The following is a 72,089-nucleotide window of genomic DNA, read 5'->3' as shown; positions in this document are numbered from 1 at the left end:
TGGATGAACAGGATTTCTCAGTCTCCTGAAGTGGTAGGAGAAACGCTGTGCTTCAGTGGACCCAGTCAAAAGAAAGGTGTGGCAAATCATATCCACTAGCCAAATCCACCTTACCCTAAATTTCATGAGTAATTTTAAACAGATACAGCCAGTCTCTAATTTTGTTAAATTAAAAGTGTGATTCAGGTCATTGTTAGCAAACATTTCATGTAAAGAACACAACTAGATAGTAAATATATTAAGTTTGTTATATAATACTGTCAGTTTCAACAATACCTATATAGAGCTAAGAGTCAGAAATAGCAAAACATTATACTTTCATACATGAACAATATTGCTCTGTGCACTGCTGCCTCACATTTGTGCCCTAAAATCTTAATTCCCATTACATATATCTTTTTGTTTTATTATTTTTTTCTTTATTAATCACAATTTATTCATTTTGTATCCCCCCTGTAGTTCCCTCCCTCCTCCCATCCCAATCCCTCACTTCCTCCACCCTCTGCATGCATGCCCCTCCCCAAGTCCACTGACAGGGGAGGACTTCTTCTCCTTCCTTCTGATCCTAGTCAATTAGGTCTCATCAGGAGTGGCTGCATTGTCAGCCTCTGTGGCCTGGTAATGCTACTTCCCCCTCAGGGGGAGGTAATTAAAGAGCAGGACAATCAGTTCATGTCAGAGACAGTCCCTGTTCCTATTACAATCGAACCCACTTGGATACTGAACTGCCATGGGCTACATCTGTGCAGGGGTCTTAGGTTATCTCCATGCATAATCCTTGGTTGGAGTATCAGTCTCAGGAAAGACCCCTGTGCTCAGATATTTTGGTTCTGTTGCTCTCCTTGTGGAGGTCCTGTCATCTCCAGATCTTACTGTTTCCCACTTCTTTCCTAAGATTCCCTGCACTCTTCCCAAAGGTTGCCCATAAGTCTCAGCATCTGCTTTGATAGTCTGCAGGGCAGAGCTTTTCAGAGGTCCTCTGTGTCAGGCTCCTGACTTGTTCCCTCTTTTCTCCTTCTTCTGATGTCCAGCCTCTTTGCCTATCTGGATAGGAATTGAGCATTTTAGAAAGAGTCTTTCCTCTTGATTAGTTTCCTTAGGTGTACAGATTTTAGCAGGTTTATCCTATATTATATGTCTATATGAGTGAGTATATACCGTGTGCATCTTTCTGCTTCTGGGATAGCTCACTCAGGATGATCTTTTCCAGATCTCACCATTTACCTGCAAATTTCATGATTTCCTTGTTTTTTATTGCTGAGTAATATTCCATTGTGTAGATATACCACAATTTGTGCATCCATTCTTCAGTTGAGGGGCATCTAGGCTGTTTTCAGCTTCTGGCTATTACAAATAAGGCTGCTACAAACATGGTTGAGCAAATGTCCTTATCTTTTGGATATATTCCTAGGAGTGGTACAGCAAGATCCAGCTATAGATATATCTTGTGTGATTTCCATCTCAAAGAAAATTTTGTATGTCTTTATTATGCTTCCCGAGCTGTTAAGAAAACTTCTCTGTTTCATTTAGGTCAGTGGAGGCTAAATTTTTAAAGGACTCATTTTTGGCTCTGCGTGTTTAAAAATAAATTTTCTCCTTTGCATCCTACAAATATCAAGTACTGTGTGCTAAAGGAAAAGAAAATGGCTTTCTGAAATAAATGACAACTTATATAAATACATATATATTTTAAGTTACATATTAATACTTAATGTTTAAGTATATATATATATATATATATATATATATATATATATATATATATACATGTAAATGTATACATATATATGAGACCATGACGGACATCTGTTCTGATCACAAATCAATGCAGTTGCCTTCTCACTTTCCCTTAACTATGCCCCGAAGCTCCAGGAACCATCCTGACTGTGGTAAGTGTGACAGCAGAGAAGGCACAAGGAAGGCAGCAGCAGTCTTAATTAAATTGCAGTTAGGATGTTTTGCATTTTAACACACTGCCAGTGCCCTTCCTAAAGAAAAGCTGTACAATGTCTCTGGTGGACAAATTCATTCATTTTATGCCTTTGCTAGCATAAAGCTTGCTTGCAGTTGCAATGTAATTAAATAATGATTAGTGGTTTGAAAGGAGGCTGTTTCAGATGTCATTACATCTTAGTGTAATGCTGAGTGAAGAAGTGTGGGAAATGATAGCCATCAAGACTCACTTAATTACACTTTACATTATTACTAGATTCAAAGAAATATTTTAAGTAGGAAAAAAATCCTCACTCTATATTAGCATGAAGGTTTGGTTTTAAGTCGAACACCTTATCTCTTTACTAAGTGAAGAAAAATAATCTTTCTTCTGTACTAAGAACTAAAATCTGTCATCAATAATATATGAGAAATTAAAATTTAAAGCTCTGTGTAAGGTTGAAGCAAATGGGTTTCAACTGGAAATTTTATGCTTAGTGAAAGAGTTCTCAAAAAGTTGGCATAATTCCTATATCTAGGCATAAACATTTACGTGAGATTTTTTTTTAATTTTTTGAGAGTTTACAGAATTTTGTTTTTGCTATTTGTTATGTTTGTCAGCAAAGCTGGGGATGAAGCCCAAGGACCTCATTTGCACTCTCAAGTGTGCTTTCACTGAGGTACAACCTTGATTATCTATGTCCTTTCCATGTTTCTTCCCCTTTTCGTTTTCTCTCTTTTCTTAATTTATTGATTTATTTATTAACATCCCATCACAATTGTAGCACCCTTTCACCTCTCCCCTCAGTCCCACCCCCCTCTTTCCTTATCCCAATTCCCGTACTCCTCAGAAAAGGGGAGCCCCCTACACACACACACACACACACACACCAGCCCACTCCAGCACATCCAGTCTCATCAGGACTGAGTAGCATCCTCTTCCCCTGTAACATGCAGGAGAAAGTAATCAAAAAGCAAACAACAGAGTCCACGTCAGAGACAGCCTCTGTTCCCTTTAGTAGGAGATCTGAATGAAGCCCGAGCTGTCCATTGGCTGTATCTGTGTAAGAAGCCTAGGTCTGGTCCACATTGGTTGGTGCTTCATTCTTCACAGTCCCCTCTAGGCTTTAATTAGTTGGCTCTGTTGGTCTTCTTATAGAGCTCCTGTCCTCTCCAGCTCTTTCTGTCCTTCCCCCCAGTTTTCCATAATACTCCCTATGCTTCACTCAATATTTGGCTATGAGTATCAAGATCTGTTTCAATCCACTGCTGGGTGGAGCCTCTCAGAGGACAGCTATGCTAAGCTTCCATCTGCAAGCATAGCAGAGTATCATTAATAGTGTCAAGGATTGGACCCTTTGATGAGGTGGATCTCAGGGTGGACCAGGCATTGGATGGACATTCCCTCAATCTCTGCTCTATCTTTATCATTGCACATCTTGTAGACAGGGTAAATTTTGGGTCGCTGCAGGGTGGCCTCTCAGTCTCTATGACCAATGCTACTAGGCTAGCGTCACCCCCCATATCCTTCCAGAGGCCTACGCTGTCTGAGGTCTCCAGCTTGTCATAGAGATTCCTCGGCCCATGTTTCTCTTTGTAGGCCTTCTGTCCTCCTGTACCCACTTCCCCCAGGTCTGATCTTCATCCTTATATCTCTTTGTGTTTTCTCTCCCACCTTGTTCCCACTCTTCAACAACTGCCTCTGTCTATTCTATTATTCCTCTGATTGAGATTTAAGCATTCTCCCTTGGGTCCTCCTTTTTCTTTGTTCTTTGGGTCTGTGAATTGTAGCATGTTTACCTGTACTATATAGCTAAAATTGGCTTATAATTGAGTACATTCGACCTTGTAAGTGAATACATACCTGGTGTGTCTTTCTGGGTCTGCGTTACTTCACCCAGGATGATCCTTTCTAATTCTAACCATTCACCTTCAGTTTGCATGATTTCCTTGTTTTTAATATCTGAGTAGCATTCCATTGTGTAAATGTACTCCACTAAGCTCATGGAGATCAAGGAGTGTGTATGGGTCTGAAATAGCTCCTCTGCATAGATGTTATGCTTGTGTAGCTTGGTGTTCTTGAGGGCTTTCTAACACTTGGGCTTTCCCTGACACTTTTTCCTTCCTTTGTGACCCGCTTTTCTCCTACTGGGTTGCCTCATCCAGCCTTGATGTGAGACTTGTACCTGGTTTTTTTGTAGCCAGGTATGCCATATTTCGTTGATGTCCCTGGGAGACCTGCTTTTTTCTGAGGAGAGCTGAAGGGGTAGTAAAAAAAAGGGGGTAGGGGGAAGGTGGGTTGGAGGAGAGAGGCTAAGGGAAGGGAGGAAGAGGAAATCATGGTCTGGATGTAATATATGAGAAAAGAATACGTTAAAAGGAAAAAGAGAAATGTGTAGACAAGAAGAAATGGAAATGATTTCCAAACTTGATGATTTTTCTTTTAACAAAGTTATTTGAGGAACAGAACTATTTCTATAACCTCTTTTTCTGCAAATGATAAATAACAAAATGTAAAAATTAAAACAGGGTATGGCCTCTCTTATGTAGGACAGAATTCACTTCTTCAAGACCTTATGGATTTGTTTCAGTAGAGAATAAAGGTTGTCAGCCATGTGGTCTGTATTCAGCCTCCCTGCCTGAAGGATACAATGTTACAATGTTATTTCCATAAACCTTAGTGGAGTACAGCCACAGTTAGAATCAGAACAGACCATGGATGATAGTGCTGAAATTCTTCAGGACCACAGTAGATAAAGCTTTTTACATCCTGCTCTCTACTAAATCACAGTAGGAAACTGTGACCAATGAGTCCATACTTGGTACTAGGTCTGGGACACAGACACCTTTGTGGTAGTGCTGGATCTGGGAATGTTGTCTGGTATGTAGTGTGTGTTCACTTCATAAAGGCTGCACCACTGTATAACAGGTTGGCAACCAGCCCTTACCAAATGGTTCTTACAGGAAATCTCTGATCCAGATCATAATATAGATATTAATGGCTCCTTAGAGGCAAGTCCTATGAGGGATGCACAGTGGTCCTGATGGCTACTATGATCCTCAGCAATGGAAGTATCTGTGGCTCTCTGAAAAGCCAGTCACAAGGTGATACCCATACATGCCTGATGCTGATAGCTTCTGTACCTCTTCTTTTATTGCTACCTCTCCAACCCCATATTTCTTAGTTATTCTCACATCACCTTAATTCTGAGTTTAATAAAATAAAAACATAGTCACTTTACACAGTTCTGGAAGTCTGTATACACTTTGGGTATCTGTGCTTTTCCTTCAATGTAAAGATGACCATAGGCTAGGGATAGCTCTCTACATTACCTACTGCTGGTAAGATGATGCAGGCTGGATAAAACCCCTCTCTTTATCCTTCTTTCTTTCTCTTTTGAATTTTGTTATTAATTGAAATTATTGGTTGGACTCCTGAGTTCCTTTGTGGCTACTGTTTTTATAGGGGGCAGAAGAGCCCAGGATCTTCCCCTCTGATGTTCTGCTAATGGTGATTTCCTTAATAATTGAGAAAAGAGGATCACTATCATAATTCCTGGTGGACTTGTTTTTGCTCTCTCATGTTTGGTGATTTTCTTCATGTCTCAGAGCTATCTGAATTATGACTCAGAGCCAAAAACAAGAGTTTATTAAGAATTAAGTTCCCACTAATTATCTACAGCCTCTGGCAGAGGTTTTTGTGTTTTCTGATTTTTCCAATCCATTATTTCTCCTCCAGCAACTTTACCTTGCTCTGTCCTCTGTGTTAACCCTAGTGATACACATCATTTTTTAATCTTAACTTTGAGCAAACATTGCTCTCAGCAAGGATTTTTTAATAATGGGCTTTTATTGAAGAGGCAATATGTCACAGCAGGATATTATAGAGACGACTAAGAAAATTTAAGATATAATACCCAATTATGTTGCCTTTTGCTGAAAATCTATTCACACTGCAAAGCATCTCTCCCTCACAGACCTGTGCTTGATCTCCCTTCATAACTTTATGACCTTCCTTGTTCCCCTTTCTAAGCAGCTATCAGTGAGAATTTCAGCTCAGCTCGCCAAGCAGAGCAACATATTTTCACATAGCCACTGATATTTCACTAAAAGTAACAGTGACACTTTTCTAATTGTTTAGGAAAAAAAGCAGGATTTGTAGAAGGGGTTTCTTTGTCTAGGTAAGTGTTTGAATTCACAGTGTGTCTGCACCTAAGATGCAACCTCCAGCCTTGAATATATTGAGGTGACGGGTGTGAATTGTGTGGCATGGAAAGAAAATCTTGCAAAAATAATAGCTTCCAGTACACAATGGAGACACTTCACAAGTTGCTGTTTCTCTAAACCTGGATGTTTCTTAGGTGGCCCCTGTATTTAAATCTTAAGAAATCTTCTCATTCTCACCAAATCTTAGGTGGTTTGGAAGAGGAAATGATTAGAGTGTACTGTGTCTCACTTCCATCATATATTTACAGCCTCCATCTGAAAACTGTGACATTATTTATGGGAACTGTGATTTACATCTGATAAGGAAATTCAGTTATCCTTGTAAGGACTAAAAAGTTTGGATTTGCAGACCAAAAGAAATCTAATTGCTGCAAGGGGAAACATCATGTTTTCAGGGTGAAGTTTATGATTCCAGATTCAAGTTGGAAAAGGGAATATTTAGTCACAGAGAGAGTAAAGGACATAGAGTATTTAAGATGGAAAGGGAGTAGGACCTTCTGCAAACCAAAATGTACAAGGGAAAATGGCCCACATAGCTAGATATTCTAGCACTCATATACTCAAACACTGTGTGGTGCTGAGAAGCTAAAACTGTTACAGTCAACACAGGGTCCTCAAGCCAACAGGAATCCTCATCACAGAGGTAATTACTATCATCTATTCTTGAGTATTAGCATATTTAGTGATGAGATTATCATCACAGAATCATGAAACTATGCCACGTACTCCTTGTTTTGCTCATCCTAGGGAAATGTATAGATAATATTAAAATCAACTGATTTGTAGACTCATTCATATGTACACTGACATTTGCTAACAGCATGGGTAGTGTTCATTTGTTTGCAAAATCTTGTAAAGCAGAAGAAAAAATAATCAAATTTCCTGTTATATTTTGTAACTTAAGCCACAGAAAAACCATTTAATATGACACCTATCTTTTAAACCAACATTGTATAAGAAAATGTTTATTTCTTAAGTAGAACAAGAAAGACTATGACACATGACGAGGACATCACACTCATCTCTTGTGATAATAATGATATGTGATCAAACAGCACTAAGCTTGGAGGAAATGAACAGCTTAGGGGCCTCCCTTCTGCACTGGACAGAAAACAAGGAAGGCCCAAGGCAAAGCTATGCACCTAGAGAAAGAGCCACAGATTCCTAAGTCCCAGATAATTGCTGTATCCAGCACGCATTGCACATTATGTAGACCATCTGTATAAAACATTGAAGACAAGGGGCAAATTATAATTAATGATATTCAGATATGATTGTGAAAATGAACACTACTGAATAATTGCTTTATTTTTTTGAAGCTTCTGTTTCTATATGAATGAATATCCTAGAGTAACAAGAGTGTGGCTGACACAAGCATGGACACTTCGCAAAGCTTTCTGAGGCTCACGGTTCTCTGAACCCAACCATTGTGTATTGTCTATTCATCCTGAAATGAAGATTTAAATCTAAATCCCTGAATATGATGTTGAGAGTTGGGGTCTTTGAGAGGTAATTAGGTCATGAGATTAGTGCTCGCACAAAAGAGACAGCAAACATCTTTCATCTTTCTGCCAAGTGAATATACAAGAAGCAAGTTATCAGCAAACAGTTTCTGATGAAAATTTGATTCTGTGAGTGTCTTCTTTCAGAATTATTGCCTTCACAACTATGAGAAGTATTCTGTTGTTTGAAAAGGATCAAGCTTTGAAACTTTATTGTAATAGTTTGGATTTAGACGCAGGTTTTCTCTACAATTCAGCTGAACCCTATAAGAGCGTAATAATCTCGAAGGTTTGAAGGTTAAAGAAATTTAAAAAGAAGAATGAATAAAGTAGATTAATTACGCTTTTTTTTACTGAAGAAAATCTGCATGGAGAGTGAATTAATTAGGGCTAAAGAGTTGGCTCAGCAGTTGAAAGTGTTTGTTGTTCTTTCATAGTCCTGAATTGAGCTCAGTTCCCAGCACCTACGCTAAAAGACTTACAACTGCCTGTCACTCTTCCTCCCTGGGCTCTGACATCCTCTTCAGCATCTGCAGGAAGTTGTGAACACACACACACTCGCACACACACACTCATACAAATATATACAAACACATACAGAGACACACAGACACATACATACACAAACACACACATACCCATACATACACACAAATACACACACACCAATGAAGTGTAAGTTTCTGGTTTATTTAAAGCCTCAGTTGAGTCATGTGATACTTTGTTAGAAGTGATCTTGTGATGTTTTGCTGTGAACTGTCTTGTGCAAGGGCCATGACTTTGGCCAGCTAAGAACATCTTTGGGTGAACTGTGATGAGAGGAGATATATATACATATATAGATAAGCACAGGGACAGTGAGACATCACTTTTTGGATCGACTTTTCAGCAGTGATCTTCATGCTTGACTTCACAGAGAGAAACTTTCTAGCTAACTGCTCAGGGCAATCCAGTTGAGTCTTGAGGTTTCACTGACGGGTCCCAATCTTCTGAATCGTGCTGATTTGTGTTGCTGCTTGGTGCTGGCCTTTGTACTGTAGTGCTGGTATGTGGACAGCGAAGAATGGACTCATCCCAAGGAACTACTTCCAAAACGGTCTACAACCCTCCTTTACCTAATAATCTTCTTTCTCCCCTACCTCTGGTCAGTGAGTGGAAGGGACATAGAAGCATTTAAGAACCCTAAATAATATAGATTGGGTAAAAAAAAAAAATCTAAGCCTACACACACTAAATAAATGTATAATAAGCTATATATTTTTATGAAAACAAAATGGATGTGTTGATGTTTGACTTGGTTGATTATTAGAGCTAGACAAATGCACAATAGGTAATCTCAATGAGAAAATAAAAAGCAAAAGTGTGAGATTATATTGGCCAAGGTAAACTTAAAACATAAGATGAAAAGATCAAATGAGTTTTCTTTTGTTGAAAATCCAATGCTCCTATCTTAAATAACAAATTTCTTCCTTTTAACAGTGTCCTAGAGCAGGTGATTATTATGTGAAAAACAGGTTTTCTTGTGGCATTTCCATACACACTTAATTGTGCTTGAGTCTTTTCTGTCTAGTTGATCCTTTCTCCCCTCTGCCATCCTCCTCTCTACTGTACCTCATTCTCCACCTTCCACTTCCGTAAAACTTATGTTCTATTACCCTCTCTAGACGGTCCCTTAAAGGCCCTTCACCCACATTGACTTTATGAGCATTTTTCTGTATTCTGGCTTTTTCACAAGATTCAATGGGAATAAACATATAAAAATATATAAAAATTATAAGCTGGAATTTACATGTGATACATAACTGTATTTGCCTTTCTGAGCCCGCACTACCTCCACTAAATATAATATTTTCCAGTTTCATCAATTTTTCTATAATTTTCCTTTCAGGCTTGTATGACACTATATCATTTACATCTTGGTAGACATTTAGGTTAAATCGTTTCCTTCTATTATAAAAGAAAGCAACAATAAGCATGGATGTACAAGTATCTCTGTGGTCAGAGTCTTTTGATTATTTACCCTGTAGTAAATAGTGATACAGTGGCATCAGAGAGGAGTTTTCCTTTCTGTTTCTGAGAAGCCCCACCCTGATTTCCACAATAGCTGCGCTAGTTTTTCTCCCATTCTAAGGATCATCTGTTCACTCAGCTGATAGTTCTTTGGGGGATATGTAGAAGTTTTAATTTCGTATAATTTGTCAATTTTTGGAGTTATCTGCTGTCCTTCTGAAACTCTAATAGAAACTTCTTGATTACCTTGATCTCCTAAAATCTCTATAGTCTCTGTTAAGAGGTTTCAGGAAGTAAATTGAGCTATAGGGAAGATTGCCCTACCATAAGATAGAGATATTAGTGACTTAGCAAGAAAATGTCAAATTGATATTTGTGGTGACTGAAACAGTTCACAAACCTAATTCTAAAACTTAAGACTATATATAAAACACCCAGAAAAGAAGAGAGCACAGGTATTTTATAACCCGAAGAAAACATTTTGTAGACAGGAGGAGGAACATTTTACATACACTGTAATTAAATAAAATGAGGCATAACACAACTAAAAGTCAATGTTTTCAGACCATATATTTGATTGTGTCCCCAGTTTATATAAAGAATTCTTAGTAATAGTAAGGTGCTCTGACAAAAGATGGACAAAAGATTTTGTGAACTCTTCACACAGAGACGATGGCAAATTATAACATTAGAAGTTGCACAATATCATCAGTTCTTAAGCTAGTGCTTTCAATATATATAGACTGTATGTCTATCAGACTATCACTCCACTCCTATAGAAATGCATGTGTAGAAAGGGACACAGGTTTAAAAAAAAAAAAAAAGACTGAACTTCCACAAAGCTTAAAATCTCCGTGATCTCTGTGCTTTGTGTCCACTGGCTGATCACTTCTTTGTAATAAAATAGATTTTCACTTAAAGAACAGAGACTTTTCTATAAAGCATTTCTAGTCATCTTCAAGAACAAAGCAGAAAGAACTGGTAGGGGTGGTACATGCCTGTAATCCCAGTTCTAGAGAGGTTGAGGCAGCGCAGGATCATGAGTTCAAGGCCAGCCTGGGCCTCAAAATGAGTTCTAGGCTGTATTAGTTATTTTTCTGTCATTGTGATAAAATTCCATAACCAAAAGCAACTTATGGGAAGAGTTTAATTTCACTGATGGTTCCAGAGGAATAGGTTCATCATGGCAGGAGGGAAGCATAGCAGTATGCTGCAGGCATGAACCAGGACTGGGAAGCTGAGAGCACATGTCTTCAAGTGTAATCACAAAGCAGAAAAAGCAAACTTGAAGTAGGGGCAGGTTTTATGGTCTCAAGGTCTGCCACCAGTGAAGTGCTTCCTTCATCAAGGCTGTCCACCACAAACTTCTCCACAAAGCACTTCCCACTGAGAAGCAATTGTTAAAATGACCAAGCTTACGGGGGCATTCTTCATTCAAGTCACACATAGGCCAACCCTGCCTTAAGACATTAATTCCAATTAGTTTATCTGAGACTCTGAGGTTCTTTTAACTACTGTCCACAGTGGATATATTCAATGTGAAACAGAGAAGGACAAGAGAAAGGGAGAAAGAAAGAAGAGTGAGGAAGAAGGAAAAGAAATGATCTAAGTTTAGCCCAGAGTGCTGGAGAAAGGAGCTAATTGAATCCACTGGGGTTTTGGAACTGTGATTCTGAAACATCCAAACACAGCAGACAGACTTACACTTTTAAGCCTACCTCACTTCTGCCAATGGAGTTATATCCAGAAATATTCCACATCAGATTTCCTATATACAGGCTCTGTACAATTATTAAACATAGCATGCTTGAGAAAAACACAAACTAGGAACCTTGATTATATTGCATATTGAGTTTAAAAAGTATGTACTCAAATAAAAAGACTCATATATCTGGTTTGTATCAAAATGAGTGCTTCTGCCTGAGCTGAATCTGGCATGAGTTGTTTGGGCAGTTACATAACCCTCCATTTGCTCTGCCTCCATATGTCTCTGCTGGAGCTTACTGCCAGGCTCTGCAGAATGTAGATGAGGAATTTGCACAGTCAGTACTGGAAAGCAGCAAGAGAGCAGCAGGTTCAGTTCCTGGTAACAACCTGGGTCACAGGGGTGTCAGGGCATCCAGGGGTCATAGAAGCACAGAAACAAGTGGGATCTATGCCAAATGCCTTACTAAGGAGCTGGAGCCAAGCAGCCATCAGGATCCCCACCGCAAGCGCAGTGACACAAGACAGGCTGTGCTTTCTAAGGAGATCAAATCCTCTGGGGTGTTTCAGTAAGCTTTTATTAGTTACCACCCTGAGCCAAGTCCTGTTCTACAACATCATAAAGAGCCTATCCTGATAACATACGCCTGGGCTTACTATGTGTCTTTCTGGTCTTGTTTTTGTTGTTTATGATGATTATTGTCTGTCAATGTACACAGAATGTAGATTAATGCAAAGCCTCATTGCCTCTTACTTCAACCGGATAATTACAAACCTTTCAGAATCATGCCTTAGTTACTCCTGCAACTCTCTCCTGGCTACATAGGTATGTGGCATAGATTAGATCGTCGGTAAATTATTGGTTGACTACATTCTCATTCTCTCTTAAATTAAGTGCGGTAATCCTATGTTAACCACATTACAAAAGAGACCATTTAGATTCTACTTTAATCTCATTGTGTCTCCAAATTACTTAACATTTTTAAACTTCATGTGGCCTTATCTGCAATATATGGTTAAATAATTGCAATGCCTGAATGCAAAGATTAAAAAAAAATCTGATACACACAAACATAAAACATACTTTTCCAATAATAAAACACATCTGCATTCATTTTCAGAGGAATTAGGTTCTATGTTTGGAATCTTACAATTTAGAAATATGCAATGCAGAAAATAAAGAATTCATTTACACATTGTCAGATAAATCCATTCTGGATATTGAAAAATAATTTTGACAACAACAACAACAAAAAGACACTTAAAAACTACAGTTCATGACTAACCCCAACCTTAGAACTTATAGTAAAAGAGGAAAAACGCATTAGTGGCAGACAGGAGTTTGTAATCTCTTATAAAAATTATTGAGGGAAAGAAAATATAAAAACAAAGTAATTGTCAATTCCAAAGTTCCAATTTTGTGAAAATATAAACTGATCAAAATATATTCTTCCTTTAAAAAGATACTATAAAAATGATATATAACATAGAAAACTGAAGAATGTCTTCCAAGTACTTACTATTCCTTACAGAACCCAGACAAGAACCAGTCCCCTAAGGAACAGTCACAACGTTAATATACATATATATGTGTGTACGTGTCTATACATGTGTATATTCAATGTGCATAGAGGTGCACATAAATGTATACACATGTACATCGCTGAATTAGAAAACAACTGTTTTGGTGGGATATTGCAGAGTATCTCAAGGACTGTCTCAATTCTAGACACACAAGGCTGTGGAAGGTAGTACTTGTTCTATGATTAAATTCAGTTTGATCTAAGAACAGTGAGAATTTTTCCAGAGCAGACTTTGATTATTGGTCTTAGAACTGAGGAGAGAGAGGAAAAATTTCCCAGCTAACAATCAGTCCCAAGACACATAAGTACAAAGTGAGTCAGCACAGGAACAAAATCTCCAAAACTTTAAATTCTGCAGTGACTTACCCTGCAAAATTCAGCCAAGAAACAGACACTCCTAATGTCCCCCATCAAGGATTGATGGGCCACAGGGGACATGAAGGAACAAGTCAAAGATCTTTTAGCAACTACCATAGCCAAGAAGAGAAGGATTACGAAAGCATCAGCAGCCACATTTTTCCTGAGCAAAAGAAACAAAGACACAACTAGCAACAACAACACCCCCAAACATTGGTGTACCCCAAATGTATTCCCAGGGAAAATTAAATGTGTTTTTTTATTAGAGAAAGGAAGCCAAACACACTCACCTGTAGACACATCCCTTAAGATAAATGTTCATTGCAGAACTTTATTGAGGAAGTCTCCAACAGCCATGATACACAAACATGTACCATCCATCCTAAAAATTGGCACTGCTGTCAAATGATGTGACACTAGGGGACACTCAATATCTTGAAAGGAAGTTGAAACAAAGGCAATGAGTGATGATTTTCTAATGTCACAGGGTTAATGCAACAAAGTATGGAGAATGTTAGCATTCCCACTGGAGTGGAAACATCTGGCATCCATAAATCAAAGCCAGGGTACCATGGCATGTGGATCACAGTGAATCAAAGGAATTTAAAACTATAAGTGCTAAAGTTTTAAAGCATGCAAAGGGATGAAACACATCATGAGCTCACAATGTAGTTTTTTTTTTCCTTCTTCTTCAGAAGAGTGTACATTCCTCATGCTATCTAAACATTAGACATCACATGTACTCTTTTATCTATTTATTCCCAAATTAAATCAATAATTTTATATATCAATAAAATTAAAATAAATATCAGTACCAAATAATATAATCATAGAAGCAAGCTAGCTAAATATGAGAAAAACGTCCTTTCAAACATTTTCAAGAATAAAAAATTGAGAATTAAAAAAAATAGACTATAGTGAAAAGATAAATTCCATTGTGAAGGTACACAGCTTCCATTCCAAACAGTCTAACAGAACAAAAATCCATTGAAATGTATAGATTTTTAGTCCAGTTAATTCTTTGCAAGTTTTTTTATGATAAAGTTTATTTTTGAAAATACATGCATAGGCAAACACTAAAGATTACAAATTTTAAATCAAATGTATGTGAATAAACTATAACATACAAACATTCAAATATATCTTTTTACATTGGAATATAGAATGAGACACTACATAAGCTATTCAGAGAGACTGAACAGATTAATAAAAAAGGCACTATGAAACTACAGCTAAGTTATGAGGATTATTCAACTGCTTGAAAATATAGAATATGTATTTTCTTAAATAGTTTTTACAAGTTCTAGAACCCAGCAAACAAAGGTGGGATAAAACTATGATAGACCAATACCATGTATGCATATAAATGATTTAATTACATTCTAACAATAAGTGGTAATTCAGATATTAAAACATAAATAAAAGAATAGTTTATTAAATAGTCATATTATCCTGCTTCAAAAATGTAGCCATGGTTTAATATTAACAAGACATTATGGTGTAATTCAATGGATGACTCACTGTGGAAGAAAATACAATGCTACAGTAAAGATTTTGAATGAAATTTAAGTCTTCATTACCAATCAATACCTACAAACTCTAGTTTGGTTTAATTTCCCAGTCAATACTAGCATCCTCATAAAAGTGATACAATTCCCTCCACTTGTATGGCTTCAGAACTATGAGTGTCCAGAAATACCCATGTGCTCAGCCGTGGGGCCTGTGAACATATTCCATTGTGTGACAATAGAGAATCAGAGCAAAAGGCCACCATCAGCTGATCTTTTCCTGATGGCCTAGTCTGAATGTGTCCTGTAACATTTCATTTTAATTTATCATATGTTTTTCCACCATCTTCTCATTATTTGCTTGCCATAGCCTGTGCTTCCTCCTGATTTGCATTTTCTATGTCATGGATCTGGGTCCTCAGAGAAGCATAGAATACACAGAGAACTATGTGAGATGTGAAGTCACAGCCACAATAAATGTAAGAATGAGTGTGGATCAGTAGTAAGAGAAGAAGCAAGAGCATAGGCTTTATACATTTCTATATAGAACAGAGATTTTATTTTACATGTCTGAGTAAATGTAGCCTAACTGGCATATATGAGTACATAATACAGACTACTTGTCTTAAAATCAAACCTCTAGACATGCTCAGGAAATAAAATTGTGACAAAGGTAAAATGAAATGTGTTTTTAACATTAGAATTTTCAAAAATTTTTGTAGTCACGACATGATAGCCCAAACAAGAAAAACATTTCTGTTCTTGAAAACCTAATGAATATTTTATAACAAACAATTCTGTAAACCAAATTATTAATTTTTAAAGTAGAAGAAATTTCTCTAATTTCTTTTATGGGCTGTTATGCATAATATTCAAATAACTGCAAATTAAAATAAATAAATTAAAGTCCTGTCTTCAAAAATGGAAATCAATGGGAACAAGTATTTCACAAAGTCCTCAATAAATATGAGAAAATAGAGAAAAAATAATAGTTTACAAGATTGACTAAAATAATGTTTTTCTAATTGCTGTGACAAAAATATATGACAAAAGAACCTTATGGAGGGAAGGAAGGCTGCGTTTCTCTAAGCTCCAGTTTGTGGGAGTAACCTACCATGGTGAGGAAGCCATGTCATCAGCAGTGTGAAGAAGCTGGTCACAATGCCTTCACAGTCCAGAAAGCCAGCCCAAACATGCTCACTCCCAGCCCAAGGCAGCTCTTCCCTCTTCAGTTAAACATCCCTGAAAACCCCAGAGACATAGCCAGAGATGGTTCCACGGTGACTCTAAATCCAGTCAAACTTAATCCAAACTGACAAATGAAGACTATCAATCATAGACAGTAAACCATGGCATACCGAATCCACAGTTATAGCAGAAATACAGTGATTACTTTATCCATTCACCAGCACAGCTCAAAGCACTTAATACTCAAGCTGAATGTAGAGGAGGGAGAGCCTTTCTGAGCATTTAAAGAATGACAACATGCTCAATGTAACTTACCGTTGCAGTGACAATGCGCAAATGTGTTCAATGTTAAATTATACCCGCCTTTACATGATTATGAAAAGAAAAGCACATTTCAAATGAAAAAGTGAGAAAGGTTGAAACAAGAAAGAGGGATGAACAGAGTGAGTGAATAAGCCAAGAAAGATAGTTACGATACAGTATGCACAGAGCAGTTTCACTGTGTATGCTACAGAAAAGCATGGAACTCCTGAACATGGAACATTGGCAAGGAAATCAAAATGACTCAGTTAACCACTATTTTACATGTGGTTTTGTTTTCTGACAGTGACATAATCTATTACAGTATCTCTGAGCAGTATAAATTGATAGATGACTGTTATCGGATTCAACCACACAGAAATAGTAGAAAACTGACACAGACACAAACTGTTCTTGTCCTATTCAGTGTTCTAGTGCTGTAAAGAGACACTGCGACCAAGAAACACTTGCTAAAAAATATGCATGTAAGAGGGGCTTGCTTTCGTTTTCAGTGTCAGTCTATGACCATCATGGTAGGCAGCACAGGGCATGCAGACAGGCGTGGTGCTAGAACAGAGTCTGGGGGCAGGGGAGAGACAGCGCCTGGTGTGAGTCTTGAAGCCTCAAAGCCCACCTCTAGTGATACACCGTGTCCAAGAACGTACCTCTAACCCTTCCAAGCAGTTCATCAAAGCGATACGGAAATGTATCAACCTATGGGGGAGGGGGAGTTTTCATTCAAACCACCACATTTCCAGAGTAAAAAGGATTTCCACAAAAACGTGTTTTCCATGCTCTATTATTCTAGAAATTGAGCAATAAATTAGTTATTTTTATGCCATTTGATAGGATTACAGCGCTTCTGTGGATTCCCAAGTCTGATGGAGGAATGGTAGAGCATTGCCCATACCCAGACATCTCTCAGGGAGCACAACAGGAGTGGGGTGGCTCCCCACCCAAATCAGAATTGTGCTTACTCAACACCTCAGAGACAAAGGCCACCGCATGATAAATTCAGTTAAGCTTGTGTTTCCCTGCCAGAGAGCTGGCTTCTAAGTAATCGTATGACTGACAGTCTGCTAATCTAACACTTGGAACGTCCGTCCTTGCCTCCACGGCAGCACTTCCTCCCTAGATATTTTTTCCTCCTCTCCTACCTGACTTGAGGTAATAAGCTATCCCTCCCCCCCCCATTTTAATAAAAAGATGTCCTCTAGAACAGTCTCCTGGGTCATTCATACCCGCTGTACTCATGCCTCCCAAGACCCTGTCACCCGGCTCCTTCACATCCTGAGATCATAGGTGCACAATGGCCCATCAGGGTTGGGGCACCGGCTTACTTCCTTTCTTTGTATTAGTAATCAAAATACTTTGAGAAGAGAAAATCCAAAGTTGTATTTTTCTGGTCAAGTACTCGTCTATGCTGTGTTTAAAATCTTACGAAGGACAGGCACATGTCCACGCTGATACTTAGGATACCTAGAAAGCTAAAAACAGCGATTTCCTTTAATCTAGAAGCACGGAGGTAAAGCCCTCTCAAATGACTTAGGCTGGTGAGACAAAGCTCCCACGTGAATTTCTCCAGCCCTCTCCCGAGTGCTCACTTGAGAACACATGAGTCCAAGGCCAGAATGGACGGATCCAAGTCCAGCCTCTCCACAAACAGCAGTGGCAGATTAAACCATTGTTGTCATTGATTGCAAAGGATGGACAGCTCAGGACCTGTACTCATATGTGACGCTTTAATTCCTACCTCATTTCCCAATTTTCTTTTTCCTATCTCCCAGAGACTGAACATCCCAAGAAATTCATAATTTATTAACTCTTGCCTAATATTAATATCAAAGGAAGCATGTGGCCTTTACATGTAAAGAATAATTAAATGTATGCTTCATCTTACATGAAAACACTCAAGCCAAGTTTTCAAAAACATGTAATATTTTGGCTCTTTTGTATACACATTACAAAGAAAACAGAGGCCATGGATTTGAAATCACCAAGAAAGGATATATGGCAATATTCGGAGGAAAGAAAAGAAAGGGGAAAGTTACATAATTATATTGCAATCTCAAAAAAAAGAAAATGAATAACTAAAATAAAGTTTATACAGTAACGACAAATAAGTTCCAAAATTTAATATCCTGCTTTGTAAAACTCATTTACTCTTTAATAAACATTTATTTCATCTATGCTGTCTATGAAATGCTTTACTAAATACTTGTGCACACACATGCATAAAATAACTGTATTGAGAAATTTATAATAGAAAAAAAGAACATGACTATAACAGGTGTCCTTAGCAGGGCTCTTTCATCTAAAAGCCTGTTATCCTACATGCCAACATTTCTTAGAAAGATACAGGTTAAAAGTGGTGTTGTGTTGTTTTAATGCCCACATATTCTATGATTGCTTATTAATAAAAGTATAATATTTAAGGATTGATATTTATTTGATATTACAAAGCAAATTTTATGTACATGCTTTTGCCCGACGATTGTTTTTACTCTGGAACTACATACTATAGTAAAAAACATTGCTAATCTAATAATATCTCAAAGTGCTCAAAATTATGAAGGACTTAAAAACCATTTCTGGAGAAGAAAATATATGTTTTCTCTTTAAATTTTAAACAACTGTCATATGAAAAAAATTAAAAGAAAGAAAGCAGACCCAAGCAATGTAGTTAAAGCCTATGGATATAAGATATATAGATAATCCCTGAGAATGTTATGGAAAGATAAATTCTAGCTTAATATATAGAAATAGTACTTGACAATATTTAAATTCTCAAGAAGGGAAAAACTGCCTTCGATAACACAAATTCAAGAAGCATTTCCCTCTGCAAGAAATAGTTCTAGAACAGGGGCATTGAAGAACAATTTTCACCCTGACTATTAAAAGAAATTAAACAAACGCAATTGGAGAAATAAAGAGTACAAATATTGAATAACAGTTCAGCTCAGTGGCTTGTAAACGAAGAGGTAAAATGTGAGTCATCTCTGGCCTCTGCCTGGCACATATCCAGAAGTCAATCAAGTACAGAGAAGGACCTTCAGGAACATGCTTCAGATTCCTGAAAATATGTCACTGACTTCTAAGATGTATATGCCTAGAATGAAACCACAGAGCCAAAGGAATGACTAATAATTGCAGAAACTCACATCATATTGAGGTATTTTTTGTAATCCCAGTAGGCCACACGGAGATACTTTCGCAGTACACCCTGAGTGCTGTGCTGACAGACAGACATCTAGCATATCACAGAACTACACAACCACTGTATTAAAGCTTAGTTATATCAAAAGGAAAATTTAGATCCAGAGTAACACAATTTATAAACAAAGTTAAAAGGGGATTATCCTTACTCGGAGTAACTTAATTCTCTGTCAAGAAAAAATGCAGCACTCTTTAAAACACAAGTACAAACTTGGATCCAACAACATAATGTTTAAGTTATTTCCAATAAAAATGACTATGTATGACAAGAGAAAGAGAAACGTGACTCCAAAGGAAGAATTTAGTAAATGGAAACTGAGCCACAAATCATACTGAACTTATTGCTGTGAGGCAAGAATTTAAAGACTTCGCGATTTCCTGAAAGATTATAAAAGAAATTAATTAATAAGAATTGAAGACACAAAATGGAAAAAAAATCCAACTTTGAGAGCTGAAAACTATACTATCAGAAATGAGAAGAATAAGATATGTTTTACCATGGAATTTAGGTAAAAATCCATGGAGCTGATGAAATTATTTATGCACTGAAGGCACAAAAAAATCAAGACTACAAAACTGAGGCAGTGGAAAGAAGAAAAAATCAGTGCATCCCTGATGATCTGATAGACAACATTGAAAGTGATGTCTGAGAAGAAAAAATGGAGACATGAACAGTTTTAAAATCTTGAAAGAGGGGTGTCTAAAATATCTCCTAAATGGTGAAAAGATAAAGTAAGTTACTTAGCCACAAATACGATAAACACTACAAATCAAATATCTGAATTCACCTAACAAAGAGAAAAATGGTTCAATCAACCAGTTGAGAAAGTTTGTGAACTACACAGACCATAGTAGAGGTTGAAACAATGCAAGTGGTTTCAAAGCACTGATGGGAGAGAAAATGCTTGTTAACTCAGTTCTTTATTAAAGAAAACCATCCTTCTAACATGGTAACTTAATAATTTCAGACAGACTTGGAATTAAAGGGTTTCTAGGAATGCAAGTCAGCTATAAAACACCGAGAAAAAAAAACAAAGCCCGTTGATTTAAAGTCCTCTATCTGAAGAAAAAAATTTCTTTGAAAATGAGAACAAAATAAATATTTTCTCAGGCATAAAGCTAAGGGGATGTGTTAGCACTTGAGAACATTACAGGAAATAGTAAATTGCTTTATGTTAGAGATAATTTGGTATTAATTAGAAGCTACAATATGTACAATGTGATGAAAATTTGTAGGATAGCTTTTAAAAGAAAAAATAGTAAAAAAGACTTTGCTAACATAAGTATGTGAGAAATGTATGACCTGATGACATAAAGGTTGGGTGAGAAATTCAAATGCATGTAACTCATCACGCATTACATGAGTTTGCTGTGATAATGTAAAATGGACTTTTGGTGATTTTGAGATGTGCATTACAAACCTAAAAATAACTGTTAACATCATGGAGTGTTAATAATCCTACCAAGAGCATAAGTACAAAATGGAAAATCAATAATCAAAATAAATGAAAGAAAAAAAGAAGAACCAAACAGAAACTCAACACCAAAATGGGAGATCTTACACAGCTATCCCAATAATAATAAAGATGTTAAAGACTTGGAGTTTCAAATTAAATTCCAGAGAACTTTTTAGAGCATATTAAAAGCAATGGCTTACTATAAGTAAGCTGGAAGCTATTGATAAGTGCTATTTGTATATGACTTTAATAAAAACCATTCAAAATTGATTTAAACAGCAAAGAATGGGAGCCAGGTCAGATGGTCTGACCTGCAGCCTCAGGCAGGAGCAGAGTGAGTTTGCAATCAGTTTTGACTACATAATAAGACCTTGTCTCAAAAATAAACAAGCAAAATAGTAACACATGAGAAATACTGGACTGAGTTATCCCTAACAGTAAACCTAGAGTATCAATTGTAAAACCAAGGACAGAAGCTTCATGATAAGAAATGACAAAAGGGCTGAGAAAGAAATTAGAGAAACAACACTCTTCACAATAGCTACAAATAACATAAAGTACCTTGGTGTAACCCTAACCAAGGAAGTCAAAGACTTGTATGAAAAAAAATTTCAAGTCTCTGAAGAAAGAATTAGAAGAAGATATGAGACGATGGAAAGATCTCCCATGCTCATGGCTTGGCAGGATTAATATAGTAAAAATGGCCATCTTACCAAAGGCAATCTACAGATTTAATGCAATTCCCATCAAATTGCCAACACAATTCTTTACAGACTTGGAAAGAAAAATTCTCAACTTTGTATGGAATAACAAGAAACCGAGAATTGCTAAAACAATCCTCTACAATAAAAGATCTTTTGGAGGTATCTCCATCTCTGATCTCAAGCTGTACTATAGAGCAACAGTTATAAAAACTGCATGGTACTGGCATAGAAACAGAATGGTACATCAATGGAACCAAACAGAGGACCCAGAAATAAACGCACACACTTATGGACACCTGATCTTTGACAAAGACGCCAAAACCATACAATGGAAAAAAGATAGCATCTTCAACAAATGGTGCTGGTCCAACTGGATGTCTACATGTAGAAAAATAAAAATAGATCCATACTTATCACCCTGCACAAAACTGAAGTCCAAGTGGATCAAAGACCTCAACATAAAACCAGACACATTAAATCGGCTAGAAAAAAAAAAGTGGGGAATACCCTAGAACTCATTGGTACAGGAGACAACTTCTTGAACAGAACACCAACAGCACAGGCTCTAAGAGCAACAATCAATAAATGGGACCTCATGAAATTGAAAAGCTTCTGTAAAGCAGAGGACACCGTCATCAAAACAAAGCGACTGTCTACAGATTGGGAAAGAATCATCATCAACCCTTTATCTGACAAAGGACTCATATCCAGTGTATATAAAGAACTAAAGAAGCTGAAAAGCAGCAAACCAAGTAATCCACTCAAAAAATGGGGAACAGAGCTCAACAGAATTCTCTGTAGAGGAATATCGAATGGCAGAGAAGCACTTAAAGAAATGCTCAACCTCATTAGCCATTAGGGAAATGCAAATCAAAACAACCCTGAGATTTCACCTTACACCCATGAGAATGGCCAAGATCAAAAACTCAAGTGACAACACATGCTGGAGAGGTTGTGGAGAAAGGGGAATCCTTCACCACTGCTGGTGGGAATGTAAACTTGTACAACCATTCTGGAAATCAATCTGGTGCTTTCTCAGACAACTAGGAATAGCGCTTCCTCAAGATCCAGCCATACCACTTCCTAGGCATATACCGAAAAGAGGCTCAAGTACACAAAAAGGACATTTGCTCAACCATGTTTGTAGCTGTTTTATTTGTAATAGCCAGAAGCTGGAAATAGCCCAGATGCCCCTCAACTGAAGAATGAATGCAGAAACTGTGGTACATCTATACAATGGAATATTACTCAGCATGAAAAATAAGGAAATAATGAAATTTGCAAGTAAATGGTGGGACCTGGAAAAGATCATCCTGAGTGAGTTGTCCCAGAAGCAAAAAGACGCACATGGTATATACTGACTCATATATACATACAACATAGAATAAACCCACTAAAATCTGTACATCTAAACAAACTAAGCAAAAGAGAGGACCCTAACTAAAATGTTCAATCTCCATCCTGAAAGGCAAAGAGGATGGACATCAGAAGAAGAAGAAAACAGGAAACAAACTAGGAACCTGCTACAGAGGGCCTTGGAAAGCCAGAAGAAGAAAACAGGAAACAACCTCGGAACCTTCCACAGAGGGCCTCTGAAAGCCTCTGCTGTGCAGACTGTCAAAGCAGATGCTGACCCTGATGGCCAACTGATGGGCAGAGTGAATGAAATTTTATGTAAGAAGTGGGAAATAGTAAGAGCTGGAGAGGACAGGAACTCCACAAGGAGAGCAACAGAACATGAAAATTTGAACACAGGGAACTTCCCAGAGACTCATACTCCAACCAAGGACTATTCATGGAGATAACCTAGAACCCTGACAACGCAGTGATGAGAATTGATAGACTAAGATCAGAAAGAAGGAGAGGAGGACCTCCCCCTATCAGTGGACTTGGGGAGGGGCATGCATGCAGAAAGGGGGGGGGGGGAGGATGGGACCAGGAGGGGAGGAGGGAGGGGCTTATTGGTGAATACAAAAAAAAAAAATGACAACAGAAGAAACAAAGCACACCCGCAAAGAAAAAAAAAATCATACAAAAATCTCTGCTTATTAACAGAGGAAAAATTGTAAACTACTAAAGCAAGAGACAACCAAAAATAAAAATCGACACAGGCATACACTATTTATTTGACTAATGATTACAAGAACATACCAAATCAGAATGTGTAGAATATTCAAATCCATTTTGTGATAAAACCCATACTACTAAAAACCTAACATCCTATAGTAAAAGCAATCTTCACAAATGCATAAAAAAAAATCACACAATGGTATATTCAGGATCATCCAGCAGCTCTCACAAACTTTACAGTATGGAAATTACCTAAAACATGAATTTGAAATAACAAATTTGAAATAACACAATGTGATGATTGAGGCAGTTCCTAATCATTATAACCAATATTTGGGTTAACCGTCTCTCTAAATACATTTAAGTAGTTTAACTCAAAATCAATCACAGTATGACTCAAATGTTGGGGATGAAGACCTAACATTTAGTAGAGAGAAATCCATAGCTACCAATGCTCATGCTGATACACATATTAACGTATTTGTTTTAGTTTTTTTAACTTAACAAGGGTTTATTGTTCTTAGTATTTTTTTTAATTTTTTATTTACTACAATTTATTCACTTTGTTTCCCAGCTGTAGCCCCTTCCCTGGATCCCTCCTAAGCCTGCCTTTCCTTCCTCCCTCTCCTCCCATGCCCCTTCCCCAGCCCACTGACAGGGAAGGTCCTTCTTCCCTTCCCTCTGACCCTAGCTTATCAGCTCTCATCAGGAGTGGCTGCATTGTCTTCCTCTGTGGCCTGGCAAGACTGCTCCCCATTCAGGGGGAGGTGATCAAAGAACCAGCCACTGAGTTCATGTCAGAGACAGTCCCTGTTCCTCTTACTGGGGTACCCACTTGGAGACTGGACTGCCATGGGCTACGTCTGTGCAGGGGTTCTAGGCTAACTCCGTGCATGGTCCTTGGTTGGAGTATCAGTCTCAGAAATTCAGTTTTAAAAGATTCTTAAATGAATGGTTTTAAGTTCCATCCTAAGAGACAAGAAAACAAGTTAATTCCACAATGTCTACAAAGAAGAGCACAGTAAAAACCTAATTCCTAATTGGAGCATAGATCACTGACAAACAAAAGAATCAATTAAAAAAAGTCTAATTGAGTGGTTCTTTGATTGTATGAGTAGTAACTTGACACATCTCAATGCACAGCAAGCACATAGAAAGTGAGAAGCTACAACCAAAACATTTAAATATGGAGAGTATATTGAACTAAATCCTGTCATTAAAAGTTATAAAAAATGCTTTAGAACCAACAATTATCTAAGGTTTTACATAAAATAAAATGTTAAAAAATTATTATGGAGCTTATGAAAATAAAAGAAGAGAAATTTGAAAATCCACATAATGATGAAGAAAATTCAATCTGAGTACATAACCCACCCAAAAAGGCAACACAAATTAAGATAGTTTGAGTTCAACCACATTTGAAAGAAATTCTTTTTTAAAAAAGTACAGAAATTCTTTCATAAAATTCAGCAAGAATATACGTGCTTGATTGGAATTTACTTCCTCGACAGCAAGAACAAAAAGTAAAAACCTGTAGACACCATCCTTCAGGGATGCTTTTGTTTCTGCTTTTGATGCAGGACCGAATTTCCACAAGCCCATTCGGCTTAGAGAGCATCGTGGATCTCCTTACACTTCTGCAGGCCTTAGTTCTCACAAGCAGAGCTGAAGCCAGTATCCTCAGGGCCCTCATAACATTGTTTAGTTCTTAGAAATCCCTATTTCCTGCTTCAGGGGCCACCCACATTCACCCATTCTCAGAAAGGTCACAGCTCTCTGCCCTGTCACACTTCTCTGACCTCAGCCAAGAATGTTTCTCTGTTCTACAGGACTCGTGTGATTAGACTTGGACCCTGGGTGATCCTGCAGCATAATCTCCCTTCTCATAATTCTTAACCTACATCACACTTGGAAGTTCCTTTTGCCACATGATATAACATAGAGAAGTTTAGGAGATTACATTGTGCATTATGGGAGCAGAGCCATTATTCATCATCACATATGTGGTAGTAAATCTCTTTATTTTAATGTGCAAAACCAATCTATTTATACCCAGAACAGAAATACAAAAATAACTTTTACATTTTGTATAAGTGACATATTTCAAGCTAGGCACAGTGGTACACACCTGCAACCCCAGCACTCTGGGAGGCAGAGGCAGCTGGATTGCTGTGAGTTTGAAGCCAGCCTGTTTTACAAAGTGAGAGCAGGACAGCTAAGGCTACACAGAGAAATACTGTCTCAAATAAATGAATAAATCCTAAGAAAAACATGTCTCAGAGATGAACCTAATACAATAAAGGTACTATGTGTGTGCTTAGCCATTCTTAAGTGTCTTGGTGTCTAATACCTTCAACTTTACTGTTTTCTTTTTAATATCTTATTCTTGAAATTCTCATGCATGTATATAATGTATTCAATCCTATCCACCCTCACTAAATCCCTCCAAACCCATTGATTTCATGACATCACTATTATTGTTACATTGGTAGCAGTAGTTGCAGTCCACCCATTTGAATTAGTGCTGACTATGTGCAAATAGATGTGGGGTCCACACAGGGACGTGAGCAGCTTGCTACCTCTCCCAAAGAAAGTGACTCTGCCTCCAGAGCCTGCTGCCAATAGTTCCTTATCTAGGGATGAGGCTTCATGACTCCTTCCTTAGCCATGCTGGAATTTTAATGAGCTCTGTCTTGTCCATCTGTTGTGCAGGCAAGAGTAGCTACAGTGAGATGATTTGTGCATCTGCCATGTCATGTAAAGAAAGCAGGATTTGACAGCTCTGTCTCCATTCCTTAGCTCTAGCATTCTTTCCACCCACTCGTCTGTGGTTCCCTGTGCTCTAGCATTCTTTCCACCCACTCGTCTGTGGTTCCCTGCGCCTTGGGCTGGGGGAAATTGTTAGAGATGACTCATGAGCACTGGCTTCTGAGAGCACAGTAGCTATGGAATGAAACCAACCTAGATGTCCATCAGCTGGCAAATGAGTAACGAAAAACCTATTGTGTGTACAAAGTGGAATAGTATTTGACTACAAATAAAAATGGCGTCATGAAATTCGCAGATAAATGGGTGACTTCGAGAGGTTATGCTAAAGGAAGTCAACCTGACTCAGAAAGACAAATGCAGCATGTCCTCTTCCACACGTGGATTCTAGTTTGAGGGTTTTATTTTAGATGTTTAACTTTAGAGCAGGTGATTGGAGACAGAGTCATTATGGAAATGGAGATAGAAAAGCATAGGTAAAATAAAATTAGGGATGAGGATTATTGGAAGAACTTAAGATTCAAACATGGAGGGAATGAGTGAAAGAAGATTTAATCAAAGAATTATTAAAACCTTACATGGAAACTTATAACCTTGCACCCCCCCCAAAAAAAAAGTATAACCTGAAGGGATGGAACACTGATGACATAAATTCTTCTTCAAGACTTACTTTATTAGTTTTAATTTTGTATATTTATATATGTCAGTGTATCAGGAGGTATGTGCGTGTGAGTGTAAGGCTTGGGAAGGCCAGCAGAGGAGATCAGGTTCTCTGTAATTAGAGTTACTGGTGGCTGTGAGCTTGCCTTGGGAATATTTGCTGTTGGCTGTGGTCGTAGTTCTTAGACTTCCCTGCTGGGTAAGATGTTTAGTTGTCTCTCTCCCTTGGCAGCTTTCAGAGCCCCTTCCTGTACTATGCGAGTAGGTGCCAGGGAGGAGGATTCCAGGTCAGTTCAAGCTCAGCTCGATGCCACCTAATCCTGTGCCTGAAGTGTGTGGTGTCTTCCTATGCTTGGAACTGGAGATTTTGCCAAATAGTCTACGGCTATTGTCTCAATGGCATATCTTCATTTAGTTATTTATACATATATACATACATTTACATATATTACATGCAATTTTATGTACACAGAAAATACATTTCTTATGGCTTTTTAGCCTCTTCTCTATGGCTTTTTAAACCCTGCTACTACTCCCCCGTCGGTATTGTTCTCACTTCCTCATCTACAGATAAATTCCCTGATCCATTTTCCCCAGTTCATTCTCCATAGCACCTGTGCCCTGCTATCTTCCTCCAGAGAGCTCCTTCTCAACTCCCTCCCAATGCCTCTTTCACTTTATGGTTTTTGCCACTGTAAAAAGATAGGTTAACACAGAGAAATAATAACCTCAACTTTTATGTATGTAATATACAAAGGTCTGGTATGGTGGTCCCGCTGTTAAGTGCCTACTATGTAAACATGAGTATCTGAGTATAAAATAATCAGGAATGGTTACCTGCCACTCTAGCTCCAGTGCTGAGAAGCAGAGACAAGTAGATCTCCAGAACTAAGTATCCAGCAAGTCTAGCCAATCACTGACAGCCAGGTTCAGTGAAAGATGCCTTTTCAAAAATGATGACGTGGAAAATAATAGTAAGAGAAACACAACATCTACATTGGGCCTTTGCATGCACGATGCAGACACGAAACCTACACCATCAGACAAAAATCCTTTTAATATTGACAAAGCATTTAACACAAATATATGAATGCATCAGCTAACAAATTGGTGTCATTTTTTTAAAAAATGACTACTTTAAAATTGTTTGAAGAAATGAGTTGGGCAAGGTGGTGTATGCTTTTTTCTGTCTCCATGCTGAGGAAATATAGGTGGAGGATCACAACTTTAAAGCCAGCATAGGCAACATTGCCATATCCTACTGTTCACACAAAGCCGGAAAACTTCATTACCTGGCAAACCCAAAAATGGTATCTAAGAGAAAGTACACAAAATGGAAGTCTTACCATCCTAGAATAAAGAATTGCATCCAGAATATTAAATGTACCTCCACAACTTAATAGATAACAAAAATATTGACACATAAGAATATCTTGTAAGTGATATGGGAAAGGAAAATTAAAATTTTAAGAAAATTCTTCTACAAGTCTAGTAAAACAGTGACATGAAGAAGAGTGGTCATACCACTGCTGAGGCATGAGGAGGACAGAGTTACTCAACCACCAAGAAGTAATCGCCATATTTTACACAGACAAATACATGCTAACCATTGTATTTATACTCTTGTATACGTACCACAAGGAAATTAAACAGTTGGCATTAAATTGTGTAAAAAAAATTTTTCATGTTAACTGTAAAAGAAAGATAATACGAAAAAGAGAGAGATAATACAAAAAAAGCCTGCAAATTCCTAAATATTTTAACTATTTAAATCACTCAATGATTTCTTGCAAATAAAACTAATACCAAAATACGAGGCAGAGAGATTCCTCTTTGTTTAAGAGCATGAATTGCTCTTGCAGGAAATGTAAATTCAGGTCCTACTACCCATGTTGGGTAGATTACAACTGGCTGTACGTCCAGCTCCAGGGGAGCCAGTGCGCTCTTCCAGACTCTAAACATACTGTGCTGAGAAGCATAAACATGCAAGCACACAACACACATACACACACACACACACACACACACCTGAAAATTAATAAAAACAAATATTTTTAAAGTCAAAAATTTTAGTTAACACAACACATTGATGGATGCCACCAGCATGGTGAGTAGAAGTAGGAGATCATATAGATAATTGTAACACTTAAAAATCGTTATTTAATTGAATAAAACTTATTTGACAGAACATATGACAACAGTTAACATAAGCTTGTTGGTAGTGATGAGAATATATTTTTAATATAATGATTGTCACATGGGTATGTACATTTGCCCAAATCCATCCAACAGAATATTTTAAATCTAGCATTTTACTGATTGTAAATGCCCACTCAGTAAATAATTTATATTAGGGTATTTTGTAAGTGATAGGTAAAGTAAGCAGCTAATTCAAATAAAGGAATATTGATATCTTCTCTAAAATATCTCTATTTCCATCTTCATTCTTTATTGATTAAAATGCTTAAAAAGATGCAAGTTTATATTTCAAATTTAATTACAAAGGGACACTATTTGGTGTACCAATTTGTAGTACTTGCTTATTAGATTTCAAATATTAAATAAAATTTGGCCATTTCAATTTGTTATGATTTCTAAATAATGATTCAGTTTTGTATATATTCATAACACTTAAAATAAATGAGGTTTTTTTTTTATGTTGACCATCTGCTGCTGAGTATGGGGCGTGGCTGAGTGGTTTGTGTACTCAGTGATACTCTATTAGAGGAAACCAATTTTTCATTTGTGATTGGTTGTCAATTGGAGGTTAGGTTTAAAAAGAGAGAGAGAGAGTATTTGAATATTAAGTAATAATAATGATGCTAATGATAATAATAATGATGATAACAGAGGCTTTTCAAATAGTTCCTCTTTCATGGTAGTTATATTATAAGACTGTTATAGTCAAATCGACTTCCATTTATTTTGAAAATTGTTTTTGCATAAACAATTTACAGTAGTTCTCAGCTGCCATAGTGTGTTATAGTTTCCTTTTTTCTTTCTTTCTTTCTTTCCTTTTCTTTTTTTCTTAAAGTGGAACACCATTTTAACATAAAGGAATCAGCAGTGACACGGTATCATTATTAAGGAGCTAGGGAGAAGATTCTGTGGATAAGAAGCCTTGCTGCCCAGTCAAGAGCATGGAAATTCTGATCCCAGAACCTGTGGTAACACTGGGGGAGGGGCTAGCATTTCCACACCTCTGCTCCATGGCCACCCCAAAGCTCTGTATGTGGAGACCGATGTCAAGGGGAAAATAGCTAGCTAGACGAGCTGATCAGGGGATCCAGGTTCACTGGGAAGCCCTGTCACAGGAAACGACGTGCAGAACAATTGCAGGACGCCTGATGAAACCTCAGGTACCTGTACCTTCATGTAGGTAAACATGCGCACACTTTTGAGAGGGGGGAGTACTCAGACTTGAGTCCTAGGAGGAACATTCCACCGAAACGGGACAGTACATCTGAGATATCAGAGAGACTGACTGACACTGTCTGTTGTCAACGAAAAAATTTGCTAGGCAAAAATTTTAATTTCTTTCCTGGAGCATTGTGTATCCAATACTGTAACTTTGACATTTCTTGGTATTTTTTTTTCTGATTAGACTGGTGGTGGGTCCCTGAATGGGGTCTCATGTTCTGTTAGGAAATAGACAACATTGGAAGAACTCTACCACTCACTGGAGCAGCTTTTTCCAAGTGTATGCCAGGATCTTCCAAAAACAACGGACCTTAGCAAAAGCCAAACAGAGCAACGGAAGACAATGTGGTAAAGAACAGGGTAACACAGGAGAAGCCATAATTCAACACCTTATTAACAATAGGCTGCCGTGTTGTCACTGGCCAATGGCAAGATGACATGCGTTAGTTGGACATACTCACACGGTACACCATCCCTACACATTCACACAATGGCCCCAAATCTGAATGTTGTTGATAAGTTTCAATTGTATGCACTAAGGGAGGTTAATAAATATTAAACATCCACATATGGTAAAACATTTTATTTTCCGTTACTGTCACTATGTAGGGGAAAAAATGTTTTCAGGTGTTTTCTGTTTTACAATACATTTGAAGACCGTTCACAGAGAAGACGGAGAAACAAGCTACAAATGGCAATGTAATTCTGTGGATTTACAACTGAATCAATGCCCTTTCAAATATAATGCTTGATTAATCTAAACACTGATTACTTGTGAATTTTTGCTCAGCTCTGGCTATTCAGTTTTATCAATAGAGCTATTATAAATATTGTGTCATTCTATGAAATTCCAAAGCAGCAAGAAGTACAAGGAATTTCTGCTATAATGGGTGGTTATATGAGTGGCCTGAATTACCCAAGGAAAATAACCTAAGACAAATGTGAATGGTTATGCCTATATTGTTAATTGCTTATATGGAACAAAAGAGGAGGAATTATAGTAAGGCAGTTCATGAGGAAAATCTCAATGGTTTCAAATTGGAAAAGTCTTGAGAAATAATGCTAAGGTGTCCTTGAATCATATTTGAATTCACACTCTTTGTCTGGCCTCCTACAGGCTTAGTGTGATTCAGCAGAGTGATAAGGCTTCCCAAAATGCTGCTGTCATCTTGAAATACATTAAGGAAATGGAGTGCTCTGAATAGAGGAATTGAGTAAGTGCAGCTGTGCAATATCCAGACCCTCCTGAAAAATGTTCGTTCTCCCTGGCTACCTTGCTAAAGAGGCACACTGAGAAGCCAGAACCTGTCAGAGAAATGTCTGCAAAGCACCACATATATATTAGAGAGACTGCTGTGCTGAGAACAGTTAGCCTGAAAACGGGAACACCTGGTGTGTTGGTATAAGCTGCTGAGAAGCAGAGAGCAAAATGGAATAGGCTGTACAAGAAAGGTACTAGGGACAGGAGGAGGGGGACGCACATGCGATTCTACATGAGCGATGGGAAGAGAGGAGTAGATAGGAAAACGGTACTGCAACTCTGACACCTGAGGAAAGAAGGACGTAAATGAACAGTTCCTGACCACAAAACAGTCCTTTAAAGGTATTAGACAGACCTGTTGTTATGCTTTAAATGCAAAATGTATGCCCACGAGCTCAGGGGTATGAACCTGTATGAGCATGTTGTGCCTGCCTGGTGACACTGTTTGAGAAATTTGGGAACTTTTTGGATAGTCGAGCTGGCAGACATGGGCCGCCACAGAGGGAGGGGTTAGAGGGCATAGCCACAAGTGCTGTGCTTCACAACAGACTAACATGTACCATTCCTTGCTACAAGCTCCAGCTACCATGGATTTAGCGCTGGCCACCATGTGTTTTTTTCTGTAATAAGGAATATATACCCTTAAGTAGTGACCTAAATAAATCCTTTTTTCTTAATTTATTGTTAGCATGTTGTTATCCCAGTAACAGGAAGGTAACTAATACACCTATCAAAAGTTCTCAAACCAGTGCAGAGGGTTTGAGAAACATGTATTGGAGGGTGTGGCTTCTGCTATTACAGCTGTGTTCAGTTATTGGATATAAAGTTGTATAAAAGGAATGTCCTGGCATCTGTATCCCTATGAACCCCAAGAACAAATCATCAGGGCCTCCCATGACCTCATTTAAATATGAAGAATTCATAGTCATTAAAAGTCAGACTTGGAAGGAATGGTTTCATAACTGAATATGCAGTAAACACCAAAACGTAGACTGAAAGATACATGATTTCATCTCATGTTTCAAGTGTAATCTGAGCAGAAGTAAAAGAAATGAAAACAGGAAAGACAAATGATTCAAGAATACAGGTTGTGTGGATGATTTTAATGAGACTGAGTTAGGATACATCTTTCCTTTTATAATGGTAAATTCTGTTTTTCGAGAGAACTATAGACTGTATTACAATTCCATTGTCTTTTAATAGTGGAAATTGATTTTCCTTACTTGGGTTAAAATAAGGGAATTGGACTTAAGCTGTAACCCTTCTGAAATGTTTTTGGAAACTTCAGTAATGCTTTCCTCCCCTTTAATTACTGAAGAAATAAAATTATCTTCTTTCATATTCTTCCTTATCAGCACATTAAACATCATGGCAAAATACCATGTATTATTTTTAACATAATTGTCACTGCTTCCCTTGAGAATAGAAAACATCAGGAAGCTTTTGCACTTTGCATTTTCTTTAGGCCGGTGAAATGGTTAAGTGTTTGACACCAAAGTCCTGAATTAAAGAACCAAAATTCTGGCATTCAGCCCAGAGTCTGTTAAAAGAAAAAAAAAAAAAAAAAGGCAGTTACCCTAAGCCTGTACAAAGGAGGCAGTTTCCCTGGCAACAGTATCTGATAGCAGAAAATATGGCCGACAGGTACACACAGAGTGATCCAGAAAGCAAAGCCTCTGGGCTTGCTGTTGCTGTCAGTGTTATGCATTCAGGACCCATTTAACAAATGCTGATATTTAGACCCTCATCTAATGTATGACTGTGGAAGTTTTTCTGAGTACCATTTATCTAGTTATAATCGATGCAGTTTATAATTTGGAGCTGCACAGCAATCACTTGTAATATAAATAAGCAACCACCACAAATGACTGGCAAGTTAGACCAGATAAATAGAAAGGTAGCTCTGAGGCAAGATTGATTAAAATGCTCATTGATTCCCACCCACATGAATGTTTACTCAGATTCCTTAATCATATTCCATTCTCTGTCCTTTTACAGGTCTGCAGCTTTTATTTAAAAAAATGTTCAAACTACTCAGAAGCTTCATTATTTTATAAAAGGATTTGTCACGTTTGTTCTTATCTATTTTTATTTTTTCTGATGTGTATTTCTAATTTATTTATTTATTACAATTTATTCACTTTGTATCCCAGCTGTAACAATCTCTCTCAGCCCCTCCCAATCCTACCCTCCCTCCCTCTTATTCTCCCATGCCCCTCCCCCAGTCCACTGATAGGGGAAGTCCTCCATCCCTTCCATCTGACTTAGCCTATCAGGTCTCCTCAGAACTGGCTGCATACTCTTCCTCTGTGGCCTGGTAAGGCTGATCTTCCCTCCCCGACCCCCCTCAGGAAGAGGTGATCTAAGAGCCAGCCATTGAGTTCACGTCGGAGACAGTCCCTATTCCCCTTACCCACTTGGAGACTGAGCTGCCATGGGCTACATTTGTGCAGGGGTTCTAAGTTATGTCTATGCATGGTCCTTGGTTGGAGTATCAGTCTCAGAAAAGATACCTGGACCCAGATTTTTTGCTTCTGTTGCTCTTCTTGTGGAGCTCCTGTCCTCTCCAGGTCTTACTATCTCCCCCTTCTTTCATATGATTCCCTGCTCTCTCCCTAAAGTTTGGCTATGAGTCTCAGCATGTGCTTTGATATGCTGCTGGGTAGAATCTTTCAGAGGCCCTCTGTGGTAGGCGTCTGTCCTGTTCCCTGTTTTCTCCCTCTTCTGCTATCCATCCTGTTTGCCTTTCTGAATGAGGATTAAGCATCTTACCCAGGGTCCTCCTTTTTGCTTAGCTTCTTTAGGTATACAGATTTTAGTATGTTTAGTCTATATTATAAGTCTAATCTCCATTTTTTAAAAGAATAGTGTTGCTCAAGCCACTGTATGACTCAGAACCTTTTCCTAAAATTGAACACTCCTTAGAAAAGAATGAAAAATGGCATGTGTTAATGACGTACCCTTCGGTGGTGTACACTGTAAGGTCAGTGTGCCCATGTGTAGTTTTTATCAAAAATCATAAGCTAGTATTGAGTTATACAACTCTACAGCGTGAAAAAGCATGAAAAAGAGATATAAGTTACTGATTACTAAACCTGTGTTTTAGTGTATACTCTGCATCCTCCTCAAATAATCAACTCCATCTAAAAAGCACCAAAAAGAAAAAGAAAAAAAGATATACTACAAAAGAAAAAGCAGCACAGTCTTTACAGACATTCAGACCCCAGGATTGAGGCTTCTATTAGCTGGCAAGATAGCTTTCACAGAGCTCTGAGTATCCCAAAGCCTATTTTAGAAAAAAAAATGTGATACAATGCATGAGTCCTTTCTGACTTTTCTTGACTGTACGGTTTTATCAAAATGGACCACTGCCTACCTATACAGTGAGCACAAAGCAAAGATTCCTATTGTTATGAGAGCTTTTCTGTCTCAGTTTTTAGAAGTCTTTGTGTCTGAGTACTCCTGATGTTCCTCTACATATTAAATGCACAAGTCTTATAATTCAAGGTTCACTGTGGGAGGTGAATAAAGGCCTCTTATGAATCCCATTCTTAGACTTTTCAATGAGTTTTGATATAATCTTTGAAAAATAGTATAAAAATTCCTTGTTGTTTGGTGGAGCATGTTTCCAGTGTGTGCCTGGAAGTGGAAGAGCTGGGCCTTGAGGTATGGCTATACCCAGTTTTCTGAGGAAGCATGACATTGATTTCCAAAGTGGTTGCACAAGTTTGCATTCCCACCAGCAGTGGAGGAGTGTCCCCCTTCTCCATATCCCTGCCTGAATGTGTGATCACTTGAGTTTTTGATCTTAGCCAATCTGACAGCTGTAAGAGTGAATCTCAAGCATGTTTATAGCAGCTTTATTAATAATAGCCCAAAACTGGAAACAACCAAGATGTCCCTCAACCAAAGAATGGAGAAAAGAAACTGAGCTACATTTACACAATGGAATACTATTCATCCATTAAAAACAAGGAAATCATAAAATTTTCAGGCAAATGGATGGAAATAGAAAAGACCATCCTGAATGAGGTAGCAAAGACCCAGAAAGACACATATAGTATATACTCACTTAGAAGTGGATTTTAGTCATATAGTACAGGATAACCATACTGCAATGCACAGACGCCAAGAAAATAAGTCTGATTGGCATCATAGGCCTCATGTGGACCCAGTAGTTAAGGGAGTGGGAGATATCTCTAACATGGACTATGTTGCCTGCTTTTTGATCACTTCCCCCTGATGGGACTTCCCTACCAGGCCACATAGGAGGAGGAAGAACTCAGTCCTCATGTGAATAGATGAGCTGGGTAGGGGGCTTCCCTATTCTGAGGAATAGGGGAGAGGGGATGCTGGAAGAAAGGGTGGGACTGGGAAAAGAAGAGGGAAGATCCTAGGACCATGATGTAAATTAGTTAATAACATAAAAGGAAAATAGTATAAAAATTCCATATCAACTTTACAAACAAACAAAAAGAATATATAGATTGCTTCTTTAAGATAGGGCTGAAGAGAAATTGAAGTGTTACAAAATAAACATTCTTTGCTGTTGAGGGAAAATGAAAGAAATCTTAAGGTTTTGCATGATAAGTAATATATTACTAAAGTTTAGAAAGAATCTGTTTTGTTCAGATTAACAAAATTTTATATTTTAGGATCTCAGCAGAAACAAAGAAAGTGGCATTTAGAGCAAACACTTGTAGAAATTGAGAAATTTGAGATGTTGATCAACATATGTAGAAGATTTCTACATTTATCTCAGTCATTATATAAGCAACATATCCAGTATGGTTTAAATATAATTCAAAATTTAGTTATTTGAATGTAAAGAAAAATTAATTATTACAATAGAAATATAAAATGTTTTGGGAAAGATTCAAGGTTTTCTCATGGACTTAAAATGTTTACTATATTTTTAAAAATTCTTAGTATAACAAACTACAAATAATTTCAGTTTCACTCAATTTAGTGAAATATGCTCTGTTGCTCTGTCAATAAATATTTTTAAACAAGAAAGAAGGAATACATACATCCGAGGTCGGCTTTTTAACACTTTTACTATCTTCTCATTTATCCATAAATATACACAATGGAAAAAGAAAGCATCTTCAACAAATGGTACTGGTCTAACTGGATGTCTACATGTAGAAAAGTGCAAATAAATTCATATTATAAATAGATATCTATCACCCTGCACAAAGCTCAAGTCCAAGTGAATCGAATTCAACATAAAAACAGAAATACTAAGTCTATTAGAAGAGAATATGAGAATTAGTCTTAAACTCATTGGGACAAGAGACAACCTCCTGAACAGAACACCAACAGCTCAAACTCTAAGATTAACAGTTAATAATTGGAACCTCATGAAACTTAAAAGCTTCTGTAAGACAGAGAACACTGTCAATACAACAAAACAGCAGCCTACAAACTAGGAAAAGATCTTTTCAATCCTACATCCAACAAAGAGCTAATAACCAAAATATATAAAGAACCCAAGAAATTAAACACCAACAAACCAAATAATCCAATTAAAAAAAAAAGGGTAGGGTACAGAGCTAAACAGATAATTGTCAACAGAGGAATCTCGAATGACCAAGAAGTACTTAAAGAAATACGCAACATCTTTAGTCATCAAGAAAGTGCAAATCAAAATGAATCTGAGATTTCATGCATCAGAATGCCTAAGATCAAAAACTCATGTGACCGCACATGCAGGAGAGAATGTGAAGAAAGAGGAACCCTCCTCCATTGCTGTGGGAGTGCAAACTTGTACAGCCACTTTGGAAATCAATCTGCACTTTCTCAGAAAATTGGGAATAGCTCTACTTCAAAACACAGCTATACCACTCCTGGGCATATTCCCGAAAGATGCTCCATCATATAACAGGACATCTGCTCAACTCTGTTTATAGCAACTTTATCTGTAATAGCCAGAAACTGGAACAACCCTGATGTCCCTTAACTAAAGAACGGATAAAGAAAATGTGGTACATTTACACAATGGAATACTACTCAGCCATTAAAAACAAGGAAATCATGAAATGTGCAGGCAAATGGATGGAACTAAAAAATATCATCCTGAGGGAGGTAATCCAGACCCAGAAAGACACCCATGGCATGTACTCACTTATAAGTGAATATTAGCCATATATTACAGGATAACCATATTACAATTGACAGACCCAAAGAAGCTAAGTAACAATGAAGGCCCAAGAAAAGATGGTTGAAAAGACAGAACAGAATAGGAGAGAAAGGGTGGATGGAAATAAGGGTTGGGATCAGTTGTGGGGAGTTCAGGGATGTGGGGGGAGAAGGATAGATGGCTTGCAGAGAGAACAGAAAGCATGGATGGGGGAATCTCTGAGACAATCTGGAGACCTACAACAGGGTAGGCTCCTGGAAGGACATGGGGGTGACTCAAGCTCAGACCCCTAGTAGCAGGGGTCATAGAGACTGAAGAGGCCATCCTCTAACTAGACAGGACTCCTAATGGATGGAGAGAAATGCCAACCCATCCACAGAAATTCTGACCCAAATTTTACCCTGCCTACAAGAGGTACAAGGATAAAGACAGAGCAGAGATGAACAGAATGTCCAACAAATGCCTGGCCGAATCTAGGACTACTCCATGGGAGAAAGCCAACCCCTGACAATATTAAAGATATTCTGCTGTGCTTGTAGACAGGAATCTAGCATGGCTGTTCTCTGAAAGACTCCATTCAGCGGCTGATGTAAACAGATACTGAGACTCACAGCCAAACATTGAGAGGAGAACAAAAAGCCTAGTGGAAGAGTGGGGGGAAGGATAGAAGGACCCAGATGGGAAAGAGTGCCACCAGAAGACCAACAGAGCCAATTAACTTGCTGCTTAGGATGATTTCAAAGACTGAGGACCAACCAAGGCCCATGCATGGACTGGACATATGACCTCTACACTTATGTACCTGAGAGGCAACTTGGTCTTCATGTGAGTTCCCTAGTAAGAAGAGCTAGGGTTGTCTCTGATATGAACTCTGTTGCCTCCTTTTGATCACTTCCCCCTAGGGGAGCTGCCTTTCCAGGCCACCATGGAAGAAGATATCCTCAGCCCTGATATGATTTGATGTCCTGGGGTGGGTTCATAGTAGGGGCTTCCTTTTCTTTTGGAGAAAAGGAGGGAGGGGTAGAATTGGGATGTAAAGTGAATAACTAAAAAAAAATTAACTTTTTAAAATAGGTATAATGAAGCCCGTGGTAGCTCAGTAACCAATTGGTTTCCCATAGTAAGGGGAACAGGGATTATTTCTGACAGGAACTCAATGGCAGGCTCTTTGACCTCCCCACCTCCCAAGGGAGGAACAGTCCTGCTAGGCCACAGAGGAGGACTTTGCAGCCAGTCCTGAAGATACCTGATAAAACAGGGTCAGATGAAAGGGGAGGAGGTCTTCTCCTATCAGTGGACTTGGAAACGGGCAAGAAGGAGATGAGGAAGGGAGGGCATGAGGGAGCAGGATACAGCTGGGATACAGAGTTAATAAAATGTAAATCAATAATAAAAAAGGAAAAGAAAAGAAAAAATAAAATAGGTATAATTGTTGAAAAATGGTTATTTTTCATTGTATAAATGACTACATTTTAGAATTACCGTGTATCTTTGGGTGTGTCAATTAGGGTTGCTCTAGAAACTTTCAATTGGAGAGGAAAGACCTACCCTATATGTAGGCATTAACATCCCATGAAGCTGAGGTCCTGGACTGAAGAAAAATATAAATAAGATGAGTACAAGCATTCCTTTCCCTGCCCCCTGACAGTGGCCATACTGGGACCAGCTGTGTCAGGTTGCTATACACTCAAACTCTAAGCCAGAACAAACTCTTCCTTATGTGGCTTTTGTCAGGTATTTTGCCACAGAGCAAGACAACAATGCAGAAATTGGTACCAATGTACTTGGGATAACCCTGAATGTGTGGCTCTTAGGCCTTTGGGACTGTTTTCAGGGAAAATACTGAAGGTCAAAGAAGTCCTACAGTGCTAGAAGCAAAGTATGATGGGTCATTCTGGTAGGAGGTTGGAAGAACAGAATGCTAAATAGATGTGATCAGTAGACATCTGGCTCATGAGGTTTCCGAGAGAGAAAAGCCATAAATGCCAGTCTTATCATATTTTGGGATTGTGTCTGGTTTCATCCTTTCCTGTCCTGAATTAAAAACTAAGGACTGATTGGTTGTATGGAGGAAATTTCAAGAGTATGGCACTCACATTGTAGAATGCTTACTGCTCACACTGTTCATACTCAAGTCTACAGTAAGAGAAGCCATCAAATTGAGAATAAATTTTTTAATTCAATTTTATTTTATTAATTATACTTTATTCACTTTGTATTCCCCCATAATCCCCTCCTGTGTCCCCTTCAGGTCCCACGCTCCCTCCCCTTTCTTCACGAATGCCCCTCCCCAAGTCCACTGATAGGGGAGATCCTCCTCTCCTTCTTTCTGATCTTAGTCTATCAGTTCTCATCAGAAGTGGCTGCATTATCATCTTCTGTGGCCTAGTAAGGCTGCTCCCCCCTCAGGGGGAGGTGATCAAAGAGCATGCCAATCAGATTATGTCAGAGGCAGTCCTTCTTCCATGCTCATGGCTTGGCAGGAATAACAGTAAAAATGGCCATCTTACCAAAAGCAATCTACAGATTCAATGCAATTCCCATCAAATTACCAACACAATTCTTTACAGACCTGGAAAGAAAAATTCTCAATTTCATATGGAATAACAAGAAACCCAGAATTGCTAAAACAATCCTCTACAATAAAAGATTTTCTGGAGGTATCTCCATCCCTGATCTTAAGCTGTACTATAGAGCAACAGTAAAAAAAAAAAAAAAGAAAAAGAAAAAAACTGCATGGTACTGGCATAGAAACAGAATGGTGGATCAATGGAACCGAACAGAAGACCCAGAAATAAACCCACACACTTATGGACACCTGATCTTTGACAAAGACGCCGAAACAATACAATGGAAAAAAATAGTAGCTTCAACAAATGGTGCTGATCTAACTGGATGTCTACCTATAGAAAAATGCAAATAGATCCATACTTATCACCCTGCACAAAACTTAAATCCAAGTGGATCAAAGACCTCAACATAAAACCAGACACATTAAATCGGTTAGAAGAAAAAGTGGGGAATACCCTTGAACTCGTTGGCACAGGAGACAACTTCCTGAACAGAACACCAACAGCACAGGCTCTAAGAGCAACAGTCAATAAATGGGACCTCATGAAACTGAATGTTTTTTAAATGTGCAGTTCGGTAAATAAAGGAGTGTGATCGATTTAAAACTGAAGAATTTGGTGGAAGTACAACAATGTAATAGATAAAGAGATTGGCATCACTGAGGAGAACCCTGCTCAGTTCTGGGATTATAGGGAAGATGTCTTGATGAAGATTCCACCTACCAAGGGCTCCAAATAAATTTACTTGAATGGAGATGCTCTGTCTTGAATATGTCTCTCAAGAGGTTCTATGCTTGAAAACAACTAAGAAAAAGGTTTTATTCCTAGGGGAGTATCTCTTGAAATTCAGCAACTGAGGTACACAGAGACCACTACAGAACTGATAGAAAGGGCTTGGTTACCTTCAGCCAACAGCTGAATGGTTGTCCATAAAGGACTGGTTGTGCAAGCATGAAGGAAGCAAAAGTTCATGGAGGCCTGCATCACAGTTCTAGAAAGCTAGGAACCAAGACATTGTAGTGGGGTTGGATTCCCTGTGTTGGTTCCTGGGAAACTATTTTAATGAGGTAGGAAAATAAAGACAAAGATCTCTCCAAGGGTTTGGGAGAAGCCAATATTATGAGGTGTCTAGTGGGGAATTCTGCAGTAATGGAGTGTAGTTGACCCAACATAGAGAGTTCAAACTGCAGAGATGGATGGCTGAGGCTAACCACGGCCATTGGAGCCCTGATGATTTCATCATGAACTTCAGATGTGGTTAAATAACCCAGATGTGGAGGTGTTTGGTATTAGTCTTTTGAGCACTTTTTTTTTTGCAACTAGAATGCTTTCTCCTGCCATTGTATGGGAAGTTAGTTCCTTTCATATTTGTTATTTTTTAATAAGAGCTTAGTACAGAGATTGCCTGAATCTCAGGAGAGAATCTGCACTTAAACTTTTGAAATTGGTGTTGTTACAACTTTTGGAACTTGTAGAGATGAAAGTGAATATGTCCTGTGCTGTGAGATAAGAGTGTGGCTTCATGGACCATGGTAGAATGTTGTGTTTTAACGTGATGTTGTGTTTTAGGTTTTGGTTAACAAAGGGTGAAATTGTGGTGGTAAATCTTTATCAACTTGATTGAATTTAGAATCACAATGGACATACATAGCTTATCAATGAGAAAGTTCTAGGAAGGTTTACCTGAGTAAGGAAGATAAACCCTGGTTGGGGGATACTCATATCTTGTGGGCTAGAGTCTTGGGAAGAATGAAAGTTATAATATGGTCAGAACAAAAGCATGCATCTCTGCTTCCTGAGTAAGGTGCTCAGCTGTCTTACCTTATTGCACACAGAGTTCACTGCCAAAATATCATTTAAAATAAATCCTTTTTTTTCCCTTTTTTTTTTTTATTTGTAATTTATCACAGCAATGAAGCAAAAACTGATACAATTAGAATTTCCCTGATGACTAAGGATATAAAACAATGTTTTCAAACATTTGCCTTTTTAATTTCTTCTTTTGAGACCTACCTATTGCTTAATTATTCTATTTTTATCAAGTGTTTTTGTCCTTTAACTTTTATAATTCTTTATATACTTTAGATGTTAGTTTGTCTATGTAAACTATTTGTGCCTATGTCTATATATCACAACAGCAGAAAAGGGACTATGAAAGAGGAGAAAGAGGTATTAAGGGAGAAAACGGCAGAAAATAATGTGAAAACGGTTGACATGAAAGAAAAATGAAAAACTACTTGAGGAGGGATAGAAAACTAGCAACATGACGAAAATATGTAATTAAGTGAGTACAAAATGGCCTAAGTGTGAAAATACCATAATCAACTACATTATTTTGTATCTAACTAAAAATTTAAAAATCATTTTAAAAGAAATTAGGTAGAAACATCTTATCTCAGGAACTTGAGAAGCTATAGGAATAATGTAGCAAAAATGAAGCAAAGTATAAACCAAATAACAAAATTATTGGTGTTAATTTAATAGGATTCATCATCTTGACTAGCTGAAAGTTTATCAGCTTCAGATTTGAACATCATGATGCTATGCTGTGATGTCAACAGCATTTGACATGCTTGTGATGTTCTGTGCTCTACTGGCTTAAGCCACCTACTGTGTTTTGCTCCTCAAGCACTTGTGGAGCCTTTACTTAAACAGTGATTCATAGCATCCTTTCACCTTCACTTCTGAAGAAGTGTTCTGTACTTACTTATTTTCCTCTCTCTTTTCATGAGCTGGTGACCATCCAAGTATTGCTATTGGTGTCAGTATAAATATATCCTCTGAGATGAGATGTTTATACCTCATTTATTTTAAAATGATTGTTAAATTTTTAGTTAGCATACAAAATAATGCCTTTTGTTATGGTATTTTCAGACATTTGCTATATTTGTAAATAAACACAGATGAAGAATAAGCTGTAGTTTAAGCTCTTAGTGTATAAGATTCACTCATTGTAATCCTAATTGGTTTGGAACTCACTATGTAGGACAGGCTTCTCTGGAACTCCATGATCTGCTTCTCTGCCATCTAAGTGGTGGGATTAAGGGAGTGTGCTATCATGCCTGGAAGGAACATGGATGTCTTTTGTACTCCTTGATGGGGTTTGGAATTCTTGGTTCTATTTCTGATATATTTTCTTCTCTAGTCCATAAGGCTTGCTGCCATCTAATTGCTATCCTTTGTGTCTTAAGCATAAATAGTTACGTTGCCTGAATCTCACTTGTATGTTGACCTCTACATGAGATTTCTTAAACTGCACCAGCCAGCAGTCACATGTTCTCTTTAGTGACAATTTACCAGTCAGATTCAATTTAAAGCTTTATTTCCTAAAGAGATCTCCCGGGACCCACATCTTAAAGAAGTTCCTCTATTATATTTACAAAGCCAAGACTATTCTTTTTTGTATTATATATAATACATTTTTTTATATTTTATTTATTATTTATTACAAGTTATTCACTTTGTATCCCGGCTATGGACCCCTTCCTCTTCTCCTCCCACTCCCACCCTCCCTCCGTCTTCTCTCTCTACCACCTTCCCCTAGTCCACTGATAGGGGCGGTCCTCCTGCCCCTCTATCTGACCCTACTCTATCAGGTCTCATCAGCATTGGCCACATTGTCTTACTCTGTGGCCCAGCAAAGCTGTACCTACCAGGGGGAGCTGATCAGAATGCCTGCCACTGAGTTCATATCAGGGACAGCCCCTGCTCCCCTTACTAGGTTTCCCACTTAAAGATTGAATCTATGTGCTACATCTGAGTAGGGGTTTTAGGTCCTGTCCATCCATGGTCCTTGATTGGGGTTACAGTCTCTGCAAGGCTCGGATTTGTTTTGTTTTTGTTTGGTTGGTTGGTTGGTTGGTTGGTTGGTTGGTTTTTTATAGTTTTTTTGTTTTTGGTTTTGGCTCTGTTGGTCTCCTTTTGGAGCTCCTGTCTCCTCCATGTCTTTCTATCTCCCCCTTCTTTCTTAAGATTTCCTGCACTCTGCCCAAAGTTTGGCTCTGAGTCTCAGCCTCTTCTCTGATACCTTGATGAGTAGAGTCTTTCAGAGGCTCTCTGTGGTAGCTCCTGAGCTGTTCCCTGTCTTCTCCTGCTTCCAAAGTCTATGGCCTTTGCCCTTCTGAGTAAGGATTGAACATCTTCTCTAGGGTCTTCCTTGTTGTTTAGCTTCTTTACTATTATAGATTTTAGTATAATTATCCTATAGTATATGTCTAGTAACCACTTATAAGTGAGTATATACCATGTGTGTCTTTCAGCTTCTGGGTTACCTCACTTAAGATGATCTTTTCTAGTTCTGACAATTTGCCTGCAAATTTCATGATTTCCATGTTTTTAACTGCTAAGTAGTATTCCATTTTTGTATCCATTCCTCTGTTAAGGGATATCAAGGTTGTTACCAGATTTCTCCTATTACAAGTAGAGCTGCTACAAACATGGTTAAACAAATGTCCCTGTTGTATACTTGAGCATGTTTTGAATATATGCCTAGGAGTAGTATGGCTGGATCTTGAGGTAGCAGTATTCCTAATTTTCTGAGAAAGCACTAGATTGATTTCCAGAGTGGTTGCAAAAGTTTACATTCCCACCAGCAATGGAGGAGGGCTTCCCTTTCTCCAGATCCTCTCCTGCATGTGTTGTCACTTGTGTTTTTGATCTTAGCCATTCTGATAGGTGTAAGGTTGAATCTCTGGGTTGTTTTGATTTGCATTTCCCTGATGACTAAGGATGGTGAACATTTCCTTAAGAGTTTCTCTGTCATTCGATATTCCTCTACTGAGAATTCTCTGTTTAGCCCTGTACCCCATTTTTTAATTGTATTACATGGTTTGTTGGTGTTTGATGTCTTAAGTTCTTTATATATTCTGGATATGAGTCCTCTGTCAGATATAGGGTTGGTGGAGATCCTTTCCCAATCTGTAGGCTGTTGTTTTGTTCTGATGACAGTGTCCTTTGCTTTACAATAACTTTTCAGTTTCAGGAGGTCCCACTTATTGATTGTTGCTCTTAGAGCTTGTGCTGTTGGTGTTCTGTTCAGGAAGTTGTCTCCTGCTCCAACGAGTTCCAGGCTCTTCCCCACTTTTTCTTCTAACATGTTTAGTGTGTCTGGTTTTATGTTGAGGTCTTTGTTCCACTTGAACTTTAGTTTTGTGCAAGGTGACAAATATAGATCTATTTGCTCTTTCTACATGTAGACATCCAGTTAGATCAGCATCATTTGTTGAAGATGCTCTTTTTTCAATTGTATTGTTTCGGCCCTTTTTCAAAACTCAAGTATTCATAGGTGTCTGGGTTTATTTCTGGGTCTTCTTTTGAATCCATTGATACACCATTCTGTTTCTCTGCCAGTACCATGCAGTTTTTATTACTATTGCTCTATAGTACAGCTTGAGATCAGGTATGGAAATAACTCCAGAAGATCTGTTATTGTACAGGATTACTTTAGCAATTCTGTTTTTTGTTGTTGTTGTTGTTGTTTTTGTTTTTGTTTTTTCATATGAAACTGAGAATTGTTTTTTCACATTCTGTAAAGAATTTTGTTGGTATTTTGATGGGAATTGCATTGAATCTGTAGATTCAAGACTATTCTTAATTTTTCACTATTGATGGGTACTCAGGCTATTAGATGTACTCAAAACGCCTGTCGTTTGTTTATTATTGCATCTATGTACATAACACAGTGAGTACATAGTAAACAGTGATCAAAATTGAGGAAGTGTTTAGTATTATTTCAAATGACATAAATATTTACGACAGGAAACCCCTTTTGGCCACAAATACTTTTATTTCCATGTTTATATTAAGACTCATGTCACATCAGTTATATACTACATAACTCCTTAGTTATTATACAGTCTAGTATCAGAGCTTTGAAATTCAAGAAGGCATAAAAATAAAATTACTTTTTTTTAACCTAACATTTAATGTGTCTGAGTGTTTGCCTGCATGTATATGTGTGTATCAGACGTGTTCCCTGGGCCAATGGAGGTCAACCACATGTCCTTGCCCTGTTCACTTTCCTTTTATTGTGATAAAAAGTGAAGACTAAAGCCATGTGCAAGAGGTAGGGTTACCCTGTGTCAGTGGTTCTAGAGAGAAAGTGGAGACAGAGGAGTGGCAGCAGTTGGTTGAATTAGGAAGCTAAGTGAACACCTTTCTTCAGCACACCAGAAAACAGAGCTGGAAATCGGTGGGGCTATAAGCTCTGGAAGCCCACTGCCTGGTCACTACTTCTTGCAGCAAGGCTGCTCCTTCCCAAAAGTCCATAAAATTCTCTAAACAGCACTGCCAGCTGCAGGCCGGCTGGTCAAGTACATGAGCCTACAGGGAAGTGTCTCATTGAAACCACCACCACAACTGTTATCTCTCAGTTTTGATTTATCAGTAACTCTCAGGTACTAATTTTTTGTCTGATTCCTTCAATAAAAGCTACCTTGAAATGACTTATTCTACAAATTCTTTAATGCAAAAATATTACATAAATAGGAGGAAAACTATGAAATATGAAGATCAAAAACGCAGAGGTATACAGTGGAAGAAAAAAAAACTTTGCAAATTAGTTATTTCTGAATGATGAGTTTACATCATATCCAATACTAATATGTATGTTTTTTGGGGGGTTAGTCAAAGTGAATAAAACACTTGCAATTCATAGATATGAAAAAAAGTTAGGCATACAGAGAATTCATATAGGAAAAGAGCATAAATATCTTACTTGTGTATCCATTCATTATTTTGTTTATGCTTTCGTTTATATGATTTTTGCAACTGACTGGATTTACTAGTGTTAATGAGAGAAAATTTATGAACCTTACTAAAGATAATAAATCTCTTAATTTCATAACTTTAGACTTTATTCTGCTTGTTCTGGTTTTAAATTGGCAGTGTATTTTTGTTTCTATAAAACAATCCATCATTTCAATTCAAAACAAATATCCTCATTTTTAAATAACATTATAGTCACGAATTATCAAATTATGTAAAACAATTTTGACACCAAGGAAACAGCATAAATTTATCAACATGTATGACTACTAATTTAGACAAAGTGTAGTCATGAGATGCTATGTGGTAATAGTGTTGGGAGCCTGAACTCCCATGGAAATTACTATCTCTATTGTAGAAGAGATTAATAATTTTAAGAAGGACTTGTTTGAGCACAAATGACATGGGAATTATGACATGGATGGGGAATCTAATCCTTTCAATTCAGTGTTGAACCAGGTATCCCACTGGTGATTGATGGACATATATTAAAATCCTTATCTTTCAAGATATGTTACCTAACCTCTTTGTATAGGATTTTTTTATTAGTTAATTCAGTTTATATTGCTGTCAAAGGCCACTCCCTCTTCTCTTCCCTCTTTATAGGTTTTCTTGGTCTCTTTTAGTGTGTGCATGATTGCTTTGTATTGAATATTTTATCCAGTGCTCAAGGGAAGCAAATGGCTCAAAAGAAAAATTGCTGCCCTCTCTGAGCATGCAAATGGGAGGTTTTATAACACTAAGCACTGGTGAGGCTGTAAAATTCAGTCCTTGTTCTGTTTAAAGATGAGTGAGACGGTGAGACATATAAAGCACATCAGCCTAATGAATACCTCAGACGAGTGTCACGCTGCTTCAAAACTTGTGGCAGAAATAACAGGCACATTTCCAAAAGGACACAAGTAAACCAGTTCATGTGTTCAGAAATGGTTTCTAAAGAAGAGTTATTCAAAGCACTCAGGGAAGGTAATTTTGCATGATTTCTAGCTAAATGGCTCATTATCAGAATACGAGTAGCTAATTCCCAGCTCTTTGGGAATTAAGGACATCAGATAGTGTGATTGTCTTGCTTTTCTGCAATCTGATTTCTTTCCAGTTTAACCTCTGGTCTGCAGTCAGACGTTAGTTAGAGACCTCCACAACATTGCTGTTTGGCGGAGCAAATACTAGACCTTATTAGACAACTAACCAAGGAGTCAGCAAACATTTAAGTAACATAATTCAATAAAAAGGAGGTTTGGTAGTTACTCAGTGGTCAGCCTCCTACATGATGGTTATCAGCCAAGATTGCTTCTATCTCCTGGTTCCACGTCTCCTAGAACACTTGAGATAACAGTTTGAAATCTAGCTGAGCCTCTGGGGGGAAATGCTGGAATGGTACTGGAGACCTGGAGATGGTGCCCATCATTTTTATATTCACCTCACTGATGGAGCTCAGGACCACACACATGTTAGGGAAGCCAGTGAACCTATTCCTATTGCCTCCAAAAATCACAAAAAAATAAATTCAGTGTTCTTACACATGTGTACCGTCTCACAGTTTCCTTGGATTGGAAGTCTACACAGGGCTTAACTGGCTTCTTTGCTCAGTGTCTCTCATAACGGGCATCAAGTTTTGGGCCCGACTCCATTTTCAGCAGGAAATTTGGCTTTTGAAGAGTCTCTTTCAAAGTTGATTCAATTATCCCGGAATTCCATTTCCATAGTTTTGGTGCAAGCTTCCTGACTTTTTTTCCTGGGTGTTGGGTAGAGTCAGCTCTCGGGATCTTGAAGCTACCTCCATAACCTTGAAACTTGTGTCTCAGACCCAAAGACAGGAGACAAGGAAACAAATGGATTAATTCAAGCTTCATTTAAGAGGAAAACCTAATCTGATTTAGTAATTTGAAGTCTAAGTGAAAGACGCAAAATTACTATAGCATGCCACAGTTATTCAAAGCATGTCCTTGAAGTCTTCCTACCTTTATGACTTTGCCTAGGACCTCATTCAAAAGCCACAGTCATATCACACACTGTTGTAAAGTCTTCCCCTCAGACAACAACTTTTACTACACATTAATCATGAAGTTTTGGGCCTTGAGTGCTCCATATATATGTGGCTGTCTTAGCTCCACGATAAAAAATTTACTAAATTTAAGACTACAGACTGCATTGTCTTCCTCTGTGGACTTGGGGAGGGACATAGGTGGGAAAGAGAAGGGTGGCATTGGGAGAGGAGGAGGGAAGGATCTACAGAGGGGATGCAAAGTGAATAAACGGTAATTAAGAAAAAGAAAAAGAAAAAAATACCAAGGACTGTCCCTGGTTAAAAAAAGTAATCTATCCAGACCTGCTTATATGTCAGCATAGTTAATAGAATACTGTATGTGCATTCACATGCTAAGACTCCATGACTTTCATAACTGTTTGATATACCAAAATTAACGTTTACAGGTAAAATTTCAGAAAAAAACATATGACTATTGTTCTCGCAATTTCACCTCTATAGAATTTAGTTGTCCACTGAAATGTTTATTTAGACTGGTACAATGACATTAGTGTTTATATTGTAATGCATTTTAAAAGTGTCTTCAAGACCTCTGCTATCAGCGGACTTGGGGAGGGGCATGAGTTGAGAAGGGGGAGGGAAAGTGGGATTAGTAGGGGAGGAGGGAGGTGTTTATGGGGGATACAAAGTGAGTAAAGTAATTAATAAAAATTAAAAGAGTGTCTTCAAGGGGCTATTTCGTTTAACTCATTCAGCATGGGATGGGGTTTCCTTTACCAACCAGTAATGCCATGAAGGGTTACTGTGCTGCTTGCTAAATATGACCAAGAAGCCAGTAGGCACCTAGTCGCTCTAGGGATGCTTTACAATGAAGAGCAGCATAGCACTCAAAGGAACTCAACTGGTTTGGTAGAAAGATTGCTTAAAATAGCTGAATAGCAGCAGGTCACTGAGTAGTTCCAGTACAAAACACTGTGTTTTATTACTCTTCAGAGGACCCAAAGTATACAAGGATCCTTATACATAGTCCAGATGACAAAGGAGAAGTCCAAGCCAAGGCACCACCACAAACCCCAGATCACAGCTGATGCTGTGTCACCTTGTGAGAACTCATTTTGAGAGAAAATATGTGTTAACAATGCATTTTCAACCCTGTGGTTGGGGCTGGGTGTGCAGTGTTACTCATAGGCTCACATGTCTGAACATGGTCTCTACTTGGTGATGCTCTTTGTGGAAATCTCAGACCTTTAGGAACAGAGCGTCATAAGGGAGTAGGCCTTGCCTCTTATTTATGGGCCCCACTTTTTTATTCTGATTGTGTGTGTACCTGTGCATCAAATTGTGTATGAATAAGTGAGTTAGTGAGTGAGAGTGAGTGTGTGTGTGTGTGTTCCATTTTTTCAATTGGTTTTAAAGCTAGCATACACTGTGGTTATTTTCAGTAATGACATCTTCATTATACTTTGTTAGCAGTCCTTTTCCTCCTATATTGGCCATCCTGTGCCCCTGGCACTGCACCTGTTGGCTCTCTTCTTTCTCCCAGGTTTTCTCACCTTCAGAGGGTGTATTAGATCACTCTCTCTATTTTCCATTTCTCTTAAGGTCTCTTCTTCATCTCTGCTGATTCCCCTTTCTTTTCTGATCCAATGAGATGTAATAAGCTGAGCCATCACTTTCAGCTGGCATGGACAGTCCTGGCCACCATGTATTCCTGTTCATGGTGGACTGTGTCATTTTAAACTGTGAGTCAAAGTAAGCCTTCCCTCCCATTCGTTTCTTTTGTCAGGTATTTTGTGACAATAACAAGGGAGGCCACTAAGGCCATATTTACTTTTTAAATGTGTAGTTTTAAGTATAATATAAAAATATATACCTGAAATCCAAGAGCAACACCACTAATATAATGTGAAACTAAAAAATTGATAAAATTCTTAGGGAAATATTAGTAACAGGTAATATCAGATTATGGTGACATGGTGCTACATAGGCCTGTGTTTTTTTCTGTAGGCTCCACTGGAATCACTTAAAAGAAGAAATTTCTAAACAGAAGCCTCAAATTTGAATCTGAATATTTAGAATAAGCCTGACCTTCAACATTATCATTGCCATCATAAAATTCTATAAAAGAATCTCAAGATTTTGCAATGAATTAATGGTCAAGTTTGAGAACGCCATAAACCTTATTAAACAGGGGGGAAATAGTGACATTTTATCCAACAGCAAATGTTTTTATCATTAATCTTATTCCTTCTCATCTTATATAAATAACAGGTTTTGTATTGATCAGGTTCCTGAATTGTTATCTTCAGGTTTGGCCAATAATTACAGAATTTCAAGATTAAAAAAAAATAGCTTTCAAACTTCAAATGTTAATAACCTCAAGACAGGAAGTTATTACAAAAGTAAATACTTCAGTGGGTGCTCTATGCTTAGTGTGTAAAGAGAAAAATAAATCCAACCATCTTTATTTTTTTAATATCCACAGTTCTGAATTCCAATATAAACACAGATCTTAAAGCATTAATAACCAGTCTCTTCCCAGGGCTCAGGGATCAACACAATTTTAAAAGTCAGAAGTGATGGATAACCACAGGGAGTTGAACATATGAACTCTCACTCTGAAGCATCTGTGACAGTGTGCACAGGCCCATACAAGCTCAAGCCAGAGACATTTTCAGCATGGAAAGGGGAGGTGGGTGTGAAGTCACACAGGTACCTAAGGAGTGATGGTCAATTTGTAACTGCTGGCCAAGGGAGACAGTATGTTTTCTTTATTATTATTATTATTATTATTATTATTATTATTATTATTTACAAGTTATTTACTTTGTATCTCAGCTGTAGCCCCCTCTCTCATTCCCTCCCAACCCCACCCTCTCTCCTTCATCTCCTCCTATGCCCCTTTCTAAGTCCATTGATAGGAGAGGTCCTCCTCCCCTTCCATCTGACCCTAGTTTATCAGGTCTCATCAGAACTGGCTGCAATGTCCTCCTCTGTTGCCTAGCAAGGCTGCTTCTCCTTCATGGTGAGGAGGTCAGGAACAGGTCAAAGAGCCAACCACTGAATTCATGTCAGAGGCAGTCCCTGTTCCCCTTACTAGGGAAGCCTCTTGGATACTGAGCTGCCATGGGCTATGTCTGAGCAGGGGTTCTAGGAGTCTGTTTTCTTTAAGGGTATGGCCCTTGGTAGGTTAATCATGCTCCAGCAAAAGCTATGCATGCGAGAATATTTGCCATAACAAACTGCACTTCTTTGTTTTTGTTTTTGCTTGTTTGTTTTATTTTGTTTTGTTTTAAGAGACAAAGTTGAGTTGGTTAGGATGAAGGATGGATGTGGAAGAAGTGTGGGAAGTACAAATATGAACAAATACATTGTTCAAAATTATAAAAGAATTAATTTAATTAATTAATTAAATGAGAAATTTAAAAATACTCAGGTTCAAAAACTATGGCATACTCATACAAAGCTCATCTTAGCCCTTTTGCTTTGTAAATCAGTCTAGACCACTTACAATTTCTGTATGTAGACAAGACATTTTCGTGATGTCCAGAAAGAATAGGGACCCTTTATGTCTCTTGTGTAGAATTATCTTCTCATTGGGAAAGAATCTAAGTTTCCTAAAAGCGTAAGACCATGGTGATGCTGTCACCCAATAACAAGAACATTCCTAAGATAAAAGTCGTGAGGGCATCTTGAGTCAAGAGCGACAGAGGCATCCTGAACAGTGCTAAATTAATTAGTGCTTCATTAGAGATGAGACAGATTTATGCAATGGAAAAATCTCAGGTCAGGTTGGTCACTTAGCTTTTCCAAGTTGCTTGGGAAAATGTGTTTAAGAATAAAAGTAGCCTGAATTAATGCGGTAAAATTAATGCAATAAAATAAGAAAATGCTTAGGACTTTATTATGCCTTTGATATATCCGCTTTCCTCCTTGGAAGCATGAGTCATACTTAAAAGTTAATTCATTCAGTAGCTTTTGAATCCTAAATAAATCTTCCAACAAAATGAGAGTGTGGGGAATACTGAGATCATTTACAAAGACTTTCTGACCTGAAATAACTCACATGAGTGAGAAAATGAGGAAGAATTTGTTTGAAAGCTTTGCATGATTAAACATTTGCATGAGTAAAACTAGAGGGTTCTGCAGTCATGGAACCAAGAGCTGAAATGGTGAAATCAACACTCTTAGAGTATCTTCAGTGGCCCACTAAGATATGACATGTCCCTGATTAATCCAATTCCACAGAAAAGTTTGGTTTAATGGCAGGTAAATCTTTCTTTCACAAATAAGATGAGCAGTGTGACTGGTGAGCAGCTGGTCCTCCATGGGAATGAACCTGTACATCTGTCACACACACACACACACACACACACATACACACACACTCACGTCCATGAAGTTTTCCCTCAGCTGGTTTGCATTACCAACCACCACCACTTAAGCCAGCAACTCTCAACCTCTGGTTGAGACTCCTATGGGGGTCACATATGAGATATTTATATTACTATCCATAACAGCAGCAAAATTAAAGTTATGAAGTAGTAATGAAATATTTTTATGGTTGGGGGGAGCTGGGCAGGAGATGGAATGGGGAGGGAAACAAAGGTGGGGATCGGATGTGGGGAGAATGGGGGTGGGAAGTGAGAGGGCTGGGAACAAGAATGGAAATGGGGAGGGGCGTCTCCTTGTCGAGCTGGAGGCCTGCAACAAGATAGGCTCATGGGAGAATATGGGTGTGACACTGAGACTCTTAAAGGAGGGGGGAAATGAAGACTGATGTGACCACCTCCTAGCCAAGTAAGACTAGTGGAAGGAGTGGAAAAAACCACTGACAAAATCTGTGACCCAAGAATTACCCTGCCTACAAGAAGTGCAGGGATAATGAGAGAACAAAGTTTGAGGGAAAGTCCAAACAATAATTGGCCCAACCTGAGACCCACTACAAAGTAGAGAGCCAGCCCCTGACACTACTAATGATACTCTGCTATGCTTTTAGACAGGAGCCTAACTTCACTGTTGTCTGGGAGGCTTCAGCCAGCAGCTGATTGAGACAGATGCTAGGACTTGCAGCCAAGAACGGGGCAGAACTCTGGGGATCCTGTGAAAGTGTTGGGGAAGAGATGGAAGAAAGTGGATGGGACAGAAACCCAACAAGAAAACCAACAGAGACAACTAGCCTAGTCCCATGGGGACTTTCAGAGACTGAGACATCAACTAAGGAGCATGCATGATCTGGACCTAGGTCCCATGCACATATGTGGCCCATGGGAGGCTTGGTCTTCATATGGGCACCTGATGAGTCAGTGGGTGAGGGGACTGTTTGTAACATGGACTCTATTGCCTGCTTTTGGATCACTTTCCCCTGGCATTGCTACCTTGCTTGGCCTCAGCGGATGAGGATCCTCTTAGTCCTGAAGTGACTTGATGTGCTGGGGAAGATTAATATGGGGGGAGGGGAGCTCATCTTTTCTGGGGAAAAAGGGAGAAGAAAAGGTAGAAGGAGGAGAAGTGGGGGTGACTGGGAGGAAGTGATAGAGGGGAAGCTTCAGTAGGTAAAGTAAATAAACTAATATACATTTTTTTAAATTAGAATCTGTAAGGTAAAAGAGGCAATATATAAGGTAATATATATAAAAGCTATATACATATATATGTAAATGATGTCTTAGATTTAAAAAAAAACAACTCAAACTCAAAGAAGTAATCTCAGGGCAAGGATAGAAGAGATCAATTTTATGAGGAAAGGTTTTATTTTCAAGTTGGGCATCAAGCATCCTGAAAGCACCAATATAATCCAAAGAGCTCCCTCCCTTAGTACTAAGTGGGAAACTAGGATCTATCCTCTGCAGAAAAATGCCTAACTTTGTTTCAATACTAAGAAAGTTCTGTTTGTAGAGACGATGGATTTGGAATCCATCAGCAATGAAATTTCAGGAAAGCGTGTACACTGCTCTTGCAGAGGACTACAGTTCAGCTCTCAGCTGCCCACATTGGCTGCCTTTGGACTCTCAAGGCATCTGTGATCACATGCACATCCCCCACATAAATACACATGTGCTCATGAGTAAAAATAATCAAATAAGTCTTTAGAAGAAACATGAGCTTTATGAATTCCGCTGTTGGCAAAGTGCTTGTGAAAACGGAGTCTACGAAGATAGTACCAGAAGTTTGGCAACCTGTCAAAATGCTAATGTTCCTGGCTTTAATCAGAACCCATGACTGAAAATGAGGCCTAAAAAGAATTAGTCAGTAAATATTCAAAAACATTACAGAAAGGCCCCTATCCCAACTTTATATTTCAGAAACTGGAACTATTTCAATGCCTATCAGGAAAATAATGTGTTGTATAACTTATAGAGGAACCAACAGATTATCCAGTGATCATTCCAGAGCATGCTGGAAATCGCAAGCTATTGTGTACATGTAGGGATGTATATTGTAGGCTTACATTTACGTTGAAATGTTGACATAAAATGGTGCCAGAAAATCATAATCTTTATACTTCCTTTTCCACATAGATCCCTGAGCCTGGAGGGGAGGACTTTGATAAAGACATCCTAATTCGGGCTGAGAGCTCCATTCTCTCTGCACATTGCCCAGTTGTGGGTCTTTGTTAATTTCCATCTACTGGAAGAAGAAGTTTCTTGGTTGAGGACTGAGTGGGGTACTGATATTTAGGTATAACAATATGTCATTAGAGTCATTTTACTACTATGTTCCCTTAGCAGAATATTGATAATAGGTTTTCCCATAGGCTCATGACCTATGTAGTCTCTGGTTCGTGAGCACTTTAGCAGTGTCAATTATGGGTAATATCTTACTGAATGGGTCTTAAATTCAATTAAAAAATGGTTGGTTGCTTCTGTGGCATTTTTAAGAGTGGGCAGTGGTACAAGACTCCCAGGAAACAGTGTCTTTCAAACACAATAGGGCTTATACACCTATAAATTCACAGAGACTGTGGCAATATGCATAACACCTGCACTGGTTCAAATCGGACAAAATCCCAGCACTGAGAAGGGGAAGTGAATAGAAAGCTCCATTCTCTAGCCATGAGGCTATTGGCAATTCATATCTTCTAGAAAGGGATTGTCAGTTTTTCCCTACAGAATGACATGAAGTGTATCAACCACAGTCCACAGCAGGCTCCAAGCCCATGCCTGTAGCTGCCCAACACAATACAGACTCCATGTTTTCTTTTGTGTGTGATGTTTTTGTTTGTTTGGTTGATTGGTTTGGTTTGACTTTATTTTTTTTCTTTTATTGGGTTTGTGTGTTTGTTTTATTTTCATTTTTACTTTTTTGTTTCTTTGAAATAGGAGAGACATTGAGAGGAGTCATGAGGTTGGGTAGGTAAAGAAGGGGAAAGCACCTGGGAAGTGTTAGGGCAATGAAAAGAATATTATCAAAATGTACAAAATTTTTTAAATAAAAATGGATTTTTTTCCAGAGAGTACAACTCTAAATCCTATAACATACCTAGCAAAGGGCTCTTTGTAATTATCAATTGGATAGAGAACTTTGTCTCAAGATAACTCACAACCTTCAATATTTAGTTTTCTCTTCATTTTTTTCTTTTCATATTTTTGTGTTTTCTGAGAGTTTAAAGTAAAATATGGTATTCAGTCACTAAAAATAAACATCTGAGTTCATTACTGTTTTGTTAACAGTGAAAAGGATAGAACTTTAGAGGTCATAGTTATCAGAATCAGAAAGGAGAGGTTAATAATCTTGGCACCACATCCATTAGAAAAAGCAGATCTCAAGGCTGAGAAATTCACAGGGTCCCCCAAAGCACAGAAAAAAAAAGTAAAATACACAAATAGTACCACATCACTAAAGAGCTTCTCTAGCAGAAAAACAACAGTCAACAGAATGAAGAGAGACCATGTGGATAGAGAATATTTGCAAACCTTACACTTCATAATGAAACTTCGACCATAAGAGCAACCTGCATGACAAATACTCAAAGCTATAAAGACAGTTCTCAAAGCTATAAAGGCAAACAAATATCGAACAGATTTGAGGGGAGAGTGTATTGTTACTCATTGCAGGAAGATACAATGAAACAACAATGAAGCATTACTCCATACCTTAGGTTGTAATAGAAAAATGATAAGTTTTAAACAACACAGAAGAGACCCTTTTTCATTGCAGGTGAGAAAGCTGACAGTACAACCAATATGGCAGACATCATAGAAGTTTCTCAGAATACTAAAGGTAGAATAAGGATGCAGTGACTCCACCTGTAAGGATGCTACCAAAGGAAATGAAATCATCATCGCAAAGACATATCTGCACTTAGCTGTTCAGGGTTGTTTTTAATAGCCAAGATATTAGCTCCATTGTTTCCATAGATAGATGAATAATGAAAATGTGTTATAGATAGATGATAGATAGATAGACAGAGACAGATAGATAAAAATGTCTATGTACACATATGTATAAACTTCCACGTATTACATTTTTATAGTGTTGTATACGTTATTAAATAGTGTCCTTCCTTTAAAGAGAAAGAAATTCTGACATCCACAACCCAGATGAATCATAAGGAGTATGCTAGTCATACTGAAGGAAGCCTGAGGTCACACAATCAGGTAAAATCATGAATAATTTTTAAGAATATTCAAGATCAATGAAAACTTATGGATCTTAACACCAAAATAATGCTACCTTTATGAAAGAAGAGACAGAAATAGAAGTTAATTTCCAGTCAATACACTTTTGAAAAAGAGAAAACCAATGTCACCTAAAGATGACTTGTAGAGCAGTTGAGACTTGAGACAGGAAATGAGGACATAGTGCCATCAAGCCACTTTAAATGGAAATCAGCTCCTTGCAGGGGAATGAGAAACAGAGCAGTGTGAGTGCAAAACAAGTGCAGGCAAAGGCTGGCACACTCATAATTTTCCCAGTGGTCATCTACTTGACTCTTTGGCCACTTTTTATTAACTGAAATGGAGGAACATGTGACATGAGCAAAGCTCAGATTCTACTGATTACAAAGTATAGGAAAGTCAACCAGGCAGAAGAGTGAGACTTGAGGGCATTGTGCTTTGCTGAAGGGTAATGTCTTTTAACTTCCACAGAACAGCCCTGGTTGCTTTCTTTCTAACATCTTGGTTTCAACTTCCCATTAACCATCACAAAATGTCCCTTCTGAACAGAGGACATTGAAATTTCTCTGCATTATTTAGAACAGAACACATTAAAGATAGATAGTTTCAAGATCCTTTCTTTTGTGTAGATGAATTATTATTTTTTAATTTATTACAATTTATTCACTTTGTATCCCAGTTTATAACCTCCTCCCTCATCCCCTCCCAATCCCTTCCTCCCTCTTCTCCTCCCATGCTCCTTTCCTAGTTCACTGATAGGAGAAGTTCAGGTTCAAATTAGACAGTTGATGCAACAGAAACAAAAAAGAAAAGCAGAAGAGGATAAAATAAGTCTATGCCTAGAAAGATACATTGTTCACACATACAAAGCAGGTTGAAACAAAGACAAGAAGAGAATGTGAGTTATAGAGGACCATGCACAGCAAAGCCAGGCATCCAGGACAATTCAAGCTCAGCTTCAGTAGGTACCACCAGAATCTCTGTGGGAGCATAACCATAATTTTCCCAGTCTCTGAGTTCATCAGACATTGACACTGAGGACAATCTGCCTTGCAGATCTTTTACCCTGGAGTTACAGGCAAAAGGAATAGCATCTTCATCTTTGAGAAGACAGCATTTAGCAGAATAATTAGAACAAGAGAAACTAGTATTGTTTGCTAAAAGAACTTTGAATGAAGCAGGGAAATAGAAAATTCTTTGAAGTACAAAAGTAATATATAAACCTCTGTGGGCTGATGACGTTGCTAAGGCAGTAGAGTGGTTGTCTACCCTGCACAAAGCTCCAAGTTTAATCCATAAACTTGCCATTCCATAAAAAGAGGCATGATGTCATCCTCAGCTATATATCAGGTTAAGAGCCAGCAAGGGCTATATAAGACTCTGTCTCAAGTACATAGATAGATGAGAGAGAGAGAGAGAGTGAGAGAGAGAGAGAGAGAGAGAGAGAGAGAGAGAGAGATGAGTCTAATCTAGTTAATGATGGAAGAATTATATTAAAAGTGCTTCTAGAAATACAAATAGAATGTTTGCATGCAACATTCTTTTTCGGATTAAAAATAATTGCCATATGCTTCTGAATGACTTTCAAACATTGAAATGATTCTGAAATTAAGAAAAGAAAAAGTAAATCCAACTTGCCTGTAGCAAATGATGTATGTCTTTTTCTTCACCAAGTCCTGTAGTCTAGGAAAGTAACTTGTGCTGCTCTTGCATGGGAACTGTTCTCTTGGGACTTGTCAATCTTTATACACAGCCAGGATCAGCCACAATGAATTTACAAAAACAATCAGAAACCCTGTGCTATTGCATTAAAAAACATCTGCATAGTTTAATCAGACATGAAGAAGTATAAAATTCTAAAACTGTCTAATTGGGATGTGATCAGATGAATCACAACTACTTATCTAAAAATAAAAATTGCATTTCTGAAAATTCAAAATCTAGAGTTAATAACAGTGGAAAATCAGAAATTAAAGTAAATTTAATTGTAGTAACATCTGACAACACTTAAAATGTGAGCCTGGTTTCTCACAGGGGCATGGAGACACTATAGCAATATAGATACTATCAGAGTATATGTTGTTCCACAATTGAAAACAACAATATGATGGCTGCAGGAGCTGAAAGTTCAATGTTAATCATTTTCTCTAGGAAGATAATAAAAAAATAACTGTTAGAAAAGTTGCTGTGTGTGGTTAAACCATTCTTCATTCAAAACTGTATTGTGGCTTTGGAAAAATTGGGATTAATAGTTTTAATCAACTATTGACTATTATTCAATAAGAAAGTCTCTGAAAGCCAAAGTTGAGTGTTTCCAGAAATCCATAGAGCTTTTTTTCTTCCAATATTCACAAAATATTTATATGTACAAACACACACACACATATATAATCCATTTTATTTCAGAACTGTATAGGTTGTATAGTATAATGAAAAGATATTGTTTTTTTCAAATAAGCTGCATCTCAATGTAAATGCCAACCCTACTTTCCTACTTTCACGTCACTCAATTATAAATAAAGAAAAAAAAATTTGTCTCATGGAGTTAATATGAGCAAAGGAGCTTAGAAAATTTTCTTGAAATAGGGTAACAGAAATTTATTCAAAGATCCTCCTAAATGCGTGAATACTTAGTAAAGATTTACAGAAGATAAGAGCAATAACAGCTATGCATTATAAAAGGTTTTTTAAAAAACCTGAAATTCTGGGTTCTGTGTGCTGCTTGGGAGTCACAGTATGCACCGGCTGTTACCGTGGTGGGAAGTCACCTGCTTCAACTCTTTAGCCCTTGACATTCGGAAAATTGATTTGTGGCTTGATTAATCTGATTTATAGATAAGATCCTCTACCTGCCCTTTCTTGTTACATTGTCCCTTCAGAGTAAGAGAAGCCTGGCAGATGTGATTACATGTGGATGCCCTTAGGAAAGTGCCTTTCATTCACTGTATCTTGCACTGGACTCAGGGGGTCTGTGTTTTACAGATGTGGGCCTTAAATAAATTCTGCCTTGCAAATATTTTCAATTTGGAAAGCATTTGAGGTTGAAATAGCTTTTTCATTTTTTATTCATTATTTTATGCATCTCTCCATTTAGCTGTCATGTGCCTTTAAGATTTACACTTCACTTCCCCCATGAAACTGGAAAATGCAGTGTTTGAATATACATATATGGTAAGAGCATTTACTGGTCACATTATCTTGACCAGAAAATGGAGAAAAGAAGGAAAGGGAGGGCATGGAAGAAATGTTCTCATATTCTTGCCCAGAGGAGCACTAATGGGTTATGAACCCTTTCAGAGTCATAGAGCAGAGAGAAAAATGGTTGCCTTGGCAACAAGGCAGGCCAGTCAGTTGCACATACTCCCAAGAGCTTCTAATTTATTCAGCAAATGGAGGCTAGAACAGGTGGCTAACCTAGATGATGCCAAAATCCTTTAGCTCCAGAATGCTGGCATCCTCCAATTCTCTTGCATACAAACTATCATTCTTTTCCTTTTTATTGGAAGAGTTAACTAGATACATTTCAGTGTGACTCTAAATATCTTAATAAACAGGAAAGCTGTCAGCATTTGTCATTTTCTAACAACAAAATATAGTGTCTGAGATTTCACAAAATGATGGATACCAACAATTTGGAGTCAATAGTTAATCTGAAAGTGAAAGTCACCTTAAGCCCCATTATAAAATGCAGCATTGCTCTTCCAGTAAATCAGATATCATTTTGAATGTTACAAGGAAGAGTTTGTTGCTTGATTTCACAATGCTTGTTTTAAATGATAAACACCCTCAGAAATTCCAATTCCATAAAACCATCTGCAAGCATATGAGTGAAACCCATTTCGGATTGTCAAAGAAGATAGAAAGACTCGTATCAAGTTTCTTAAAGCCCCAGTTATTTATTTTAACATCAAATGATGTCATTAATTGTCGTGTAGAGAACATGTCTGAAAAGCTAGCAGTAGCTTTTGAAACTATGGCACGAATACTTTCATGGATGCATGCCAGTGTTCTTTCCTAGCCTCATATCTCAACTCTTCCTAGTATACCCGGAGCTTCACATAATAGGATCCCAAGTCATCCCGCTCCTCCTATCCCTGCCTTTTGCTGGTCTGCTGTCTCTGTCATAAGCTGCAATTCCAGCCCTGCATTCCTTGCTCAGAGCACATACACTCTCAAGGCCACATGCAAACATTTCTCTCTTCCCAAACCCTTTCTTCCTTGATGGTGAAGAACTGTTGCTTGGATGATAAGTAAGGCCCCTCTATGAGATCACACCATTACTGGTTTCTCTTTTCTTTTTTTTTTTTTTTTTTTTCTTCAGATTGAGTCACTCAGATCTTAAATTTAGGGACTGTATTATATTCACTTATCCCACCAAAAGCTATGCCAGGCACATGGTAGAAATCATAAATATGTGATGAAAGAATGTTTCTAGATCAATGAAGCACACTGACTAAAATTCCACACACTGCTAGTATCTAATAAGGCATTTTCTGAAATTAAAACCTTGCTACTTTAAACAAAATCTGATGATCATTCTGGAGTCTCTCACAAATGCGGTCCTGAGTGAAGATCATCTTTTTTTTTTTCAGGAAGTTTTTTTTTTTTTTTTTTTTTTTTTTTTTCAATGCAGTTTATTCAGGAACATTGAACAATCCTCGGACCCCGGGGAAAGCCAGCCCACAGCTTAAATAGCCTCTGGGTAGCCAACCCAGGCGTGCCACGGGGGCAATGCAGATAGGTCCACATACATGGAAGCAAGCCAGATCCTCGGCCTTAGCCAAATGTGGAGTTGTTCGTGACAGAGAGCACTCACCATCGGGAAGGTGGAAGGCAGAAACCAGCTCCATCTTTAAGGCATAGCATTCCGCAGCTCTCTACAGTTCCCCCTTTTTGTTTTAGACGCATCAGGCAAGAGTAGAGGTCTGATCTCTGATATTAGAAATAAATTGGGACTTTGTACAGATGTTCATTTAGGTGTCATCCACCCAAAGAGCATCAGACCGTCCGATACCTTTTTCTCAGAGGCGGGACCTGGGGCATCAACCCGCATGCAATCAGACATGCTCTTCTCTGGGTCCAAAGCGGCTGACCCTGAGTGCAGTGCTTAGCCTCGCATCCTGAGCGTATCATTTTAGCTTTTTATGGTATCCAACCATGCTTGGGGAGAATGTCCTGCTTCAATGGCTGTAAAGGCCTGAATGATCATGGCTGCATCACACTGTTGTGAGACTCTAATCTTGCATATATACCACAGGCAAACCAAGGAGACCAACACCAGAAGGCCTGCTAACCCTCCCATGCCCGCCCATTCCTTCGGATGATTCATGGCTGCAGCAATTCATGTTGATAATCCTGTGGCTAGTCCTGCGTCCACTCCGGTAGAATTTAGCCACAGGAAGATCATCTTTGTGACATGGATTTGGTCTATATTCAGGCTGCTAACCCAGCTCATTCTCACACTCTGAGCATCCCCGCTAAGTATCAGAAGCATCAAAGAACAACATGAAAAATGCTGGGCTTGACGTAGGGCATCATCAGCCTCACCTGACTATTCATAATTAGGTAAACAAGTGTTTGTTAGAAAAATATATTTAGAGTAGGAGAAAGTGTGAGGAGGCTGGGGTCTTGGCTCTTGTCTATTGATCTGTTCTTGACATCTTGCTGTTGTTTCCAGAGGTGACCTTGCAGACTGTGGACGTTTCCTTGACAACCATAATAATCACTTCCAGCACGCAGGGGAAATGCTTCTCCGCTTGTTTTCTAGTCCACTGCCACAGAGATACTGTATTGAGTCAAAAAAAAGGAAGACCCTCTCCTTTCTAAAGCAGCACGTGGCTCTTTGGTGGCATTCACATTATGCTAGAAAACACACAGTAATGGTAATCATGAGATAATTCTTCCTTCTCTCAGAAAAAGGACACTCGTTCTGTACTGGTGCATGTTTTGTTCTAATTACCCCATGCATAAGCTTATGTGCCCAGTGTGCATGTGCACACACACACACACACACACACACACACACACAGAAACACACACAGAGAAACACATTCTCCCTTTTATCTTCTATTTTCTGTGTATGTGCTTTTTATCAATGTTCTACTTCTGGTGTGTTCTCTGTTTTACTTATCTCTTATTCACAGTAATAGTTGCTTTATCCATTTACCAAATTTACAACATTTACCAAATTACAGATTAAAACTTCCCCGATCACAAGGCTGGAGAAACTTGAGCTAGGTAGCCCTGTGTTATTACATGATGAAATGGAAAGTGTAATAGATCTTGAAATCAATGTTGCTTACAATCATTTTTTTTAATTCACATTTTCTCCCGTTCATTTAAATAGTATATTAACATTTCATTTTCTCTGCTCTTTTTCTCCTAAAAGCAGTTTAAAACTTTGTTCTTGCTATTGATGATGCATGTTTATAGCAATTTCATACAATTCAATGGCAATGTTCATATCACAAAATAGCTGAGAGTCCCAGTACATTGGCTATATACCCGTATTCATGGGGTTATTTTTGTCTGGGCTTCATGTTCATAGAAACTGTTTAAATTATGTAGTGGTTTGTCAGGAAAAACATTAATCATGAGAGATCCTTCCAGACGTTGTATTTATGTAAATAACTAAATAACCTAGTTTTCATGTGAAGAATGGAATATCACAAAACTGAAATTCACAATCAAGCTCTCTCAATGTACAGAAAGAGTTTAATGAGTTACTTCATATGCAAAAAATGTATGGAATATAAACTTTGAAATACTGTTCAACAAGTATTACAAATTCAATGATTGTGAATAGACTTTATTATAATTAACTTAGAAACTCACATCCAAATTGAACCAGAAAGATATTGCAACTCTGAATTTTATGTGAAAAATCTCAAATGTATCCTTTGGTCACAGATCTTGGAATGATACAAGAAATTTCTTTAATTCTTTTTTTGGTTACCAAATAAAATGATCACCATACATTCAAGTATCACAATTACTTTTAACTTTATTGTAAAGTGTGTTATTTTATAACATAATGAGTCAACAATCTCTAATGAATTTATTGTATGTGCATACACGTGGCTTCAGTTAGGAATGTTCTCAACTGAACAAAGCCACATATTACCACTTTTAATGAATGTGTAATAATTTAGGACCTATATCCATGAAAGTAGCATATCACAGCCCATAAAAATGTACAATTATTATATATGTGTGAAAATTTTTAATGATGCTTGATGTTCAACAAGCATCATTTCTTTGTTTAATCAAATTGAGATTGGCATTTCTGGGATTCTTCTTTCGATTGTTCATGTTTCTTTCTTCATGGACTCAAAATGGATGCAGCTTCTTTCAACATCACAATCTGCCTTTGAGAAATAACAGAGAAGGATCCCCCTAAGATTATGTCAGGAATGCCTTATACCATGCCCTCGCATCAGAGAAAGCAAAATTTTCCATAGACAACTTGAAAAGTTTATACTCATTTTACACGACCTCCTATCTAAAGCATGTTCCCACTTGCCAGGGAACATGAGAAGTTAGGTTTAAAACTCTGTGACCTATGCTGATAATTGATGAGTAACAGAGCTACTGGAGTATGAATTAAAAATAGTACGTATTTATTTGAGAATAGATGAATGAACACATATATGATAGGTAAATTACAAATTTGGAGAGAAACAAATTATATATGACTTGACATATAGATAGTAGATAGAAGATATATAGATTATAGATAAAGACAGATATGTAGATAGTAGATGGTGGTAGAAAGATGGTAAATGGTAGATGGATGATAAATAGAAGAGTAGATAAATGATAGATTAGGTAATTGATAGGTTTATGATAAATAAATTATAGAAAGTAATAGATAGATAGATAGATAGATAGATAGATAGATAGATAGATAGATGATGGATCTGGTAGCTATGTATAATGGATGGATAGATAGATTATAGACAGAAAGAGAGATAAATGATAGATATATCGATGATAGATGATTCATAATTCTAGATAGATAGAAGACAGATATAAACAAATGATAGGTGGGTAAGTAGACAGATGATAGATAGAGGGATGACAGACAGATTAATAGATGATAGGTATAGTAGATAAATAAAAACATAGATAGACATATAAATAGACAATAGGTTATTGAATATGGATAGATGATGAAGTTAGATATGATATGTAGATGGTGATAGATAAAGATAAAATAAAGATCAATAGAGAAGCTTAAAGAGGTAAAATTTCTCTGCCATAGCTTAAAATATAAAACTAATTATTAAAAATTAGAGTTGTTAGATAAAGCCACATAAAAATGCTGGTAAGTTCCTTTCATGGTAGAGATTTGTTGGTTACCAAAAATATCTTAACCTTGTATAGACTAGTGCCCAGAGCAGACACAGTGCTTAGAAATCTCAGTAAATGTTAGAAACCAGTATGTTTTTCCTATTAACAAGTCCAGAAAGGCAGCAAGAAGGAACCCTTTAGATCCCTCACCACTCTGAATGCCCAAAGTTTAAAATCCCATACATTGTGACCTGTGTAAAAATTCCTTCACATTCGTCTTAAAATAGAATTTGAAGGGCTAAGCTGTTACAGTCTGTCTTGTTTACCTTGAAAATGCTTCCAGGCACTCTGAGAGCACTTGCCATTATTAGCATTCTTTCAGCTCCTTCAGGTGAGTGTGCAACATGAAAGCAAAGAGGACAGTATGATTGTTGTGGGATCCAGACAGTAGCTTCAACTTCTAGGACTTCTTTGCTCCTTTTCCTCTCAGGATCCACCATACCTTGAGAATTAGATGAAGGGACAGGTTGTTGCCTTGTTTGCTATATCTCAGTTTACAATGGTGACCTCTGTAAAATATTCATTCAGTGATCACTGGTTGCCTAAGTAGGTAAAAATTAATCCTGTGTGGAGCAGCCAGCAATTAGTCTTTCTTCCTTTAAGGTAAAAAAAGTCTTTCTTCCTTTAAGGTAAAATTCAAGAAACTCTATCACATGTTTCTGTAATGTGGTTTGCACAGAAAGGGTTAAGCATCATACCTATAGAACTGATTAGGCTACAGAAATCTCAAAAGTGGGACTGTATGTTTAGGTTCTGTGTATATCACCAAGCCGGGAGCCGGACTCTTAATAAATGCTGGTAAAATGATTTCTATTTCATGATTATTAAAATGAGGACAATCAATGCTTTTGTTCGAATATTTAAAATATAACAAAATCGGCTCATTTCCCATGAAGAGCCAATCTCAAGACTTCGTTCTAACAACATAGCTCGAGTTCAAGCTCATTCAGTTTCCAAGCCAGTAGAAATTTATACAATGACAGCCACGTTGTGTGCACACACCAGCACATGCCTCATGTCACAGAATGGCCTTTTCTCAGATTGTTCAGCACTAGGAAAAAAGATTTCTCAAAGAGGACAAAAGGATTCTCCTCAGGATTTACTGCCCCTAAGAAGTACAATAATATAATCTTTGAAGAGTAGGATTCTATAAAAACATGTTTCTTTTATATAGTCCAAGCACAATTTTTAAGCATTAAAAATGAGGATACTGTGATTTTTATGGCTATAAAGCTAAGATACCAACTTACTAAAAAATAATAGGTTTTATTGCTCAGATCACATGTGAAACACAGCTCACTGTCAAAACCGTGGTAGGCATTTTACAGTGGAGGAATACAGAATATGTAAGGCAAATAAGAATCTTCTACAAGTCAGCCCTTAATTCATAAAAAAGCTTCTTTATTGCATGCTCTTCTCCCTTATCTGTGATTTCACTATCTTGCTTGAGGCTTATCCAGGATGGCATGAGCCAAGGCAACATGACCACCCTGCTGCCCAGTGAGTTTGAACACATACACTGTTCTTGATGTCAGTAAAGATATGGTTAGTGCATGTGCTTCTCTCACGGGTGAGTCCAAACGTTTTTAGTTCAGGCAGTTTATTCCACTGAATGAAAAGGAAGCACAAGAAAGCAAAAGGAACAGCAAACAGACAGACAGACAGAAATAAGTCAGCTAAGAAGCAGCAGGCTGACACGTTAATTGAACATTACCTTTTCCTCATAGTGAGGGGCATGCATCACGGTCATTTCTGTCTCTCCTCACAGTGCTGATTTCAAACCCCCAGCTGAGAAGGCAGCTGTGCAGAGCAGAGAACTGGTGAGCACAGCGGGAGTGCGGCATCCTAATGCTACTCCCAGAAACTCTTGCTTTATTTCGGTTGCCGTGTTGTCATGAACAATGCCAGACACGTGCAAAGATGTCCTCTTTCCCAGTGGTGGAACAAAGATCACAGTGATGGGTTCTCTAAAGACTTCAAAAGCCCGAACCACCTCACTTTTATTGTTATTTTCAGTGTAGCCTCCAAAGAGAAGGGATTGGCTGGTTTTCAGGGCGTTTGAAATTCAGGAAAGCACTCATTAATCATATCTTAACAGAATGGATAATGGCAAAACAGACAAGGAAGTTGAAGCCCAGGAGAGGAGTGCTGATTGTCTCTCTCCTCCCCTAACCAAAGAAAGAAAAACAGAATAAAGACAAAAAAGAAAGAAAGAAAGAAAGAAAGAAAGAAAGAAAGAAAGAAAGAAAGAAAGAAAGAAAGAAAGAAAGAAAAAGGCTGCCCAGTTGCACACCAGGGCTTGCTCTTTTCCCACATTGTGATATTGGAAAGTTTCTCATTAATAAAACATCATATACATGTATAAGATAGATGTAGCAATACAAAATAAAGTGAGTCGAAATAAAACTGCAGTTTTTTAAAAAGCCCTTGATTATAGAATTACTTTCTATCTGTTGCCATGTAGTGACAGTGAAAATGTCTCATGCAGTACTCTGGCAGAGAGATGAAAAGTACTCACAGCAGAAAGACTGAGCAGCACAAAGGACACAGTCACTGCACGCATGATGTGACGATACAGCAAAGCAGTCACGAATAAAGCATGCCACATTCAGTGGCAGGAATTCCGAGGAGGCTGAGCCTTGAGAATCACAGAAGAGCGAAGTTTACCTTTCTGAAAACACAAAATATCAATATGCATTCCTAACGTAAATGTACATCTGCGTTAGTGTCTACTTTAAGAGTTTTTGGGTTTAGTACTTAAAATCACATTTAATTTTTTAAAAACTTTACAGCTCTATTTTATTGTTCCTAAGTAATTGAGTGCTTTATCACAAAACTTTATCACAATCAAGCATAAAAGTGAACGTGAAAATGTTTAATACATAAAACTAATTCCAAGGTACTTTAGGGATGTCTCACTTTTTATCTTCTCTTAATTATACACGTATACCTGGAGAAATACATGGGGTTAAAAGAGTAAAATTCGTAAATCTTAATTTAAATGTGGATTTTTTTTATCTAATAGATATTTATAAGCATAAGCATAGTGCCCAGAGAATTTTGTAACTTTGACGCAAAACAAAATTACATACAACAACAACAAAAAAAAAAATCGGATATGACAATCATTGGCATATCTTCACTCAGGAAATTTTTCTTGTTCATCCGATAAAACCAAAACTATTAGAGAAAATAGAAGAATGACATACAACTACTGTGTAAAAACAAATTCTCAGTCAAGTTACATAAACTCAAGATTGTCATCTCATTTTGGATGTTAAATGAGCTGGTTTTGTAGAGTCTTGCAACCCCAATGTATTGGCCTTACATTTTCCCTGATGTTACTAATTTCTTTTACTTGTCTCGTCACAATACCCATTGTGTGATGTCCACTAACAGGAAGAACTTCCCCTGAATAAGTCAATGTTTCCTCTAATAAAATGTTATTTCCTAAAATGCCAATCACCTTTAGTAGCAATATACTGAAGTCTATTCAAATATGCTACTTATTCTAGAAAATGAATAAGATTATTCTTAAAAATTGAGTAATAAAATCTGTTATGTTAATATTTTAGAGCTGTATTTTTCATCATGTGCCAAAACAATTACAAATAGCCTAATTCTTTAAGCTTAACAACAAAATCTGACTTGACAATAGTAAAGATGTATGAAAATGAGGAACACAGACACAAAGGGAGGGACTTGACCTGATGAACCATATAAAATTTTAATGCACTAATGGTTATTTTTCACTTTTAATTGACACATGTTTGCACATCATTAGCAGAGTATGGTAATTTGATACATATGTGCAATTTCATAATCCAATCCATCTCCTCAAATGCAGTACCTGTGTGACAGCAGAGTCTGAATACATTTCCTCCGGCAATTTTGAAGTGTGAAAGAAACTCATGTAGGCTACAATTGACCTTTTCTGTGAGACACCAGACTGCTTTTCCCTGACTCACTGTATTGTGATCCTTTACCCAGACTCTCTCTTGCCACACTCCCTCCCCTTCCCAGGCTCTTCCAATTTATAAAACAAGCCTATAGTTTTAATTTTCACAAACGGGTGAGAAACTAATAGCATTTTAGATTAGGCCATGAATGTATTTTCCACTTAGTATTGGAAAAGCTAATGTGAATTTAATGAGAAATGTAGGACTTCTGTTAGGTAAGTGACAAAGAGCATGAACAGAAACTTAGAAAAGCAAAGGTAGGACAGATAGACACGGAAAAAAGAAATACCAACTTTCCAAACAAGCACCAAAACTCAAAATGACATTTCATTTTTGTTTATTAATTAATTTGAGATATGCAATACTCAACAATCACATTGCTATTCATAGGTCAAATTGGTACTTGACAGGAAAACATGACAGCACGACACGCACATCCAAAATGATTACTCATTCGCTATTAAAACCATCTAGGGGCTCCTACTTTAAAAACGTTACATTTTTAACAATGTTTAAAATAGTATCTCAGCACTGGAAAAGTCAAAATAATAACTAAATATCCAATAAAATAAACCCTTCACAACTGAGAATGAAATTTGTCCTTGGCAATGTGGAGAAAGTGTGAAGCTGTGATTGCTACTGCAATCACCCGATGTGTTTCTGTACCCATGTCAAGACCCAGGCAAGAATGCTATGGACCCACAGAGCAACTGAACATCACCTTCCTGTCTCCTGGCCGTGTACACTTACCTACACAGAAGCCTTGCTCTCACTCTTTCTCACTTCGTAGAAGTATTTTTTAAAAAGCCAAAAGTTAAACTAGCCCATCTTTCTAAAAACATCCAACTCAGAAATGGCTCTTTCTGCCTTAGGAGAACTGGCTTGCCTAAGTTCTTGGAAAAAAATAATAATAATAATCCAGTATTTCCCATCTCAACACTGAAATCACCGAAGGACCTTTGCTGGATGCTCTTCCTTGCAGTAAGATGTATCAATCTTATTCTGTTTTGCTCAGCTGTGAATGGTCAGTGGCAGGTGCAGTTTAATAGACTGACATTGACAATCTCTATGCTGAGTAGAATTCAGACACTTTAATAAGAGCTTGCAAAATAGTGGGGCATGCTTATGCCAACATAAAAAACAGGGAAGGCAAACAGAGTATAATAGTTCAAAATACTAAATTTATTGGTAATCCTAGGGTTTCTTCATTTCCATCTCTATTTCCTTATATTATTGATGTTAAATAAATTATGTTTCTAAAAATTGTTAATATATATGAGAGTAAAATATATCTTCTCCATTAAATTTAAAAAAACTACCAATGCATACATCTGGAAACTTTATATATTTACAAAGGAAATAATGTGAACATAAGATTAATTGATACATATTATTAATTAACTTGCTGTCCTTAAGCTGACAGTTAATAAGGTTGGTTGATTTCACTATGTATTTATTTAATTTATTGATATATACAATGGCTTGATTTATAAGCAGTTGTTCATTATTTGATATGTTCAACAACACAGTGATTAACTCATCTCTATTAATTCATTCTTTATTTTGGTTCTTCCATTTCTCATTTTAGCAGACATTGAGCTTCCTTAATTCTCCAGACCTTTTCCAGAACTAGGTATCAATGAACTGACTTGTTCACAATAAGTATCACAATGGGAAGACAGGAAAAATATATACCAAACAGAGGGTCAGATGCCCTTTTCACATACATAAATGGTACTGTGGAGGAAAGTCAAGGACACGTCTACTGTCTTGACAGGCATGTCATGGAGGTGTCTAAAGATGATGTCAGAAATGAGCTGATGCTCAG

The 72,089-nt window shown here is 37.7% G+C and overlaps 1 long non-coding RNA gene across 1 annotated transcript; it reads right to left on the bottom strand.

The window, feature by feature from the left end:
* Nucleotides 1–64,646: 64,646 nt before the first annotated feature.
* LOC110542371 (uncharacterized) lies at nt 64,647–68,290 on the bottom strand. Its single transcript, XR_009590834.1, has 3 exons — nt 68,017–68,290; nt 66,569–66,744; nt 64,647–65,317 (listed from the first exon to the last, which is right to left on the bottom strand). It is a non-coding gene; the product is annotated as an uncharacterized LOC110542371 (long non-coding RNA).
* Nucleotides 68,291–72,089: the final 3,799 nt, after the last annotated feature.

Source organism: Meriones unguiculatus, chromosome 3 (genome assembly GCF_030254825.1).
Source record: "Meriones unguiculatus strain TT.TT164.6M chromosome 3, Bangor_MerUng_6.1, whole genome shotgun sequence".
Lineage (NCBI taxonomy): Eukaryota > Metazoa > Chordata > Mammalia > Rodentia > Muridae > Meriones > Meriones unguiculatus.
Note: the sequence above shows the minus strand (reverse complement) of the source record. Positions and strands in the feature narration are given on the sequence as shown.